The sequence below is a fragment of the Anomaloglossus baeobatrachus genome, chromosome 5 (genome assembly GCF_048569485.1).
Source record: "Anomaloglossus baeobatrachus isolate aAnoBae1 chromosome 5, aAnoBae1.hap1, whole genome shotgun sequence".
NCBI classification, from domain to species: Eukaryota; Metazoa; Chordata; class Amphibia; order Anura; family Aromobatidae; genus Anomaloglossus; species Anomaloglossus baeobatrachus.
The window spans coordinates 454,179,293-454,251,381 of record NC_134357.1 but is presented as its reverse complement, the minus strand read 5'-3'; the positions used below and the strand labels follow the sequence as shown (position 1 = coordinate 454,251,381).

General features: G+C 47.1%; 1 long non-coding RNA gene across 1 annotated transcript; it reads right to left on the bottom strand.

Moving 5' to 3' along the window:
- Positions 1-13,622: 13,622 nt before the first annotated feature.
- Positions 13,623-44,573, bottom strand: LOC142310313 (uncharacterized). The gene is made up of 3 exons (XR_012754123.1): positions 44,472-44,573; positions 16,019-16,200; positions 13,623-14,389 (listed from the first exon to the last, which is right to left on the bottom strand). It is a non-coding gene; the product is annotated as an uncharacterized LOC142310313 (long non-coding RNA).
- Between the last annotated feature and the right edge of the window lie 27,516 nt (positions 44,574-72,089).

The following is a 72,089-nucleotide window of genomic DNA, read 5'->3' as shown; positions in this document are numbered from 1 at the left end:
ACGCTGGAGGACTGTGGAGTACGCCGGACATGGAGGGTTTGTCGGAGTTAATAAATTGGTGATGAGGGACTTTGTTAGTGTTTTTTATTTCTAATAAAGGATTTTTCGGGTGTGTGTGTTTTTTAACTGTAATTTACAGATTAATCATGGAAGGAATCTCGGGGAGACGCCTGACATGATTAATCTAGGATTTAGTGGCAGCTATGGGCTGCCATTAACTCCTTATTACCCCGATTTGCCAACACACTAGGGTAAATCGGGAAGAGCCGGGTACAGTCCCAGAACTGTCGCATCTAATGTATGTGGCAGTTCTGGGCGGCTCCTGACTGATATTGTTAGGGTTGGGGGCTCCCCATAACGTGGGGCTCCCCATCCTGAGAATACCAGCCTTCAGCTGTATGGCTTTATCTGGCTGGTATTAAAATTGGGGGGACCGCACGCCGGTTTTTTTAATTATTTATTTATTTATTTTACTGCACAGTATAGACACGCCCACCGGCTGCTGTGATTGGGTGCAGTGAGACACCTGTCACTCAGCGTGGGGGCGTGTCTCACTGCAACCAATCATAGGCACCTGTGGGCGTGGAAAGCATGGAATATGAGATGGCTGTGTGCAGAGCACAGCGCGCCCGCCGGTATAAAGGCTCGGTCACGCTGTGGCATTGCAGTGGTCTGCCAGCCAATCCCTGCATGAGGGCTGGCTCTCAAAAGAGCGCCAACATGCAGGGATGAAGACCACGAGTACAGCACGAGTATCGAGATTACTCGGTCCCCGCCGAGTAGCCCGAGTACAGTGATACTCGTGCGAGTACCGAGTAGTAACAAGCATACTCGCTCATCACTAGTAGTGACGTAAGAAGGAGGTCAAGATCTGATTGACTCGTTCCACTTGGCCATTCGACTGAGGATGGTAGGCTGAAGAAAAGTCCAGAGTCACTCCCAGATGTTTGCAGAGGGCCCTCCAGAAGCGGGAGGTAAACTGAGTTCCTCTGTCGGACACAATGTGAGATGGAAAGCCATGCAACCGGAAGATGTGCTGTATGTAAGCGTCAGCGAGTTCCTGGGCAGAGGGCAGTCCAGCCATAGGGACAAAATGAGCCATTTTGGAGAACCGATCCACCACGACCCATATGACTGTGTGTCCGGAGGACAGGGGCAAGTCCGTAATAAAGTCCATTGCAATGTGTTGCCACGGAACGGAGGGTATAGGCAGAGGCAGAAGACGACCATATGGCAGGTGTTTGGGCGTCTTGTGCCTGGCACAAGAGGAGCAGGCTGAGACAAAAGAAGCGACGTCCGTGCGCAGGGATGGCCACCAGTAGTGACGTACAATTGTACTCCATGTTTTCTTCTGACCAGCATGGCCGGGTATTTTCGAGGCATGGCCCCAGTGCAACACTTTTTGCCTGTCAGTCTCAGAGACATAGGTCTTCCCGGGCGGTATCTGGGCCAGGGTGACAGGGGCCACCGGAATGATTTTACTAGGGCAGATGATGGGCTGGGATGTCTCCTCCTCCTGCTCCATGGGCATGAATGACCTGGACAAGGCATCTGCTCGTACATTCTTGTCCGCGGGTCGAAAATGGAGCTGAAAATCGAACCTGGCAAAGAACAAGGACCACCTGGCTTGCCGTGGGTTCAGTCGCTGAGCGGACCGCAGGTATTCCAGGTTCTTGTGGTCCGTGTAAATGATCACGGGGTACACTGCTCCCTCCAGAAGGTAGCGCCATTCCTCCAGAGCCAGTTTGACTGCCAATAGCTCTCGGTCACCGATGGTGTAGTTGCGTTCAGGCGCTGAGAAGCTCTTGGAGTAGAAACCGCAAGTAACCATCTTCCCGGAGGAGGACTTCTGCATGAGCACTGCTCCGGCTCCCGAGGAGGAGACATCCACCTCCAAGGTGAACTGTCGGTTTAACTCAGGACGGTGGAGCACAGGGGAAGAAGCAAATGCCTGTTTCAGGGAGCCAAACGCGGCGTCGGCCGCAGGTGACCAGTCCTTTGGATTAGCCCCCTTCTTGGTCAAGGCGGAGAGAGGTGCAGTCAGAGCAGAGAAGTGAGGGATGAACTGACGTAATAGTTTGCGAATCCCAGAAAGCGTTGGATTGCCTTCAGTCCGGAAGGAGGGGGCCAGTTGAGAATGGAAGAGAGCTTCTCCGGGTCCATCTGCAGACCGGTATCGGAGATTACGTAACCCAGGAAGGGAAGAGAAGACTGCTCGAAGACACACTTCTCATACTTGGCGTACAGACGATTCTCTCTCAGTCTTTGTAGTACCAGCTGCACGTTCTCTCTGTGGTTCTGGAGGTCTGGAGAGAAGACCAGGATATCATCAAGATACACCACCACACAGACGTAGAGAAGGTCCCGGAACACGTCGTTCACCAATTCCTGAAAGACTGCTGGTGCGTTACACAGGCCGAAGGGCATCACACAGTATTCATAGTGCCCATCGCGAGTATTGAATGCGGTCTTCCATTCGTCCCCAGAGCGGATGCGGACCAGGTTGTAGGCACCCCGAAGATCCAACTTGGTAAACACACGAGCTCCTCTAAGCCGATCAAACAATTCGGGGATGAGCGGCAGGGGGTATTTATTTTTCACGGTGATTTGGTTCAATCCCCGGTAGTCAATGCATGGGCGTAGGTCGCCCTCTTTCTTCTTAACGAAGAAGAAGCCTGCTCCCGCAGGAGAGGAGGATCTCCGAATGAATCCCCTTGCCAGGTTCTCCGTGATGTAGGCAGACATGGCCCTTGTTTCAGCAGGAGACAGCGGATATATCCGTCCTCGAGGTGGTGTAGTTCCCGGGAGTAGGTCGATGGCACAGTCATAAGGACGATGTGGCGGAAGTACCTCTGACTCCTTTTTATCAAAGACGTCCGCGAAGGACCAATAGGCCGAGGGCAGTCCCGGTAGGGACTCCGGAACCGGAGGTCGTCGGATGGGCTGTATAGTCTTCAGACAGTTCTCGTGGCAAGAGGAGCCCCATCGGGTGATTTCACCAGTACACCAGCTGACTGACGGTTCGTGTGTCCGTAACCAGGGGAGTCCCAGCAGGATTTGATGAGACATGTGTGGGAGGACGTAGAGAGCGATGTTCTCGGTGTGCAGGGCACCGATACGTAGTTCCACCGGCTTGGTGATCCACGAGATGGTGTCAGAGAGGGGTCTCCCATCTACAGAGGCAATCACGAGGGGTTTGTCGAGTGGAGTAACAGGCACCTGGTACTTGTCCACCGTGGCCTGCTGGATGAAATTGCCTGCTGCCCCGGAATCGAGGTACGCCTCGGCTGTGAACCGCGTCTCTCCCGTTGTCACTTGAACAGTCCACGTAACCGGGTCTGAGAGAGTCCCAGCACCTAGGGTGGCCTCTCCTACCAACCCTAGGTTTTAGAGTTTCCCGGCCTCTCTGGACAGGAGCGTAGAAGGTGTGTGCCCTCTCCGCAGTAGATAACAGAGAGTTGTAGATAGGGATGTCAAACCGCGCCACTGACTCAGCCGATCCAGGAGATTATGGATTGATGTTGCTTTTATTCATTACACAGATCAAGTCAACGCGTTTCGGGGGTCGCAGCCCCCTTCATCAGGACAGACTGGCAAGCAAAACAAATCTGCTGTACAAGGAATCCTTCCAGCAATATATACCTTACTGATGACGTCATGATCCACCCACTTCTGAAAAAATCGGCGGGAATCCATACATAGAAAAAAATGTGTCATCATCTATTACATTCAGCCTTTCTTATAGTAAATCAATGCACCATTATCATATCTGTCCTGACGACTAAGAAATAAAAATTAAAATTCGGTTAAAATCAATAAATAAATAAAAACATGTGTTTGTGCAAAATCACAATGTGTCCCTCTTTTTTATATATAGTGTCAAAATGATTGTAGGGAAACCATGCAAATGTACAACTAGACAGTCACAACATTGCCTAGAACTTCTCTAGGAAAGTGTCAATTGATCAGAGCTGCTGGGTTGTGATCGTAAATTCAGCCAGCGCTATCCTGGAAGTGATCGTCGGGATGTGTCAAAAACACGGATTTATTACAAAGCGTACTAAGTGGAAACCTCTTGAAAAAATGTGTCTAAAAGGATAATTATCCAGTGTGTGAAAAAACGTACATGGTGTTAAAAGGATGAAAAAGAAAAGGAAAGGAAGGAAAGGAATCAAATGTTATCCCTTAAGGAACGGTATCATGGTCTTCGAACCAGAAAATAGTGAAGGGAAATTGTGTAAACACAAAGCGCTATAGTTCCCTGCATATCAGTGTAGGGACGAAAAAGGATGACATTCATATAATTGTTAATTTCCCCGACCGACACTAGTGCGGATCATACTCTGGAAAGAAATTTAAATATATATATATAATCTTGTTTAAGTCGAAAAAACACCAACACCATACCACCATTTATTTGAAATACTGATTTGGGGACCAGTAACTAGTAGATTATATCCGGTAAAAGACATAGGGAAAAAAAGGGACATCTTCCTAGTGAAGATAAGGAGCTAGTATAAGGACGAGCTATGCCGTGAGGGTGAATAGAGTTCAAACCGTGGGAACCATTCAAGTGCGCATGTCAAGAGGATCTCTCTCGAGGAATGTGTAAAGACATCTGCAGATATGTAGCAAGTATAAAAACTGAGAACTGCCGTGAGGGTGAAGAGAGTTCAAACCCGTGGGAACAAATCAAGTGCGCATGTCACGGAGATCTCTTTTGAGGAATGTGTTCGTATAGAACTATAAGCAGTGTATAATGTGTCCCTAAAACACTGCCATCGTTTTGTCTCTAACAATTATTGAGAATATATATTTATGTTGTATCTATGTGTATAAATTCTAAAACATAAGCTATGACCTGATCATATAATAACACCAATATGAATATATTAATTAAGAGTAACCACCTAAAATCTATATAAAAAACCTCTACAATAAACGCTAAAACCATCACATTACATCATAAAATCATATTATTACATAGGAGATTACGTTAAAAACATAAAAGAGGGTAGTCCATAATTTTCTCTAGTTCGGGATAATCCGTTGCTCATTAAACGGTATACATATAAAAATATAATCATATTATTGGGGATATTATGGTAATTTCCTATTACAACACAGGCACCAACACAATAAAGGGACTACTTTAAGGGACAATAGCGATCTAATAAAAAAGATCCGTTACTTCATTGAGCCCAAAGGGTTTAAGTGTGTTAAGTTTATAGATCCAATAGGTCTCTTTCCTTTTTAGAGCATCAATGCGATTATGTGAGAAAGGGGGTATCTGTTCGATCGGAGTAATTCTGATCTTCGAATTCCCATTATGATCCATAGTAATGTGTCTCGACAGACCATGTAACATGAATCCGATTTTAATGTTGTGTCTATGCGAGTTTAACCTATTATGTAGGGCCTGTGTTGTTCTTCCAATATATTGTCTATCGCATTCACATTCGATCAGATATATGACATAATCTGATTGACAATTTAAACGTGATTTGATGGAAAAGACTTCTCCCCCCGTTTTTGAGCAAAAATTAATCCTTTTATGTTGAATTGACCTGCAGCATAGACAGTTCCTAGAGAAACATTTAAATGATCCCTTAATATCATCCATGGCTTCCATGGGTTTTTTCTCTCTGAGCCGGCTAGGAGCTAACTGATTTTTTAATGTTGAGGCTCTCCGATACGTGACCCCAGGAACCTCTGGGATTACTTTCTTCAGAAAGGGGTCATTCCGAAGAATACCCCAATGTTTACGGATAATACTCTTGATTATATCCCCATCATTGCTGTAAGTCATCACAAAATTGGACGAAAAATTCACACTCGTGTCCTTAATATTGTGTTTGTCTGATCTTACCAGGTCTGTCTGTGTTAGTTTTTTGTTAACATGATATGCTTTCTTAATTAATGGGACAGGATAGTCTTTCTCCAAAAACCTATCTCTTAGAATATTGGCTTGTTGCTCAAAGTCTCTATCTAATGAACAATTCTTTCGAATTCTTTGGTATTGATTTTTTGGGATATTTTGTAACCATTTATTGTAATGGTTACTGGTAAAATGAATATAGCCATTGCTATCTACTTTTTTAAAAAAAGTTTTCGTATGGATTACTCCTTCATTGTGTGAGATGGTCAAGTCTAGAAAGTCAATCTTATCCTTATTTATAATAGGGGAAAAAATAAGACCCCAATTGTTATTACATATTTGTCCCAAGAATTCATTCACGTTATCTTGTGAATTGTCCCAGATCAGGAACAAGTCGTCGATGTACCTTTTATAGACAATCACATGCTTGAATAATACCGACCCAAAAATGTATAATGACTCAAACATACCCATGAACAGATTTGCGTACGTCGGTGCGACTTTGGACCCCATCGCAGTTCCACAGCATTGGTGGTATAGTGTGTCTTGGAAAGTGAAGTAGTTATTAAACAGTATAAACCTCATTCCTTCAAGGAGGAAGTTTTTTTGCCCTTCCGGCAGACGTTCATCCACTAATAAAAATTGCTTAAAGCACTCTAGTCCTAGTTGGTGGGAGATGTTAGTATACAGGGCTGAAATATCTAGGGTTACAAAAACAAAAGTTTCTTTCCACTCAATGCTCCTAATTGTATTGATGAGCTCTGTGGAATCACGGAGATAGCTTCTCAGATTGGTGACATGTCTTCTCATAATGCGGTCAATGTAGGCTGCTAGATTTGCAGTCAAGGAATCAATCCCTGAAATGATAGGTCTCCCAGGGGGATTCTCAAGATCTTTATGGATCTTCGGTAGGTGATAGTAAAAGGCTAGTTTAGGGTTTTTAATACTGAGAAATTTCGTCTCATCCTTATTTAATACTCCTTCTATGACCGCTTTGTTGACCAACATATGATAATCAAGAATAGCCTGGTTATAAATGGCCATATTCACAGTCTCATAATGGAGAGGGTTGGACAGGTTCCTAAGTGCCTCCTGTATATAGGTCTCTTTATTTTGTAGTACGATCCCACCTCCTTTGTCAGCACATCTGATCACTAGGTCGGGATTATTTCTTAATGAGAGTAAAGCTCTTCTCTCCTCCATATTTAAATTGGTTTTTACTGAATTCCTATAGCCAGAAAGTTTCTTAAAATCTTCCAAAACTAGATCACTGAACGTCTCTAGATGGTGACCCTTGCTCCGTACGGGGTAAAAATTGGATTTGGATTTTAAATCCGTATGATGAAAAATATCTGGGTTCTCTATACATGTACTGGGATGGGTCTTATGTATCTCAAAATGTCTAGTTAAGGTGAGCTTTCTCACAAATTTCTGAAAGTCCAAATACAACTCGAAGTCATTAGCACTGGTAGCAGGACAGAAAGACAAGCCTTTTCTAAGGATTTTAAGCTCCCCTTTGGATAGGGGGTGATCTGATAGATTGAAAATACCTAAATTAGTGTCTCGTGTAATAGATCTCTTCTCTCTTTTTTGTTTGACCCTAACTCCAGCCCTGGATCCTCTGTAGTGCTTTTTCTCTTTCCTGTTCTTGGTGTTAGAAAATTGGTTATATGGCTCTGTGACTTTCTGGCTAAGGCTAAAAAAGGAACACACGTGTTGCCTTTTTGAGAATTATCAATGGTAATCGTACTGGTTCTGGGGCTGACATTGGGGGAGGCCCTAGGAGATAGAATAGTCATTGGTTCAATACCATTAGGTATCTCAGGTAGGGGAATAAACTCCTCGTGTGTCGATAATTCAAGGAGATCTATGAAATCCTTGTCAGGTTCATCTAAAGGGATCAATTTATTGAACTCTTTTTCCAAGGCCATGTCTCTGTCCTTGCGGATTCTTTCGATCTGAATCCTTAGAGCTTCGAGTTGTCTTTTAGTATTTTCAAAATCTCTCACCTTCCCATCACTCTTAGGAATGTCTATCTGTCTCATACTGGATGATTCACTCGGAACCACTTTCTTAGGTGTCATTTTTGGATTTCCCCCAAGGGGTTCAATAGAAGATATTTTAGTTTGTAATACCTTACTGATGACGTCATGATCCACCCACTTCTGAAAAAATCGGCGGGAATCCATACATAGAAAAAAATGTGTCATCATCTATTACATTCAGCCTTTCTTATAGTAAATCAATGCACCATTATCATATCTGTCCTGACGACTAAGAAATAAAAATTTAAGATATGATTCCCTCAAAATCTCAGGATCCTGTCCCTCGTGATCGGTCCATAGAACCGGTTAACCGCAGGTTCAGGATCAATAGTTTTAATAGTAAAAACTTTGTCAATAGCAAATTTCATAAGGGCAGAAAAAGGACTCTATCCTCTTCTGGGAAGGTGAGGATGGGCCCTATTCCTTTGAACTCTGAGACTACCCCTGTCCGACAAACCCCCATTGATTCCGATGTAGGGGGATTACAAACTAAAATATCTTCTATTGAACCCCTTGGGGGAAATCCAAAAATGACACCTAAGAAAGTGGTTCCGAGTGAATCATCCAGTATGAGACAGATAGACATTCCTAAGAGTGATGGGAAGGTGAGAGATTTTGAAAATACTAAAAGACAACTCGAAGCTCTAAGGATTCAGATCGAAAGAATCCGCAAGGACAGAGACATGGCCTTGGAAAAAGAGTTCAATAAATTGATCCCTTTAGATGAACCTGACAAGGATTTCATAGATCTCCTTGAATTATCGACACACGAGGAGTTTATTCCCCTACCTGAGATACCTAATGGTATTGAACCAATGACTATTCTATCTCCTAGGGCCTCCCCCAATGTCAGCCCCAGAACCAGTACGATTACCATTGATAATTCTCAAAAAGGCAACACGTGTGTTCCTTTTTTAGCCTTAGCCAGAAAGTCACAGAGCCATATAACCAATTTTCTAACACCAAGAACAGGAAAGAGAAAAAGCACTACAGAGGATCCAGGGCTGGAGTTAGGGTCAAACAAAAAAGAGAGAAGAGATCTATTACACGAGACACTAATTTAGGTATTTTCAATCTATCAGATCACCCCCTATCCAAAGGGGAGCTTAAAATCCTTAGAAAAGGCTTGTCTTTCTGTCCTGCTACCAGTGCTAATGACTTCGAGTTGTATTTGGACTTTCAGAAATTTGTGAGAAAGCTCACCTTAACTAGACATTTTGAGATACATAAGACCCATCCCAGTACATGTATAGAGAACCCAGATATTTTTCATCATACGGATTTAAAATCCAAATCCAATTTTTACCCCGTACGGAGCAAGGGTCACCATCTAGAGACGTTCAGTGATCTAGTTTTGGAAGATTTTAAGAAACTTTCTGGCTATAGGAATTCAGTAAAAACCAATTTAAATATGGAGGAGAGAAGAGCTTTACTCTCATTAAGAAATAATCCCGACCTAGTGATCAGATGTGCTGACAAAGGAGGTGGGATCGTACTACAAAATAAAGAGACCTATATACAGGAGGCACTTAGGAACCTGTCCAACCCTCTCCATTATGAGACTGTGAATATGGCCATTTATAACCAGGCTATTCTTGATTATCATATGTTGGTCAACAAAGCGGTCATAGAAGGAGTATTAAATAAGGATGAGACGAAATTTCTCAGTATTAAAAACCCTAAACTAGCCTTTTACTATCACCTACCGAAGATCCATAAAGATCTTGAGAATCCCCCTGGGAGACCTATCATTTCAGGGATTGATTCCTTGACTGCAAATCTAGCAGCCTACATTGACCGCATTATGAGAAGACATGTCACCAATCTGAGAAGCTATCTCCGTGATTCCACAGAGCTCATCAATACAATTAGGAGCATTGAGTGGAAAGAAACTTTTGTTTTTGTAACCCTAGATATTTCAGCCCTGTATACTAACATCTCCCACCAACTAGGACTAGAGTGCTTTAAGCAATTTTTATTAGTGGATGAACGTCTGCCGGAAGGGCAAAAAAACTTCCTCCTTGAAGGAATGAGGTTTATACTGTTTAATAACTACTTCACTTTCCAAGACACACTATACCACCAATGCTGTGGAACTGCGATGGGGTCCAAAGTCGCACCGACGTACGCAAATCTGTTCATGGGTATGTTTGAGTCATTATACATTTTTGGGTCGGTATTATTCAAGCATGTGATTGTCTATAAAAGGTACATCGACGACTTGTTCCTGATCTGGGACAATTCACAAGATAACGTGAATGAATTCTTGGGACAAATATGTAATAACAATTGGGGTCTTATTTTTTCCCCTATTATAAATAAGGATAAGATTGACTTTCTAGACTTGACCATCTCACACAATGAAGGAGTAATCCATACGAAAAAATTTTTAAAAAAGTAGATAGCAATGGCTATATTCATTTTACCAGTAACCATTACAATAAATGGTTACAAAATATCCCAAAAAATCAATACCAAAGAATTCGAAAGAATTGTTCATTAGATAGAGACTTTGAGCAACAAGCCAATATTCTAAGAGATAGGTTTTTGGAGAAAGACTATCCTGTCCCATTAATTAAGAAAGCATATCATGTTAACAAAAAACTAACACAGACAGACCTGGTAAGATCAGACAAACACAATATTAAGGACACGAGTGTGAATTTTTCGTCCAATTTTGTGATGACTTACAGCAATGATGGGGATATAATCAAGAGTATTATCCGTAAACATTGGGGTATTCTTCGGAATGACCCCTTTCTGAAGAAAGTAATCCCAGAGTTTCCTGGGGTCACGTATCGGAGAGCCTCAACATTAAAAAATCAGTTAGCTCCTAGCCGGCTCAGAGAGAAAAAACCCATGGAAGCCATGGATGATATTAAGGGATCATTTAAATGTTTCTCTAGGAACTGTCTATGCTGCAGGTCAATTCAACATAAAAGGATTAATTTTTGCTCAAAAACGGGGGGAGAAGTCTTTTCCATCAAATCACGTTTAAATTGTCAATCAGATTATGTCATATATCTGATCGAATGTGAATGCGATAGACAATATATTGGAAGAACAACACAGGCCCTACATAATAGGTTAAACTCGCATAGACACAACATTAAAATCGGATTCATGTTACATGGTCTGTCGAGACACATTACTATGGATCATAATGGGAATTCGAAGATCAGAATTACTCCGATCGAACAGATACCCCCTTTCTCACATAATCGCATTGATGCTCTAAAAAGGAAAGAGACCTATTGGATCTATAAACTTAACACACTTAAACCCTTTGGGCTCAATGAAGTAACGGATCTTTTTTATTAGATCGCTATTGTCCCTTAAAGTAGTCCCTTTATTGTGTTGGTGCCTGTGTTGTAATAGGAAATTACCATAATATCCCCAATAATATGATTATATTTTTATATGTATACCGTTTAATGAGCAACGGATTATCCCGAACTAGAGAAAATTATGGACTACCCTCTTTTATGTTTTTAACGTAATCTCCTATGTAATAATATGATTTTATGATGTAATGTGATGGTTTTAGCGTTTATTGTAGAGGTTTTTTATATAGATTTTAGGTGGTTACTCTTAATTAATATATTCATATTGGTGTTATTATATGATCAGGTCATAGCTTATGTTTTAGAATTTATACACATAGATACAACATAAATATATATTCTCAATAATTGTTAGAGACAAAACGATGGCAGTGTTTTAGGGACACATTATACACTGCTTATAGTTCTATACGAACACATTCCTCAAAAGAGATCTCCGTGACATGCGCACTTGATTTGTTCCCACGGGTTTGAACTCTCTTCACCCTCACGGCAGTTCTCAGTTTTTATACTTGCTACATATCTGCAGATGTCTTTACACATTCCTCGAGAGAGATCCTCTTGACATGCGCACTTGAATGGTTCCCACGGTTTGAACTCTATTCACCCTCACGGCATAGCTCGTCCTTATACTAGCTCCTTATCTTCACTAGGAAGATGTCCCTTTTTTTCCCTATGTCTTTTACCGGATATAATCTACTAGTTACTGGTCCCCAAATCAGTATTTCAAATAAATGGTGGTATGGTGTTGGTGTTTTTTCGACTTAAACAAGATTATATATATATATTTAAATTTCTTTCCAGAGTATGATCCGCACTAGTGTCGGTCGGGGAAATTAACAATTATATGAATGTCATCCTTTTTCGTCCCTACACTGATATGCAGGGAACTATAGCGCTTTGTGTTTACACAATTTCCCTTCACTATTTTCTGGTTCGAAGACCATGATACCGTTCCTTAAGGGATAACATTTGATTCCTTTCCTTCCTTTCCTTTTCTTTTTCATCCTTTTAACACCATGTACGTTTTTTCACACACTGGATAATTATCCTTTTAGACACATTTTTTCAAGAGGTTTCCACTTAGTACGCTTTGTAATAAATCCGTGTTTTTGACACATCCCGACGATCACTTCCAGGATAGCGCTGGCTGAATTTACGATCACAACCCAGCAGCTCTGATCAATTGACACTTTCCTAGAGAAGTTCTAGGCAATGTTGTGACTGTCTAGTTGTACATTTGCATGGTTTCCCTACAATCATTTTGACACTATATATAAAAAAGAGGGACACATTGTGATTTTGCACAAACACATGTTTTTATTTATTTATTGATTTTAACCGAATTTTAATTTTTATTTCTTAGTCGTCAGGACAGATATGATAATGGTGCATTGATTTACTATAAGAAAGGCTGAATGTAATAGATGATGACACATTTTTTTCTATGTATGGATTCCCGCCGATTTTTTCAGAAGTGGGTGGATCATGACGTCATCAGTAAGGTATATATTGCTGGAAGGATTCCTTGTACAGCAGATTTGTTTTGCTTGCCAGTCTGTCCTGATGAAGGGGGCTGCGACCCCCGAAACGCGTTGACTTGATCTGTGTAATGAATAAAAGCAACATCAATCCATAATCTCCTGGATCGGCTGAGTCAGTGGCGCGGTTTGACATCCCTATCTACAACTCTCTGTTATCTGCCAATTTTGGGTCCGCTGCCGTGGCTTGGATTCTTAACATGCTGTTATAGGCGTTGTGACTCTCACAACCCCTATAGGTGAGTAAGTCCACCCTCCGTGTTTTTTCCCCCATTTTTCTGGGGTAAGACCCTATTGCGCTTCTCTTCCACAGTGCTTTCTCTCCGCAGTAGAAGCAGAGGCCCTTGGCGAGCCGTTCTGCTCGGCGTTGTTCGGACTGCCGCAAACGGTCAATCTGCATGGGCTCGTGGACAGAGACACCAGACGACGCTGACTGAAGTACGGCGGGCTTCTGCGGAGGAGAGGAATGCTGTATCGGACGTCTCTCACGGGACACCTCTTTGGATCGTTCCTGGAATCTGAGGTCCACGCGGGTGGCTAGTGCGATCAGGGCATCCAGGGTGGAAGGAACATCGCGGCCTGCCAGCTCGTCCTTAATACGGCTGGAGAGTCCTTCCCAGAAGGCGGCGGTGAGGGCTTCATTGTTCCACCCCAATTCTGAGGCCAAAGTGCGGAAGCGGATGGCATACTGCCCCACCGTCATGGTCCCCTGACGTAGCCTGAGGAGTGATGAGGCGGATGCAGCGGCACGTCCGGGTTCGTCAAAGGTGTTTCTAAATGCCTGCAGGAAGTCCTGGATGTTAGTGGTCACAGGGTCCTCCTTCTCGCACAAGGGGTTCATCCAGGCCAGTGCCTCACCCTCTAGATGGGACATCACAAACGCCACCTTGGCTTGGTCGGAGGCAAACAAGTGCGGAAGCAGCTTGAAATGGAGGGAGCACTGGTTTAAGAATCCTCTGCAGGTCTTGGGATCTCCGGCATATCGGGGTGGAGAGGCCAAGCGGAGTTTAGAAGCTTCCGAGGTAGCCGCCACGGGAACCGTGGCCGTGGACTGTGCAGTAGTAACCTGAGATGCCAGGGACGTGGCAGATGCTTGCAGCGTGTTCAGGCGGGTATCCACAGAGGACATGAAGGCCAGCATGCGGGTCTGGGTCTCGCGCTGTCATACGAGTTCCTGCTGCAGGGTGCCCAGCTGGGCCGCTAGTGCTTCGGCGGGATCCATGGCCTGTTCTTACTGTTAGGGCCAGGTGGACGGGGCAGACTCAGGAGGTGGATCCACTGGGCTGAACACCTCACCGAGGGCAAGGTGCCCGGTAGCCGGAGCACTACAGGTAGCAGGACAGTCCGTTCAGAGGAGTGTAGAAGTCCCTGGGACCACGGAGTCACTGAAGGTAGTCCGGGTGACGGAGCTCAGGTTCGGAGGCCGAGATGACGTCAGGCAGAATCCGGAACCAACGGAGCGAGGAGGTGGGTCACCACACGGATGCAGGGATCGGAGATGGTAGGGACTGACGGGATGGCAGGCAGTCACCGTTCGGGAGTCGGGAGTCGTCAGGACCGGTTGGCGAGACGGGGGCGACTCTACAAGACAGATAGGTAAGTATGGCACAAACACAAGGAGACCTGACTCCTAGCTTAGCAAACACGAAGAACAGGCCCCGCCCACTTGGAAAGGAACCCCCTATATACCCTGTACCTGCATCTTCAATATCCTGTTGGAGGACGCTGGCCCTTTAAGAAAAGGTCAATGACCGCGCGCGCCCTAATGCGCATGCGCGAGGCCCGGGTGCCAGAAGCCAGGGCAGGATGCGGTGTACAGGAGGCAGGAGTGCCGGGCCGGCTCAGAACAGCAGACGGGCGCCGGGACCGGGGACCGGGTTGCCTGGAAGAGGCAGGTGAGGGAGTATGGAGGCTGAGGAGCGGGGGACCGGGGAGCAGAGCCCGGGAGCGGGGAAGCGAGGTCCGGGAGCCGGGGAGCGTGGCAGAGGAGCCGGGAAGCGTGGCAGGGGAGCCGGGGAGCGAGGCAGGGGAGCCGGGGAGCGTGGCAGGGGAGCCGGGGAGCGTGGCACGGGCACCAGGGAGCATGACAAGTAGTCAGTAATGGAGGTATTTTCTGGTGAATTTGGAGAAACCACTTATCTTAGTTGTGTCCAGCTGTTCACATTGGTCTTGTTTGATCGGTTTATTACAAACAGCAGAAACTTTGAATATTTTGCTAATAAACCAAATCCTTAATGGGGCTGAATAATTTTGATTGCAACTGTAGTGATGCTTGTTGAGGAGGAGAGGTCTATCCCATGGACTTGCCAGTAGTGATGAGCAGAGCTGTGGAAGTTCAGTTTGGCGGGTTCAGCTTGACTTTAGATAATGTTCAGTTTGGGACCAGGATTTGACCTGAACCCCAATGGACGTCACTAATTGGGCAGTTCGGGTCTTTGCCTACATGCAGCCAGCCATAAACCGATCACTTCCGGTGGAGGGTGGGAGCGTTTTTCAATTTTTTTTTGTTGCCCACGACATCTGATCACATTGTTAATACCCCCAATGTGCGCCATTCAAACATTACAAGCGGCTCGTACTGCGCATACTATGCGTACCTGAGCACACCGAAGCTCACGCAAGTGGTTTTCATATGTAAAGCACCCGAAATCTGTTTTTTTTTTTTGTAAAGTCTGTGTTCGGTATGAACACCGAACACCACACCTTGGGTTCACTCATCTCTAATCCCCACCCTTGACTTTATCAAGGTTTCATGAAATTGTCACCACCCTCATCATTGTCATTTTGCGCACCTTTTAGTGGACACAAAAGTTGTCACTGCTTTTTTGTGCTACTCCTAGGTCCACCAAAGAATGAAATCCACAGCGCCATAAAGCATTATGATCTGGATATTTTTTAAGGAAGTTCCATCCTATACTATACAGAGAAGCTTGTTGCATTGATGTATAAAGGTCCAGAGGTTGGAAATTCACGTGAATTAAATAGCACAGATGAGTCTGAACTTTGAGCCAGAACACAAATCACTTGTCTGGCAATCACCGATTGCTCTGTTGACATCTCCCAACGGTCACAGTGATGTCATTATACAAAGAACATGGTAATAATATCCAACGGTACAACAGGTGTAAACACCTCCCCAGGTAAAAGTGGTGGAGCTCTTATCCCAAGGAGACGGCTTATCAGGCTGCCATTGAGTCATTAGATACACACCTTTGATAAACTCAGGTAATCTCTGTACATTCCTCCAGACATCTCATCTCCCGCTGAGGCATTGGAAGGATCGCGCCTCTCCGCCACTGCCCCTACAGCCCATGATAGATGCCAGGATTAATAATCTAGGGTCAAGCCGCCCGGCTGCCGACAATGGAGAGTTTATCCTGGAATGTACAGAACTGTAAGGAGAGGCAATAAGGTGAAGTTGTAACGATAATGTGATAAAAACGCTATTATATTGCTTCAAATGTAAAGATTGTATATACATCTATATCATATGGTGACCAGGTTATACCAGCATATCTTATATCTAAGAAGATGTATAAATTATTACAGCGGTAGATGAAAATGTATTCATACCCCATGAACTTTTCCACATTTTTTCACATTAGCTACACAAACTTAAATATTATTTTTTGGGATTTTATGGGCTATACCAACACAATGAACGTCACAGTTTTCAGATTTATATTATTAAAATATATAGAAAACCCATCTATCATTTCCTTTACACTTCACAAATACTTCCACTTAGTGTTGGTATATCACCTAAAATCCCAATAAAATACATTTAAGTTTGTGGGTGTAACATGAAATAACTGAGGAAATGTTCACAAGGTATTTAATACTTTTTCAAGGCACTGTATATAAAGAAGATGCCCAGGTTATACCAGAATTTCTCCACATCACTATATACAGAAGATATATAACATACCAGCTGTACATATATAATTATATACAGAATATACCCAGGTTATACCAGAATTTCTCCACATCACTATATACAAGATGTCTAACTTATACCAGCTTTACATATATGATTATATCCAGAATATACCCAGGTTATACCCAGGATGGTCCATATCACTGGATACAAGAAGATATAAAACTTATACCAGCTGTACATATATAATTATATACAGAATATACCCAGGTTATACCAGCATGCTCCAGATCACTATATACAGAAGATGTATAACTTATACCAGCTCTATATATCTATATAATTGTATACAGAATATACCCAGGTTATACCAGCATGCTCCATATCACTATATACAGAAGATGTATAACATACCAGCTGTACATATATAATTATATCCAGAATATACCCAGGTTATACCAACATGTTCCATACCACTATATACAGAACATGTACTGTATAACTTATACCAGCTGTACATATATAATTATATACAAGCGATGCACATGTTTTATCAGCATGCTCCAGATCACTATATACAAGATGTATAACTTGAATGGAATGTTGGCGTGTCACAATGCAGACAGGGAAAGAGACAGACAGGGAAAGAAACAGACCGACAGACAGGGAAAAAGACAGACAGATAGGGAAAGAGAAAGACAGATAGGGAAAGAAACAGACAGGGAAAGAGACAGACAAAGAAAAACAGGCAGGGAAAGAGACAGACAGAGACAAACAGACAAAGAGACAGACAGATTAAAAAAAAGCAAAGCCAAAAGAAAAAGAGTGCTTTGTATATGTTATAAAATAGTTTTTTATTAAATATGTAGAAAATTTCCAAAAATTGTTAAATCACAAATCAGTGCAGATCATAACATTACACAATACATTTCAAGGCTGTGGTGGGAAAGATTGATAAACTGCACAGAAAGCTAATAGCAAGGCACCAGATATTCACTCATTTAGAGAGATAAGTGAAACAGATATGTAAACATGCAGGCTACAATGGGAATCCTGTTCCCGGGTGCAAGAAGGCCATATCGGGCAGTAAATCAAACCAAAGTGGTACAGAGATTCCAAAAAGAATTACAAAATATTGCAATAAATCAACACATACTTATCTAAAGTGTCAAGTGCAGCCTCACAGATGAAGGATTCTAAAGGCAAAAGCCCCCAATGACCGTTTCGCTAATGCTTAATCATGGGGAAGTGCAGTACTGATCTGCCAGGAACTTTTTATCCTCCCTCTCACGATCTCATGACAGGGCAAAAAACAGACAGACACAGATATACACAGACACAGATAGACACAGGGAAAGAGACAGACAGACAAAGAGACAGACAGACACAGAAAAAGAGACAGACAAGGAAAGAGATAGAGAGACAGACAGACACAGACAGAGAGGGAGACAGACAGAGATGGAGACAGACAGAGAGGGAGACAGAGAGGAAGACAGACAGAGACTGAGAGAGAAACAGACAGACAGTTACTATCCTGGGCAACGCTGGATACTACAGCTAGTATAATTATATACAGGAGATACCCAGGTTATACCCTATACATATATACAGTAATTAAATACAGGAGATATCCAGGTTATACCAGCATGCTCCATATCACTATATTCAAGAAGATGTATAACTTATACTAACTGTACATATAAATTATATACAGAATATACCCAGGCTGTACCAGCATGCTCCATATCACTATATACAAGCTGAATAACTTATACCAACTATACATACAGTGCAGACCAAAAATTTGGACACACCTTTTCATCTCTAGAACAACTGTTAAGAGGAGACTTTGTGCAGCAGGCCTTCATGGTAAAATAGCTGCTAGGAAACCACTGCTAAGGACAGGCAACAAGCAGAAGAGACTTGTTTGGGCGAAAGAACACAAGGAATGGACATTAGACCAGTGGAAATTTGTGCTTTGGTCTGGTGAGTCCAAATTTTAGATCTTTGGATCCAACCACCGTGTCTTTGTAGAAAAGGTGAACGGATGGACTCTACATGGCTGGTTCCCACCGTGAAGCATGGGGGAGGAGGTGTGATGGTGTGGGGATGCTTTGCTGGTGACACTGTTGGGGATTTATTCAAAATTGAAGGCATACAGAACCAGCATGGCTACCACAACATCTTGCAGCGGCATGCTATTCCATCCGGTTTGCGTTTAGTTGGACCATCATTTATTTTTCAACAGGATAATGACCCCAAACACACCTCCAGGCTTTGTAAGGGCTATTTGACTAAGAAGGAGAGTGATGGGGTGCTATGCCAGATGACCTGGTCTCCACAGTCACCAGACCTGAACCCAATCGACATGGTTTGGGGTGAGCTGGACCGCAGAGTGAAGGCAAAAGGGCCAACAAGTGCTAAGCATCTCTGGGAACTCCTTCAAGACTGTTGGAAAACCATTTCTGGTGACTACCTCTTGAAGCTCATCAAGAGAATGCCAAGAGTGTGCAAAGCAGTAATCAAAGCAAAAGGTGGCTACTTTGAAGAACCTAGAATATTAGACATATTTTCAGTTGTTTCACACTTTTTTAAGTATTTCATTCCACATGTTTTAATTCACAGTTTTTCAATGTGAATCTACAATTTTCAGAGTCATGAAAATAAAGAAAACTCATCGAATGAGAAGGTGTGTCCAAACGTTTGGTCTGTGCTGTATATAATTATACACAGAAGATGTCCGGTCTTACCAGCATGATATACAGTGCTCAGCATAAGTGAGTACACCCCCTTATGTCACAAATTTCCAAAATTTTGACAAGGCTGAGTTTCTAACAACATTTTTTTAAGTATAATATGAAAGTAAGGTTAATATATAACTTTCATTACAAAATCTTCTGTTTTATGTAAATTAGTTGATGCAAAAATGACCACATCCCACCCTGCATTGTGATCGATGCATGGCTCCTACAAAGAGATCGTTTTCATAGGAAAGGAAGTTTGTTACGTCAGGTTAGTATCATGTGAATTTGCACCTTCTATGTCATAGCAGTGGGGCATGGCGGGAGGTCCTCAAAGTTGGTGGATTTGGCTAATGGTGAATCAGTGTGGAAGAATCCACGAGTTTCTGCATCCACTAGGTGAACTTAACTAAGTGGCAACGGCTAATGAAATAATCCCGGGTTAAGGGATTGAAGGGCCCGTGAGTATTGGTTTATGCTTATTGGCCAGGTTGTTTAACAGGTGCCTCTGAGCTGGGGCAAAGAGGCTATAAGGTATGACCTGAGCCAAAGTCATCATATTATATCTGTCTTAAGTTTGGGTCTTCGAGGACCACCCCTCTAAATTTTGGGTATATGGTTTATACTGTTTATCTTACGTTGTTTGTGCAATAAAAGGCTGCTGTGGCCAATTTAATCCAACCCTCGTGTGTAGTCTGGTTATTTCATATGAACGGTGGTAGGGGGATTTTTAGAGGATACATCTCACATGATTCGCAAATACCTTTTGTCATGTGTTTTGGATCATTGTCACACTGGAAAAGTACACATCTACCAAGAGCACGGAGTGATGGCAGCATCTTCTCTTTCAATATATAGCAGTACATCTGAGAATTCATGGTACCATCAATGAAATGAAGCTCCTCGATACCAGCAGCACTAAAGCAGCCCCACATCAAGACATTGCCACCACCATGGTATATTGTAGACACCATGCATTTTTTTGTATTTCACAGTTTTGAGATCACATACAGTTTTAAAGCCATCAGTTCCAAAAACATTTATCTTTTGTCGTCACTCCAGAGTATAGAATCCCACCAGTCTTCATATTTTTCAGCATCAGCCCCGGTAAATTGTAGGCAGGCTTTTTGTGCATGGGCTTTAGGAGGCTTCTTTTGTGCACAACAACCATGCAAGCCATGGCTTTTCAGTGTACATCGCATTTTGGCACTGTAATGTCCAGGCCAGCACCCTCGCATGCTCCTACTTCCCTCTACTGGCAAGGACATTGACGTTCTCACCTGTCTGGGCGTCCTGCTGCCTTGATCCCTGTCCCGTCTCATGCCGCGGCCTCCCGGAGCATCTGTGCACCCTACAGAGCTCCAGTCTGTGCAATGGCCAAGTCAATCACCAGATCTTAACCCAATTGAGCATGCATTTCACTTGCTCAAATCCAGACTTAAGACGGAAAGAACCACAAACAAGCAAGACCTGAGGGCTGCAGCTGTAAAGGCCTGGCAAAGCATTAAGAAGGAGGAAACCCAGCGTTTGGTGATGTCCATGGGTTCCAGACTTAAGGCAGTGATTGCCTCCAAAGGATTCGCAACAAAATATTGAAAATAAAAATATTTTGTTTGGGTTTGGTTTATTTGTCCAATTACTTTTGACCTCCTAAAATGTGGAGTGTTTGTAAAGAAATGTGTACAATTCCTACAATTTCTATCAGATATTTTTGTTCAAACCTTCAAATTAAACGTTACAATCTGCACTTGAATTCTGTTGTAGAGGTTTTTATTATTATTATTATTATTTATTTATAGAGCACCATTAATTCCATGGTGCTGTACATGAGAAGGGGGTTACATACAAAATACGTATACAAGTTACAGTAGACAGACTAGTACAGAGGGAAGAGGGCCCTACCCTTGCGGGCTTACATTCTATAGGATTATGGGGAGGAGACAATAGGTGGGGTGTAGGTCAGGCGGCAGCTCCGCACGGTGGTCGGGCGGCAGCTCCGCACGGTGGTCGGGCGGCAGCTCCGCACGGTGGTCGGGCGGCAGCTCCGCACGGTGGTCGGGCGGCAGCTCCGCACGGTGGTCGGGCGGCAGCTCCGCACGGTGGTCGGGCGGCAGCTCCGCACGGTGGTCGGGCGGCAGCGAGTTCATTGTAGATTGTAGGCATTTCGGAACAGGTGCGTTTTCAGGTTTCGTTTGAAGTTTGCAAGGGTAGGGGATAGTCTGACGTGTTGAGGCAGCGAGTTCCAGGAGACTGGGGATGCTCGGGAGAAGTCTTGGAGTCGGTTGTGTGAGGAGCGAATGAGAGAGGAGGAGAGGAGGAGATCTTGGGAGGACCGGAGGTGACGTGTTGGAGTGTAGTGGGAGAGTAGTTCGGAGATGTACGGAGGGGAAAGATTATGCACAGCTTTGTAGGTCAGTGTTAGAAGTTTGAATTGGATACGGTGGAGGATTGGAAGCCAGTGGAGGGACATGCAGAGAGGAGAAGCGGGGTGGTATTGAGGAGAGAGGTGGATCAGTCGGGCAGCAGAGTTAAGGATGGACTGGAGAGGGGCAAGCGTGTTGGCAGGGAGGCCACAGAGGAGGATGTTACAGTAGTTTCATTTCAAATCCAATGTGGTGGCATGCAGAGCCCAACTCGCGAAAATTGTGTCACTGTCCAAATATTTCTGGACCTAACTGTAATTAAAAAATATACAGTAAATCTGAAATCTGTGATGTGCATTTGTATTCAGCCCCCCCCCTGAGTGAATACTTTGTAAGATCACCTTTTACTACAATTACTGCAGCACATATTTTGGGGTCTGTCTCTACGAGCATTGCAGTTCTAGAGGCGGAAATTTCTGCCCATTCTTCTTTGCAAAATGGTTCTAGTTCAGTGAGATTGCTGTTCACAGACACCTTCATCCAATTTCTAATCTTGCTACAGATTCTCAATGGGATTGAGGTCTGCACTGTGTCTGGGCCATTCACACATATGAATATGCTTTGAACTAAACCATCCATTGCAGCTCTGCCAGTATGTTTAGGCTCGTTTAGGCTGCATTTTGAACACACCCCACCTATTATGTGACAAATTACGTCATACCTGGAAGGAGCCCGTACATTCTAGTATCTACCTTTATTTTTAGTGCACAATCTAGACGCGCGCATCTCCGGAAGTGAATGCGCGACCTGGAAGCAGTGGCCCGCCATGATACGAAGCTTTGGTGAGTACACAGCTTGCGCTCTTATCCCCCTATCCCTTCCACCAACATTTTTAATCGCTGGATCCTGTTTCCCATAGACTTATATGGGTACCGAATTCCGGACACTAACCGGATTTTTAAAAAATATTAGCAGGGACCCACCGGTCCCGATTTTCTGTGAGTCCACCCATCTCTATATACAGAATATAACAAGGTTATACCAACATGCATCATCTAATATATAAATCTGTGTGTGTGTATGTATGTATGTATGTATGTATGTGTATCTGTCTGCTAAAGGAATCTACACCGTCGCATGTACAATCACTAAATTTTGTACAGACGCCTCATTTGCCTCAGGGAACATCATAGACTGTTTTAAGGGGAAATTTTAACCCTGCACTTTACAGTTATTCGACAAAAAAACTGCCTCCATTAAAGTCAATGGAGCTGAGAGCCACAATGCAACCAGAACTTCAGAAGAATGTTGGCGTATCACAATGCAGCCAGGGAATGAGAGAGACACAGACAGACACAGACAAAGAGACAGACAAAGAGACAAACACAAGTAAAGAGACAGACACAGGGAAAGAGAGAGACAGGGAAAGAAACAGACAAAGGGAAAGAGAGAGACAGACACAGGGAAAGAGACAGACACAGAGAAAGAGACAGACACAGGGAAAGAGACAGACACAGGGAAAGAGACAGACACAGGGAAAGAGACAGACAAAGACAGACACAGGGAAAGAGACAGACCGAGAGGGAGACAGACAGTTACTATCCCAGGCAACGCCCTTGCACAGTCACTCCCTTGAATGGAATGTTGGCATGTCAGAATGCAGCCAGGGAAAGAGACAGACACAGAGACAGGTAGAGACAGACAAAGAGATAGACAGACACAGATACACACAGACAAAGAAAAAGACACAGACAAAGAGACAGATACGGAAAGTGACGGACAAGGGAAGACAGGTAAAGAGACAGACAGGGAAAGAGTCAGACAGGGAAACAGAAACAGACAGGGAAAGAGATAGAGAGACAGGTAGGGAATGAGATAGAGACAGACAGGGAAAGCTATAGAGAGACACAGAGACAGACAGCAAAAGAGACAGGCAGGGAAAGAGACAGACAGGGAAGAGACAGACAAAGACAGACAGACAAAGAGATAGAAAGACAGACAGTGAAAGAAACAGAGAGACAGACAAACTTGTAGAAATGCAAAAAAAAATAATTATTGACTGGCGTAGTATTCTGTGTGACAATCAATCAGTTTCGGTCATATATGACCTTCTTCAAAATATTTCACACAGGCTGCCTATGTCAAGGGTCACTCCAATGAGAAACATGCTATTCTGGTATGCTGCCACTCAGGTCCTCTTTGGTATGCGTAAATTTGAGTGTATTTACATTTCCTTTGTATTTTAGGCAAAAAAACCCCAATTATTTTAATCTTTTAAATTTTAAAGATTACATAAAGGAAAAAGGGCAGATACAAAAGCTTGGACACCCTTGGAGATTTATGTGTTCAGATAACTTTGTCCAAGGTTTCAGACCTTAATTAGCCTGTTAGGGTTATGACTTGTTCACTATCATCATTAGGAAAGGCCAGGTAATGCAAATTTCACTCAGGCTTCTTTAACCTTGTGCCAAAAAACAGCAGCCATGGATTCTTCTAAGCAGCTGCCTAGCACTCTGAAAATGAAAATGGTGGAGACTCAGAAAGCAAGAGAAGGCTATTAGAAGATAGCAAAATGTTTTCAAGTTGCCCTTTCCTCAGTTCAAAATGTAATTAGGAAATGGCAATTAACAGGAACATTAAAGGTCAAGATAAGGTCTGGCAGACCAAGCAAAATTTCTGTGAGAGCTGCTCGTAAGATTGCTAGAGAGGCAAATTAGAACCCCTGCTTGACTGCAAAAGATCTTCAGGAAGATTTAGCAGACTCTGTAGTTGTGGTACATTGTTCTACTGTTCAGAGACACCTGCACAAATATGGCCTTCAAGGAATAGTCATAAGAAGAAAACCTCTCCTGTGTCTTCACCATAAAATTCAGAGACAGGAGTATGCTAATGTACATCTAAACAAGCCTGATGCATTTTGGAAACAAGTCATGTCGACCGATGAGGTTAAAGTAGAATTCTTTGGCCAAAATGATCAAAGGTATGTGTGGACAAAAGAGGACAGAAAATTTCAGGAACAGAACATTTTGCCAACCATTAAGCATGGGGGTGGATCAATCATGCTTTAGGACTGTGTTGTGTTGCAGCCAATGGTATGGGAAACATTTCACGGGTAGAGGGAGGAATGAAGGCAATGAAATTTCAACAAATTCTCGATGGAAACATAACACCATCTGTAAAATTGCTGAAGTTTAAAAGAGGATGGCTTCTACAAATAAATAATGATCCTAAATACATGTCAAAATCCACAATAGACTACCTTAAAAGACGCAAGCTGAAGGTTTTACAATGTCCCTCACAGTCCCCTGATCTGGACATCATCGAAAATCTATGGCTAGACCTCAAAAGAGCAGTGCATGCAAGACGGCCCAGGAATCTCACAGAACTTGAAGACTTTTCCATGGAAGAGTGGATTCAAATCCCTCAAAGAAGAATTCAAAGACTCTTAGCTTTTACAAGCTGTGATACTTTCCAAAGAGGGTACTAACCATGTAGAGTGCCCAAACAGTTTTGTTAAGATATAAAAGATGAAATTACGGTAATTATTTTTTGCTTAAAATACAAATGAGATTTTTAACTTTATGCCTTTTAGGGATCATTTCATCTTCAACTTGCTTAACTGTTCACAATAACTAATTTTGAACAGTGGTGTCTAAACTTTTGCATTCCACTGTATGTGTGTATATATATATATATATATATATATATATATATATATATATATATATATATATATATAAGCAAGCATTGTTGACCTTAGAGAGATCAACATATCCACTGCGGAGACACCATCACGTGTTTCTCAACGCAGTGATTCTAGAGCAAAGCCCCCTGGGAAGTATGCAAATGAGAAAGCCGCGGAGACACCATCACATGTTTCTCAACGCTGGCAGCGTTGAGAAACATATGATGGTGTCTCCGCGGCTTTCTTATTTGCATCATTTATATATATATATATATATATATATATATACATACCGGGGTTTTGCTGCTCATTATGGACTGAATACTATTGGAACCATTCAGGTAACTGTAAGCTCTTCATACTAGCTTTCTTCATATAATATTTACATGACACAATTCTGATTCTGGAAATTAATGTATAACCCTCCATGTATTCCGCTGCTCAGATTTGGTGTCAGAGTTGCGATGATATAAATACAATTATATATATTTACAAGAGGCAGGGAAAACGTGCTAAATGATACGGTTAGATTTACGCCTTCTGTTCAATGAAACCTAAAACCGCCCATTATCTCAGCTCCCTTGTCAGACCTCTGCCTGCAATTAGGAGGCGAGCGTGGCCAATTATCAGATACCAGCAGCGAGAACCCAGCTATTTACATGTCCGGGAGTCTCAATGCGGAGCAGAGTCTTCCAGTCAGCTTTGTACAACCGTCTGCGCTGATCTGTATAATTAGCAGCAGTAAACCCCAGAGATGGGGTAGCCCCCCAGGAAGGAGATGACATGGTGTGTTCAATATTCTTGTATACACAAACACTTTCATTCTGAAAAAAATAAATTAAAAAAGTAATAACACAATAGAGAAGATACATTTATACTTCTAAGTGTTATGGGGTTGTCCGGTGAAAACAAGTTATTTGGTGAATGTCCGACTGCTGAGAGAATGAATGGAGCAAAGGTCGGTCATTGAATTTGTTGTAATAAATCCATTTTCTAAAAGTGCCCAGTTAGAGATAACAATTCCCCGTTCTGTCAGTCAATGCAGGTCCCAGCAGTCTGACCCCACCAATCAGTAAGTTATCACCTACCCAGCGGACATCCTCTTTAAGGATAGAGGTAGATGTTGACTTTAGGTCATGGTAAAATCATGATATTTCTCTATGGCTGGCATCGCTGACCAGATCTCCATGGTCCCATCTGTGATGTGTCACACCCATCCAGAGTCTTCTTCCTCATATTTAACTTTTACATAGTGGTTTTTATTTACTGTAACCTAGGAGAAGCATAGCGCAAAAATCATATCAGTGAGAGAGGAAGTAGCTAACTTCTCCTCCTATGGGCGCTGTAAAAGCCTTGGCCACGAGATTGCAATCCCAAACATTGGAAGTGGTGGGGATTAAACAATAACAAGATGCACTCACCACCGCTGCAGAGGTTTTATATCATCCAAAGGTTGCCTCTGAACCTATGGTAAAATTGCAAGACTGTTTTGACGGGGGCCGAAGTAAGTTTCCATTTTTACCTCTTTGTGTAAACTATATTTTTGCCTCCATCCACTGTCTTCTGGAGGGGAGGTTCACCGTGTGGGCATTGTTATGTCTTTGGTTCATGTGGATCCTCAGATTTGGGCATTTTCTTTTTCAGAGGATTATCCAAAATTTACCTCTGTAGACGCTTTTTTTCTGCATCGGGTCTCATTTATGATGAGCTCAATAAGGTTGCAGTTGCTGAGACATCCATCTGCAGGTTGGTTCAGGGTAATCATAGAGGGGAGGACAATTTCTCCCAGTTCAGACGTTGGGCAGTGGACATCTCCTGGAATGATCCAGCTCTCTGCAGTCGGTTTTGTCAGAGAGTTTCAAGTAAGATCAGAGACATGATGGCTTATAATCGATCCCTGTGTTCACTGGAGGACACAATGTCACTGGTAGAGATGAGCGAACCCGAGGCTCAGTGTTCATACCGAACACAGACTTTACAAAAAAACCCCAGACTTTAGGCACTTTACGTATGTAAACCACTCGCGCGAGCATCACTGTGCTTGGGTACGCTCGATGCTCGGCTCGGTGCAAGTCGCTTGCAGTGTTTGAATGGCACGCACTGGGGATAACAACAGCATGATCGGATGTAGTGTGCACCAAATAAAAAAAAGTGGAAATGTATTCTATTTATGGCTGGGTGTATGTGGGCAGAGACCTCAACTGCCCATTAGTGCCTTCCATTCAGGTTCAGGTCAAATCCGGGTTGCAAACCGAACTTTATCTAAAGTCTAGCTGAACCCGCAGAACCGAACTTCCACGGTTTCGCTCATCTCTAGTCACTGGCTGTTCAATTAGACAGATGTCTTAGGGATACAGAGACATTTAAAGGTGTTTCAGTTACTCTTTCCTCTCATTCTGTGGGCACGGATGAGCCTATGAAAGTTTGGGCCTTCCGAGAGGCCAAGGAAGGAATTGAACTGGGATCCCATGCGCATTTTTGCTTGTATTGTGGTCGTACAAATCATGTTATGATTCAGCGTTTCAAGTAAAAGAATGAATTTCTTAAAGAGAAAACAAAAGGGATTTGAAGGTGTAATGACACAGGTTCTAAAGCTGGGTTCACACTAAGCGACAGCGACAACGACGTCGCTGTTACGTCACCATTTTCGGTGACGTAACAGCGACCTTGTAAGTCGCTGTTATGATCGCTGCTTAGCTGTCAAACACAGCAGAAGCAGCGATCATAACGTCGCTGTGCTACATGTGCAGAGAGCAGGGAGCCACGCTTAGCGCTGGCTCCTTGCTCTCCTAGGTACAGTACACATCGGGTTAATTAACCCGATGTGTGCTGCAGCTACATGTCACAGTGTAGAGAGCAGGGAGCCGCGCTTAGCGCTGGCTCCTTGCTCTCCTAGGTACAGTAGACATCGGGTTAATTAACCCGATGTGTGCTGCAGCTACATGTCACAGTGCAGAGAGCAGGGTCCCGCGCTTAGCGCTGGCTCCTTGCTCTCCTAGGTACAGTACACATCGGGTTAATTAACCCGATGTGTGCTGCAGCTACATGTCACAGTGCAGAGAGCAGGGAGCCGCGCGCACTGCTTAGCGCTGGCTCCTTGCTCTCCTTGCTACAGTTAATTAACCCGATGTGTACTGCAGCCACATGTGCACAGAGCAGGAGCCGGCACTGGCAGCAAGAGGGGAGGCTGGTAACGAAGGTAAATATCGGGTAACCAGGGAAAGGTCTTCCCTTGGTTACCCGATGTTTACGCTGGTTACAGCTTACCGCAGCTGCCAGACGCCGGCTCCTGCTCCCTGCTCGCTTCATTTCGTCGCTCTCTCGCTGTCACACACAGCGATGTGTGTGTCACAGCGGGAGAGTGACGACCAAAAAATGAAGCTGGACATTCAGCAACGACCGGCGACCTCACAGCAGGGGCCAGGTCGTTGCTGGATGTCACACACAGCGACAGCGACGGGACGTCGCTGCAACGTCACAGAAAATGGTGACGTAGCAGCAACGTCGTTGTCGTTGTCGCTGTGTGTGACACCAGCTTTAGAGTCTGAAATGATCTTTTATGCATACATCTGGGTTTTTTCTACTAGTGTCTTTGAGTACCAAATTTGGTTTCTTTTCAAGTCTGCATTTGTAGATACAGGCTCCACCTTAGATCTCATTGACAGTAATTTGAATGTGGCTACTATGTTTCTCTCGGATTTCCTATTCAGGTGATGGCAATTGATAATTCTCCTCTTGCTCAAAGTCATGTTACTTCTAGGGTAGAAAATGTGTGCATGAAGGTGTCAGAGTTGCACACAGAATCCATTTCACTCATGGTCCTTCCTTCTTTACCTACTAAACTGGTGTAAGGCATGTCCTGGTTGGTTAAACACAATCCTACTATCAATTGGGAGATCTAAAATTCTGTGAATCACCTGGGAGTTCAAGACACACATCTAGATCCGTTCCTTGAGGCGTCTAGTTTCCAAAATGGGATCCCTTGTAGGGGGTTTCTAGAATTTAGGCACATCAGGAGCTCTCCAAATGCGACATGTCATCTGCTAATGATTCCAGACAATTTTGCGTTAGAAAAGTCAAATGGCGCTCCTTCCCTTCTGAGCCCTGCCATTTGCTCAAACAGTTTTTCACCACATATGGGGTATCAGCGTACTCTGGAGAAATGGCACAACTAATTATATGGTCCATTTTTTCCTGTTACCCTTGTGAAAATAACAAAAATCCAAAGAACATTTTTGTGTTAAAAATGTGATTTTTTTTTTTTCATTTTCACTGCCAAACTGTGAAGCACCAAATTACGCTCCTTCCCTTACGAGCCCTGTCATGCACCTAAACAGTTATTTTTCAATACATGTGGAGTATCGGCGTACTGAGGAGAAATTACACTAGAAATTTTATTGTCCATTTTATCCTGTTACTCTTGTGAAAATGCAAAATTTGAGGATAAAGTAACATTTTTGAGGAAAATTTTCATTTTTTCCGTCCATGTTGCTTTAGTTCCTGTGAAGTACCTGAAGGGTTAATAAACTTCTAACATGTGGTTTTCAGCAGTGTGAGGGGTTCACTTTTTAGAATGGTGTCACTTTTAGGTATTTTTTGTCACATAGGCCTCTCAAAATCACTTCAAATTTAATGTCCCTAAAATAAATGGTTTTGTAAATTGTGTTGGAAAAAGGAGACGAGGCTGATAAACTTAAGTAGATACTGTATGTGGGAAATTATATTTCTTAACTATTTTTGTGTTTGTTTAAGGGCCTAAAAATTCAAAATTTGAAATCTCATAATCACTGGGATCTGTTGAAGCATTCCAGAGTTAAAACCTCGTAAATTGACACTGGTCAGAATTGCAAAAAATGGGCCAGTCATTAAGGTGAAAACCATGCTCTGGGGTAAAGGGTCTCAGTTATTAATGTCTCAGTTATTGTAAAGGCTCTTACCGATATGACCAAGAAGGGTACTGACTTTACTTCCTGGTCTAAAGAGGCTGTTGAGGCCTTCGCTGTTCTCAAGACAGCCTTTCCTAAGGCTCCAGTCCTCTGTCAACCTTAGGTTGATTTGCCTTTTGTGGTCAAGGTAGAAGTGTCACGCCCCGGGCAGCCGAGCTGCTCGGATCCTGACGGTCCGTGGCTTGAGGGGTCCAGGACCCAGGGGCACCGTCGAACAGTTTTAAATGAAATAGAAAAAGAAAAAATAAAGTCCGACTACGCCAGTCGCGGTTTGCGGCCAGGGATAGTAGGGCAGCCGGTACCCACTAGGGATGATGGATGGGGGCAGCGTGAATGGTGGAGCCCTCCACGAGCAGGTCTTTTCCCAAGGGGTTGGTAAAGGGTGAACGTGGAGGCGCGCAGCACAATGAAGCAGTCCAGACAGAGAGTGCAGTTTGATTATTTTTACTTACTGGCTTCATGCCCTGGGGACGTACTGGATTCCAGGTGCGCCCGTGTCCCTGATGGCTGTGCCAGCCATCCTGGTGCCACTCTCCACCTTTGGACTATGGTGTATGTGGGTTCTCCCCTGCGTGGAGGTCCTCCTGGTGTCTGGGTCCTGCTGCAGGCAGCGTGGACTATTTAAGGGAATATGTCCCGGTCCCCTCTTTGCTGCTAATGTACCGCCCCGCACTCGGCTGCAGCTGAGCCACTCGGATCCGGGCTCGTTGGTGGGTGGCTCGAGCGCCTCCGGACCCGGGGTCACTTCGCTCTGAAAGGATGCTGGTGCTACGTAGGGGTTAGGTTTAGGCCGGGGCCGTGGTTTTTAGTTAAGTTTGTGATGCCACCCACGGGTTGTGCTGAATGTAGGCACCACCGCTGCTGTTTACTAGGCCCCCGGGGTCGGTGTTGCGCAGCCAGGTGGGTAGGGGGTGATGGTCCCGGGCCCGGTTGTGAGGGTGCGGACGGATTGCTGTGGTGCAGGGCGGTGGGCGGCCCGAGGGCACAGTTGTACTCACTCTGACAGATACACCGGAGTCTCTGGTAAACCAAAAAGATGGTGGTCGGTGCCCGCAGCCGGCTGCTTCTGGTCTTCCACCCGGTTTGGTGGTCCCCGCCTTTCTCCTGCACCTTGTTTTGTAGCTGTGGACTGCCTGCACTTCAGCGACGGGAGTCCGCTCCCCGGCTGTGTCTGTGTCGGGAGAGTCCATTTGCCCGCAGACGCTGGTCCGTGGGATCTCTCTGCCTGAGCGGTGGCTTTCTATCCCCCTCATTGGGCTGTTGTCTCTTCAGTCGGGACTTGGTTGGGAAAGGACCTAAAGTCCAGACCTCAATCAGTGAATTAACTTAGTCCGGTAGATTCGGGACCTCGTTTCAAGGTCTGAGTACTGTGCTCCAGTTTCCAGTCGGTTCCCCGGTTCGGGACCAGCGGGCCACTACCCTGTCCCGGTCTCTTACGGTTCCACCAGGCCGTCTTCCCGGCTCCTGCAGGCGGCGACCACCGTCTGCCTCCTGGCCAATGGGTGTCCAGGTTACGACCCAGACCCCTATCAGACGGTTACTCCTCTCAACTCCTCTCTCTTTCCTCCTCCAGAACTCAACTCCTTTCTCTCCTACTCCTTTCCTCTGACTGACTGTAGTTTTCCCACCTCAGGCTATCCGAACTCCTCGGTGGGCGTGGCAAACCGCCTGGCCCCACCCCCTGGTGTGAATGTCAAGACTCGAGAGGGGTGATCAAGGTTTTTAGGTTGGCTGCTGTTACCTTTTTAGGGGGACGGGTGTTTGTGCAAGGGCCTGTCTGTGACTACATGGCTAGTCCAGTGCGTCACATTCCCCCTTGGTTAAATGCAGACCGTCCGCGGGCTGCCCGACCACCACCAGTTTATTTTTGTAACTGAAAAGATAAAACGGGAAAACATTTACATTTATAATAACATTATTTACATTAAGCATTCTTTTATGGATTCTTCCCTTGCGGGAGGCATATATCTTTAACGTTGCAAACATATGAAAACACTTTTATTAACAGGAACGGGATGGGACCGGGTCCTTCCGTTTGCCCACCCAAGCAAGCCTAGCCTTTATGCTGCCTCTAAAACCAGGTCAGCACCCCTTTTCCCTAGTCCAGGAATCGGGTCAAGTCTGGGTATTGCCCATACGGGCTGGGTAAAAAGTAACTTACCCGGCAGTCTCTCAGAGGCCCCACATCCAGGGGACCCCTGACCCGGAGGGTTGTCCCCGGTTGCATGGTGACGGGATCTCGGCCTCCTCTGCCGCAGGCCCTTCCTCCAACCAGCCTCTCCGGAGACTGTAGGACGGGAAAGGGTGGTCCGGGATTATTTACAAGCCCAAAAGTTATTGAGTGGCCTGCAAGTTATCGGCCATGTCTATGACAAACGGGGCAATAATGAGATCAAACAAAGTCCCAACGGGGAAGGGCAGTATGGTAGCCGAGCACCGCTACCTTAACACTCTTCTTCTTCATGGTCAGAGGGTGGTGGAGAGGGGCGGATGTGCAGCTGAGCACCCATGTATGCCCTCCTTACCCCCAAGTCTTGCACGGAGATCTGGGACAGCCCCACAGACGACGCTGTCTCTTCTGGGCACTGGGACATCTGGGGCTTGCCGGTTTCATCGTGAGCAGGCCCGGTCTCCTGACAGGTCGGCGGACCTGGAAGGGTTTGCACGGCCTTATCCTGCCAGGGTGTTTTCCAGGAGGCGGGTCTCTCATTTGCCCACACCACAGCCACTATCTTTTGCATCTCCTGCTTCCAGCCCAAGGCCTGCTGCATCGACTCGACCTGTACCTGGATACAGAACTGCGTCAGCTTCCTCTCCAACCACGTCGCCGTGCCCGGCGGCAACCGATCCCATGCCGCCTCAGCTCCAATGTCCAGGGCGGGAGCTGCAGCCTCCTCGTTGGTCGCCCACTCTGGCTCCAAGCTGACAGTCTGGAGGCCTTCTTAGCCAGGCGCTGTTCCCGTCGCGGCCGGGCGGACTGCCGGGGCCAACATCCTTCTTGCAGCAGGCAGTTCACCGCCAGCTGCTGCACGGGGAGTTACCACCGGAGCCTCTGGACCCGCCACTCCTGCGACCGGAGCAGGAGCTGTAACCTCCTCCTCGCCGGCAGCATTCTCTGCGGGCGCCGCCGCTCCAGTGGTCGGCGCGGGGCCGGCATCAGGCTTGGGAGCAGACATCCTCCATCTGCTCCCCCTTGGTCTTTTTGCGGCACTGGGTTCTTTTGCTGCTTAGTTTCGTTTTTCGGCTGCGCACTTTTCTGCCCAGCCGAGTACCCAGGGGGTGGGGCTTCCACTCTTGCGCTCTTTTCGCGGGGAAGACGGCTTTGGCGGGAAACTTCGTGCCAAAAGATGGTGGCAAGATGGCGGATTCTGAAATTTTTCAACGGGTCACCGCTGACTTCCACTTCAAGGAGCACTTCACCAGGTAGGTGATTAGGTAAGTATCCTGTTTGTGACGCCAGAAGAGTCGATATGTACCGCCCCGCGCTTGGCTGCAGCCAATCCTCTCGGATCCGGGCTCGTTGGTGGGTGGCTCGAGCGCCTCCGGACCCGGGGTCACTTCGCTCTGAAAGGATGGTGTGACGCCCTGGGCAAGCCAGGGGTCACAGGTCACCACACAACATGCACCCCACATTCCCTGCAGGTACACACTAAGTCAAAACCGAAATCCTTGTTGCCTTCCTCCAGGAGCTGGTGTCCACACCAGGGGGTGGGCCAGGCAGTTGGCTCCACCCACCGAGGAGTTCACAGCTCTGGAGGCGGAAAAACCAGGCAGTTAGCTCAGGGAAGAGCTTGAGTGAGGAGTAAAGATAGAGTTGAGAGTTGAAAGTGAAAGGAAGTGAAGTGAAGCTGGTGAAGTGGTAAAGGAGGAAAGTAGGAGTAGTGACAGCAAGAAGCCTGAAGTTGGTCCGGTTGTGTGCCCCGGACTGAGACAGCAAGGTTGGCAGACGGCGGTGACCGTCTGCAGGCGAGACTGATTGGAGGTTGCCGAAAGTACCGTGGACGGGTGGTGACCCGGCGGTACCGGAGCGCTATACGAAGATTAGTCAGCACCAGGGCAGGGGCCTTTCGGATCCCGGCAAGGCTAGGAGTCACCATAATTTGCCAAATCCGTCAGTGAAGGGGACGACTGTCTCCCAACAACCAAGTCCCGTTTGAAGGCAACAGTCCAACCGTTAAGGGGAGACATCGCCACCGCCAAGGCACCAGTTTCCCAGGTCCAGCGCCTGCGGGCAAGAGTGGAGCTCCTCCGGTTCATATCCAAGCTGGGGAGCGGGTTACCGGTGGGAACCCATCGCTACCAGACAACAACACATAGGTGCAGGGAAGAGACCGTCACCGTCAACTGCAGGGGACATCGGCAACGTAACCGTCTGAGGGACCCGTCCAACCAGCCGTTCGTTTACCGAGAACTGTGTCGTGTTTACTGGCTGAGTGAGTACCTCCGTGCCGTACGGCACAGCGCTGCCCCTGCGCCCCTGCACCTCCACAGGCCCCCTAGCCCGCCTGTCCACCATCCCAACTCCATTACTGGGCCCGGGATCAACAACCCCTACCCACGGAGGGGTAACACAACAACTGGCTGCTCCATACCATCACTCCCGGGATCCCCAGCCAGAGCAGCGGTGGTGTACACTCAATCACCACAACCGTGGGTGGCGTCACGGACAATAAACAATCCCCACACCCAAACCCCCTTTCACTCACGGGCGAGGAGCGCCGCTAGAGTCCCCGGGATCCGGCCCATCGCTCGAGCCACCGAGCAGCAGCAGGCCGCAGCAGCTGCGGCAGTCGGACCCGAGCAGTGGGAGAGCGCGGCGTCCCCTCCTCCGCCCGCGACAACTTGGCATCACGAACAGGATCTTACCGCTCTGCCGTCTGGTAGAGGTGCGCCTTGGTACTGCCGGAAGTGTCCGGCCAGAAAATTTCAGAAGCCGCCATCTTTGGCGCGAAGAGTACCCGCTCGAGCGTCTTTTCGAGTAGCAGAGGCGCGAAGGCCAAAACCCCGCCCCGATAGAGGAGGGGCCGGAAAGAAGCTAAGGGGGACGCGATGGCGGCTGGCTGCATGTGAACGCAGCTATAAAAGCAGGGACGCCAGGACTCTGCAGTCACCCTGTTCCTGGAAGAAGTCGCCAGCAGTATGTGGATGCCGTCCCGAAGCACCGTAGCTCCCGCGCCGGGAACCGCGGCGTGGGTGGAGATCCGGACCGCGCAGCTCTATCAAAGGCTGCAGGTCAAAATGCAGCTCCTCATGGAGGAGTGGGAGGCCGACATGGCGGACGTGGTAGCGACCGTGCGGAGACGCGAGGAGGAAGCCGAGGAAGGGAGGGTGAGTGACCCACTCCCCGATGCCCTTGAAGGGCCGGTCATCGCGGCTGCGGGACCCGGTCCAAGCCCTCTCGCTCTGTTGCCTCTCTCGCCACCCGTCTCGGAAGCTGTGACCCCGCCACTAGGCCCGCTGCCACCGCAACCGGTAGCGATACCCAGCATGCCCGCCCCGGCGGGCCGACCTGTAGCCGGAGCGCATAGCAAGTCGGAGGTGCTGCCATGGAAGACCCCGAAGTCTGCACCGGAGGCAGCCCCTGAGAAGTCCCCTGAGCCGGAGCTGATGACCCGTTCCGAGCCGAAGGCCCAGCCGCGGAAAGCCCCTGTGCCCATCCCCCACACCTCGGCTGAGGTTGCGCCAAGTTGTCGCTGCAAGACGGCGCCCAAGGCCAAGACGCCGCGGGACCTGCCGCCCAGATCCCTGACAGTGGGCAGCGTCCAGAATGTCCCGCGGGGCCCGACCCGTGCGCTGGAGCTCGCAGCAGCACCGTATTGGGACAGGGAGCCGGTACCGTTGGGCCCGGAGATCGGTGAAAGAGACAAGAAGAAAGCGGAATTGGTGGCCCGTGCAATCCGGGAGAAGGAGAACCTCCGCCAGGCGACGTTCCGTGTCCGGGGACCGCTGTATGAAGGACAGGTGAGGCGGTTTGATGTCCGCCGGGGCTATGGGTTTATCTATGAACCGGGCCTGGAGGCCGAAGTGTTTATAGTCCGGCGGGACGTGAATGCCCACCTGCCCGAGGAGCACCCTGGCCGTAACCTGATGCCGGGTGACATCGTGCAGTATACCCGGCACTGTGGAGAGAGGGGGTGGTTCGCCCTAGATGCGAAACTGAGGGGCAGCCAGGAGCGCCGAGTGAGTTCTGCACCCCCTCCCTCAGATGAAGCCTACGACTTGGAGTAGGGCAGCGGAGCACCGTTGTCCAGTCCCCGTTGGGACCACCACTGTGATTATTTGAAAAAGTTTGAAAGTTTAAAGTGATGATAAGAAATGAAACCGAATAGTCATCTGATTAACCGTGATTGAGAAAACCGGCCGTTGCCGGCACCGTTGTCCCCGTGGGGACCGTTTAAAAAGTTGCATAAGGGACTCCTTATGGACAAGCCCGTGAACTTGCAGGGCAACCACAAACGTTAGTGGGATGTAAATAAAAATCTGTTTGTTGCAGCTACCGTTACCGCCTCCGGAGAGGCAGGTTGGAGGGAGGGCCCGCAGTAGAGCCGGCTGGGGCCCAGCCACCACAGGAACCGGTGGCTACTCTCTGGAGGGGAAGGACAGATCCCGCTCGGGTAACTTGTGCTGGACTGGGGTCAAGGGGTGCTGCCTGGGTATTAGGGGCAGCATCAGGGCCAGGTTACTTGGGTGGGAGAGAGCGGAGCCGCAACCGTTAAAATGTTTGCAACGTTTAAGTACCGAACCTCCCGATGTGGGATGATGTCATAAGTTGTATTATGTTTACCTCTTTTTACATATTTTCCAGAAAAACAAAAAGGAAAATAAAACCGGTGTTGGACGGGCAGCTCGAGGACGGTCTGCGTTTTGCTAAGGGGGAATGTGACGCCCTGGGCAAGCCAGGGGTCACAGGTCACCACACAACATGCACCCCACATTCCCTGCAGGTACACACTAAGTCAAAACAGAAATCCTTGTTGCCTTCCTCCAGGAGCTGGTGTCCACACCAGGGGGTGGGTCAGGTGGTTGGCTCCACCCACCGAGGAGTTCACAGCTCTGGAGGCGGGAAAACCAGGCAGTTAGCTCAGGGAAGAGCTTGAGTGAGGAGTAAAGATAGAGTTGAGAGTTGAAAGTGAAAGGAAGTGAAGTGAAGCTGGTGAAGTGGTAAAGGAGGAAAGTAGGAGTAGTGACAGCAAGAAGCCTGAAGTTGGTCCGGGTGTGTGCCCCGGACTGAGACAGCAAGGTTGGCAGACGGCGGTGACTGTCTGCAGGCGAGACTGATTGGAGGTTGCCGAAAGGACCGTGGACGGGTGGTGACCCGGCGGTACCGGAGCGCTATACGAAGATTAGTCAGCACCAGGGCAGGGGCCTTTCGGATCCCGGCAAGGCTAGGAGTTGCCATAATTTGCCAAATCCGTCAGTGAAGGGGACGACTGTCTCCCAACAACCAAGTCCCGTTTGAAGGCAACAGTCCAACCGTTAAGGGGAGACATCGCCACCGCCAAGGCACCAGTTTCCCAGGGCCAGCGCCTGCGGGCAAGAGTGGAGCTCCTCCGGTTCATATCCAAGCTGGGGAGCGGGTTACCGGTGGGAACCCATCGCTACCAGACAACAACACATAGGTGCAGGGAAGAGACCATCACTGTCAACTGCAGGGGACATAGGCAACGTAACCGTCTGAGGGACCCGTCCAACCAGCCGTTCGTTTACCGAGAACTGTGTCGTGTTTACTGGCTGAGTGAGTACCTCCGTGCCGTGCGGCACAGCGCTGCCCCTGCGCCCCTGCACCTCCACAGGCCCCCTAGCCCGCCTGTCCACCAGCCCAACTCCATCACTGGGCCCCGGGATCACCAACCCCTACCCACGGAGGGGCAACACAACAACTGGCTGCTCCATACCATCACTCCCGGGATCCCCAGCCAGAGCAGCGGTGGTGTACACTCAATCACCACAACCGTGGATGGCGTCACGGACAATAAACAATCCCCACACCCAAACCCCCTTTCACTCACGGGCGAGGAGCGCCGCTAGAGTCCCCGGGATCCGGCCCATCGCTCGAGCCACCGAGCAGCAGCAGGCCGCAGCAGCCGCGGCAGCCGGACCCGAGCAGTGGGAGAGTGCGGCGTCCCCTCCTCCGCCCGTGACAATGGCGCTACGTAGGGGTTAGGTTTACGGCCGGGGTTTTTAGTTAAGTTCGTGACGCCACCCACGGGTTATGGTGAATGTAGGCACCACTGCTGCTGTTTACTAGGCCCCCGGGGACGGTGTTGCGCAGCCAAGTGTTGACCCCTCTGTCGGTAGGGGGTGATGGTCCCGGGCCCGGTTGTGAGGGTGCGGACGGATTGGTTTGGTGCGGGGCGGTGCACGGCCCGAGGGCAGGGTTGTACTCACTCTGACAGATACACCGGAGTCTCTGGTAAACCAAAAAGATGATGGTCGGTGCTCGCAGCCGGCTGCGTCTGGTCCCCCACCCGGTTTGGTGGTCCCCGCCTTTCTCCTGCACCTTGTTTTGTAGCTGTGGACTGCCTGCGCTTCAGCGATGGGAGTCCGCTCCCCGGCTGTGTGTGTGTCGGGAGGGCCCGTTTGCCCACAGACGCTGGCCCGTGGAATCTCTCTGCCTGAGCGGTGGCTTTCTATCCCCCTCGTTGGGCTGTTGTCTTCAGTCGGGACTTGGTTGGGAAAGGACCTAAAGTCCAGACCTCAATCAGTGAATTAACTTAGTCCGGTAGATTCGGGACCTCGTTTCAAGGTTTGAGTACCCCCCTCTGTGCTCCGGTTTCCAGACGGTTCCCTGGTTCGGTATAGGCATGCCACTACCCTGTCCCGGTCCCTTACGGTTCCACCAGGCCGTCTTCCCGCCTCCTGCAGGTGGCGACCACCGTCTGCCTCCTGGCCAAAGGGTGTCCAGGCTACGACCCAGACCCCTATCAGACGGTTACTCCTCTCAACTCCTCTCTCTTTCCTCCTCCAGAACTCAACTCCTCTCTCTCCTACTCCTTTCCTCTGACTGACTGTAGTTTTCGCACCTCAGGCTATCCGAACTCCTCGGTGGGCGTGGCCAACCGCCTGGCTCCGCCCCCTGGTGTGAACGTCAAGACCCGAGAGGGGTGATCAAGGTTTTTAGGTTGGCTGCTGTTACCTTTTTAGGGGGACGGGTGTTTGTGCAAGGGCCTGTCTGTAACTACCTGGCTAGTCCAGGGCGTCACACTAATGCCTCAAACGTTAGTGATGGCAGATGAGTCATGGAAACCCACCCGCCTGGCAGAGTTAACAGATGGCTTGAAGTCCTGGTCTGTTCTGGGATCTGCAACCAGTGCGTGCAAAGTACTGTGAGCCCTGGATGTCCACCCCACAGGATCTCTCTGTCCTTGGAGCTTACTCTCTCGCTCTCCAGCTACTTTTCTCCTCTCAGTGGCTGATCTTTCTACTCAGGTCTTTACGGATTCTTTCCTACTTCTAATGTTTCTCAAGAGTCTGTGGTCTGTCTTAACACCTTTCTTACTACTCCTCTCCTCAACTCACAACTCCTTCCTCTTTCACTTCCTTACTCCGACTGACTACCCACATTCCCCAAGTCACTTTCTCCTCCCCCAGGTCTGGTCTCTTCCTCCCAGTTGGCAGCGGGTTATCTAACAGTGCCCAGCCCTGTCAACTGGCTAAGTGAGTCTCTCAGCCGGGTACAGCAAATGTAAATGTCCTGGTGTGCTAATGTGTGTGTAGTGACTGGCACAGTCATGTTGGACCCAAGCTGTTACCTTGTTGTTACCTTGTTTTTATGACACATGATTACCGCAGGGGCGTCCCAGAAGCCTCTTCTGTGAGAATGGGTGTGATTCTCTCACAAAAGAAAGATGGTTACCTTCATCCTTGTGCTTTTTATTCTCAGAGGTTCTCACAAGCCAAGCCTAACTATGATTTTGGGGACCGAGAACTTCTGGCAGCTAAGAGAGCATTTTACGAGTTGAGATATTGGTTAGAGGGGGTGAAACATAAAGTGAGAGTTTTTACCAACTATAAGCGGTGGCTCATTGGTTTTCACTACTGCTTTGCAGCTCTGGGGTCTTGGGTTCAAATCCCACCAAGGACAACACCTGCAAGGAGTTTGTATGTTCTCCCTGTGTTTGCATGGGTTTCCTCAAAGTTCTGCGGTTTCCTCCTGCACTCCAAAGACATACTGATAGGTAATTTAGATTGCGAGCCCCAATAAGGACAGTGGTGCTGATATATGTAAAGTGCTGTAGAATTAATGACACTATATAAGTGAATAATTATTATTATTATGGTCTGTGTAAGGTAATTAAAATCCTTAATTTTGTGGGGGTGAAACTCCAAATCCTGGTGTTGCTAATAGCTGAGCCAATCAAAACCCTAGGCGCACTTTACACTGTACCCACCAGACACACCATTGGGGGGCCTGAAGGGAATAGGGCCGCCCACATGGGGGGTTGGTAGGGGAGAGTGAGAAAGTGAGAGGAGAAGTGAAGTGGTAGTGGAAGGTTAAGGAGGTGAAGTGACTCTCGTGAGGAGAGGTCACAGGAGGAGCAGGGCTCCTGAGTCCTAGGTGGCAGATGTTGGTCTGGGCCTGGTAGGAGCTGGAACCCAGATCTCAGGGGATAGTGTCAGGGGGCACAGACTGCCGAGGAGGGCGGCCGGCGGCCTTGAGCTATCACCGGGCAGGGGCCAGGGCACGACGGGGTACGTGGACCCTAGGTCGGGAATGAGCTTCATTCGTCCTGGTAATTTACCCGACTGGGGTGAAGACTTTAAGTGTCATCCCCAACCCGCTCCAAAATTGGGGTACTAGCGCACTGATGGGATAGGACTTTCCCAATACAGTCCAAAGAAATCCTACGCGTGAACCCTGAGAGCAAGCTCACTCCGTTAGCCATACGGGTGAGCGGGACCCAAAAAGTTTCAGACTTGAGGGTCCAAAGAAGAAAACACAGGTGCCAAGGAAAGGGTCACAGACTAAGCCAAGCATGCTCCCTCCCAGCTACAGTGGTGCTCAGAACTCTGGTTTACAAGCTGTCGATGTGGTTATTTCTGGACTGAGTGAGTACACTGAAAAACCCTTCTCCTACCCCCAATGGCACCCCTACATCACCATCACCGAGCTCCCGGGGAAAAAAAACCCTACCCACGGAGGGGTTAAAACACCTTGCTGCCATACCATCACCATCGGGCGTCCCCAACAGCAGCGGTGGTACCCTACCTTACCACGCACCATGGGTGGCGTCACGAACTTTCCTAATCCCGTGTATATACTCCCCCACTCCTTTTTAATTTGAGTGTCCGCGCTGACCCCCCGGGTCCGGAGACCCCTCGAGCCACCGCAGCTCTGGATCTGAGTGGCTCGGCTGCTGCTACGGAGGCAGTACACATGAAGGATCAATAATTCCATCTCTCTCTCCTTCCATCTCTCAATGGTTTGAGGGGATGCCTGATCCTCAGTAAATAATTGAGATGGATTTGGAGGATGATCGAGAGTATCGGGTAGAGTGAGTATTGGGTGCCAGATTCGTCAGACGCTGGTTGCAGTATCTTGATAATTGGAATGGTTATGGTCTGAAGGATAACTGATTTAATGAGGAAGATTTGCATGCTCATTGTCTGGTAAAAACGTTTTATCAGTGACATCCGAGGATGGGTATTTCAGAGGGTCCTGTGGCCCCTCATAGAAGGGAAGTTACTGTCATGCCTCAGATCTGATCCAACAGTTTCCTGTGCTGTGATCAGTTTCCATCTCTACTGTAAGGGTCAGTTGCTGTCCTGGTTCTGAACACTTTGTTTTAGTTTTTGTTCATTGCCTTTCTGCCAACAAGTGTTTTCAATTCTGTAATTCGGTCTGCCCTATCAACTAGTGGGTGTAGCTATTTAAAGTTTCCTCGGGTTGGCTTTTCCTGCTTGGGATATTTTTGAATTGGACTCTGCATGGAATTACAGCCTTTCTGCCAAGTGCTTTCCTGGCAGACTGTTTCTTTTAATTTACCTTATTGTTTTTACTCTGCACTTTCCCCTGGATTCTTAAGGAGTTACGTGATACTCTCAATGGCCACTTAGGAAGCAAAGGTCCAAGTGGTCATCTTAGAGTCTTTAGGGATTGCACAGCTGGGACCTCTAGTCTGTACAAGGCCCGGGCGAGTCAAGTACAGTAATTTTTAGTTAGACCTTATTTTCTACGTATGCACTATAGTGCACCTAACAATAAAGTTCTCTGGGGGAAAGGAAGGTGATCTTTTTTTCGACTTATGTAGAGGAAAACGTACATGCCTCCAAAGAAAGATCTCTACTAATAACCATTTGTTGAAGGGGAAATTTGAATCTAAACTTTACAAGTTGACATCTCCGCAACAAGGATAAAACAACGATCTGCACCCAGTATTCTATGATGTAGAAAGTTTAATGTGCTCAAACTGGTAAAAGGTCCTATTTAAGTCCTCACACCCATTAGATGAGCCTGGCCTAAAGCGGGCTTTACACACAGCGAAATCGCTAGCGATGTCGCTGGTGAAAGCAGCCGCCCCCGTCGGTTGTGCGCCACGGGCAAATCGCTGCCCGTGGCACACAACATTGTTAGACCCGTCACACATACTTACCTGCCTAGCGACGTCGCTGTGGCAGGCGAACTGCCTCCTTTCTAAGGGGGCAGTTCGTGCGGTCACAGCGGTGTCACTAAGCAGCTGCCCAATAGAAGCTGAGGGGCAGAGATGAGAGGCCGTAACATCCCGCCCACCTCCTGCCTTCCTCATTGCCGGCGGCCGCAGGTACGATGTAGTTCCTCGTTCCTGCGGTGTCACACATAGCGATGTGTGCTGCCGCAGGAACGACGAACAACCTGCGTCCTGTAACAGCAACGATAATCGGGATTAGAAAGTCCGGTCAACGATCAACGATTAGGTGAGTAATTTTGATCATTTAACGGTCGTTCGTGCGTTTCACATGCAACAACGTCGCTAATGAGGCCGGATGTGCGTCACGAATTCCATGACCCCAATGACATCTTGTTAGCGAGGTCGTTGCGTGTAAAGCCCCCTTAAGTCTATCTATTCTGCCTGTCCTGCTGTTTCTTGTTTTCCCATTAAAGTGGAGAATTAGCCTTATCCCCATAATCTCTGCTGTTTGTAAACTATAATAATTTTTTTTCCATTGCTGCCAAAAAACTCTGAGCGCTCATCTTGCATCTCTGCAAAATGGCTTAATTGTGTATAAATAAAACCAATTTCCTAGCTCCATTGCATGGAGGAGAGAACAATTCACACATTTGTAGCAAGGTTGATTAATATCTTAATTATTTCATAACGTACATTAGGCACATTCATAATGACTAGAAAATAAACTTGTCACTACAAAGCGGCTTCCACAGCCCCCGGCCACAAACTTTATTTTTAACCTAATAAGGTCACAGAATCACCCAGTAACCTGGAGGCGACTGTCATTGCCCATGACTTTGGCACTAGTCGAAAAGTTACAAAACATTTAAATACTTCTTATTATAAGTTTGTAAATTGGCCAGGAGCGCAGGGAGGTATTAAAAAACAATAATTTAATTAAATCCAAAATAAAACGAGCAGGGAAAGGAAAACAGAGGAAGAACTGGACACGAGCCCAGGATTCTTGTCTCAGCCACCCAAGAGGGGGAAGACCCGTGACAAGTAAACAGAGGCAGATTTTTATATAGAAGATGTCGTCACTGGACTTTCCTAGGCCCAATTTACTAAGCGGGACTAATGCTGGCTGAAATGTGATGGTGGCGGTCATTTTGCTAGTGCAGCTCATTACGTGAGCATTCACTATAATATAAAAGTAGCACATGCAACTTATATAGGGCTCAGGTTCAGACCTCCAGCATGTCAGCCCTTTTCATTTCACTATGGGTAGCATACACCTGCAATGTACGCCTCATAAATGACAGTGTTACGCTCTTGCCCCATTTTGGGTCCGCTCCAGGTCAGGCTGCCTGGCGCCCTGCTATTGTGTGATCTGTTTGGGCATATATAAGGGCTCCTGGACTCTCACCTGGGCCCTGGTATTGACTTTGACTGACGGAGACTAACCTTTCTGCGAAGTTGTGGGACTTGGCCAACCTTTGCTGCTTTGCTCTGTGGCTTCTGTAGAGCTCTGATCAGGTCTAGGAACTTCTGTTCTGTGGTAGTTGAACTTCCGTATCACTCCAAATTGTCTCTCCAGTAAAGGAGACAAACTCTAGCACAGCGCCACCTATTGGAAGTAGCGATCCTAAAAGTCACAAGTGGATTTTTGACAATCCTTTGTAATATGACTCAGGATATATAAGCCAGATCAGAATCCCAATTTGCAGACACGGTGTTTCGGGGTGCTTCCAGTGAGTTTTCTGTCCGTTACTTGCCTGCCAGCGGTCTCCATCCATCCTGTGTCCGTCCATCAGTATTTCTGTTGCTTGTCAGCCTTCGGTCATCAATTATCCTGTGTCAGTCTCAGCCTGTTATCAGCGGTCATCTGCCATCTGTTACCTGACTCCATCTGTCTGCAACTCATTTGTCAGTCAGTGGCTTCCAGCAACCCGGTTATAGTCGCCTGTATCCCTTCCGCTTTGTCTCAGATTTCTGTCCGTTATGTTTTGTGATTCTTTTCCCATCCGTTGTCTGTTCCTTTCAGTTACCTGTTTATTATTTGCTGGAATCTCTATTAAATTGATGTTTTGTTCTTTTACACCTGTGTTCTGTATTACCCGTTTGACTGCTGCGTTGGTGCCTGTTAGTCCCCGGGCCAGTGAGCTTAGTGGACACACCACCATGTGGGCTCACCCCACGTTACAGACAGCAAGGGGTAATGGAAAGCGTTGCAAAGTTATATAGGATGAAAAGAGACTAAAGGCCACTTTACACTCAGCGACATCGCTGGTGAAAGCACCCGCCCCCGTCGGTTGTGCATCACGGGCAAATCGCTGCCTGTGGCGCACAACATCGTTAGTCCCCGTCACACATACTTACCTGCCTGGCGACGTCGCTGTGGCCGGCGAACCGCCTCATTTCTAAAGGGGAGGTTTGTTTGGCGTCACAGAGGCGTCACTAAGCAACCGCCCAATAGAAGCGGAGGGGCGGAGATGAGTGGCCGTAACAACCCGCCCACCTCCTTCCTTCCTCATTGCCAGCGGTCACAGGTATGGTGTTGTTCGACGTTCCTGGGGTGTCACACATAGCGATGTGTGCTGCCACAGGAACGACGAACAACCTGCGTCCTGCAACAACAACGATATTTGAGATTAGAACGACGTGTCAACCATCAACAATATGGTGAGTAATTTAGATAGCTAGCGCTCGTTCGTGCGTTTCACACGCAACGACGTCGCTAACAAGGCCGGATGTGCATCACGAATTCCGTGACCCCAACGACATCTCGTTAGCGATGTCGTTGCGTGTAAAGCCCCCTTTAGGTCCATCAAGTTCAACCTTTCTCAACCATTTATACATTCTCTATCACTAGATTATTTATAACCCATAATACCATTTATGTGAGAAAAGCATCCAGCCATTTTATAATTATAGTATCTGTCATTACTACCTTTTGTGGTCGGGCATTCCACAGTGTGATTGCTCTAACTGTAAAGATACCTTTCCTATTTAGATGCCAAAATCGTCTTTCCTTCACCAGTAATGCGTGTCCCTGGATCTTTGGAGATCTTTGGAAGGAATAAGGGGCACTTTGCACACTACGACATCGCATGTGCAATGTCGGTGGGGTCAAATTGAAAGTGACGCACATCCGGCGTCACAGGCGATATTGTAGTGTGTAAAGCCTTTTTGATACGATTAACGAGCGCAAAATCGTCGTAATCGTATCATCGGTGTAGCGTCGGTCATTTCCATAATTTGGAAATGACCGATGTTACGATGTTGTTCCTCGTTCCTGCGGCAGCACACATCGCTGTGTGTGAAGCCGCAGGAGCGGGGAACATCTCCTACCTGCGTCCTGAGGCTCACACCGGCTATGCGGAAGGAAGGAGGTAGGCGGGATGTTTACGTCCCGCTCATCTCCGCCTCTCCGCTTCTATTGGCCGCCTGCCGTGTGACGTCGCTATGACGCCGCACGACCCGCCCCCTTAATAAGGAGGCGGGTCGCCGGCCAGATCGACGTCGCAGGACAGGTGAGTGCATGTGAAGCTGGCGTAGCGATAATGTTCGCTACGCCAGCTATCACCATGATATCACAGCTGCGACGGGGGCGGGGACTATCGCGCTCGACATCGCAGCATCGGCTTGCGATGTCGCAGTGTGCAAAGTACCCCTAAGTCATGTGTCAGACCTTTGTATTGACCACACATGATACAAATTATTTTTTTTTGATCACTGAAGGGGTTAACTAGTGTGATAGCGTAATAGATCGGGTTGTTCTGGATGCGGTGGTACCCAATATGTGTATTTGTTCTTTTTGGTTCTACATAAATATACATATTTATTTATTTATTATTTTTTTTATAAATACTTTTACAATTTTTTTTTCACTTTTTTACTTAGTCTCTATATGGAACTAACTTTTATTAGTCTGATTGCTGGTATAATACATTACAATGCACCTGCATTGCAATTGTACCGGCCCGCGGCCTCGGCTGCGACCGCCGAGCCGCTCGGGTCCGGGCTCGTGTGTCGGTGGCTCAAGCGCCTCCGGACCCGGGGGTCACGTCGCTCTGGAAGGGTGTAGTGGCGGTGCACGCAGGGGTTGTGGGGTGGTTGTGTTGTAAAGTTTGTGACGCAACCCACGTGTTGTGGTGATGGTGGGCACCACCGCTGTGGTAAAGGTACGGGGACTCCCGGGAGCGGTGTAGGGGTGCAGCTAGGTGTTGACCCCTCTGTGGGTAGGGGATGTTGGTCTCGGGGCCCGACTGGCGAGGGGCCGGGGTGCCGGGCGCAGTTTGGCGGTGCAGCATGGTACGGTGCCTGAGGGCACTGGTGTACTCACTCCGATACAAGACACTGGAGGCGCTGGTAAACCAAATGGGGTGATGAACGGGGCCCGCAGCCGGCTGCAGTTTCTCCAGATAGGTTGATAATGTCCGCCTCTCTCCTGCACCTGTATGTGATCTTGGCTACCGTGCCTGGGCACTGGCAGCCCGCTCCCCGGCGTATATGTGTCGTAGGAGCCCGTTTGCCCGCAGACGCTGGCCCCTTGGATCTCTGGCCTCTGGCGGTGGCTCCTATCCGGACGGTTTGGGCTGTTGCCTTCAATCGGGACTTAGGTGGGAATGAACCCCTGAGGTCCAGACCGCAATCAGTTGATTTGACTATGGTGGTAGCTTATAGCCTAGTTCGGGGTCCGAGTACCCTGCCTGGTGCTCAGGTATCCAGTTGGCTCCCCGGTTCGGTTCCGGCGGGCCAATACCCTGTCCCGGTCCATTACGGTTCCGCCAGTCGTATTCCCGGTCTCCTGCAGGCGGCCACTACCGTCTGCCTGCCTGACTGATCTTGAGTCCTAGGCTCCAACCCAGGCCCCGAGCAGAACTGAGCTCCTCTCTCTTCCAACCCTAAAACTCAACTCTCCTTGTGTTTTCCTGCCTCAGGCCAGCAGACTCCTCGGGGGGCCGTGTCTATCTGCTTGACTCCGCCCACCTGGTGTGCCTGTCTGAGTCTGAGGGAGGCAATCAGGTCTTTTGGTTGACTGATGGTACTTTACTGGGGTGGGGGTGTATGGGGTGAGTGTAGTGACCTGTGACCCCTGGGGTGTCCAGGGCGTTACACAATGCATTTTACCTCTCAGTGCTTCACTGTCATAACGCTTGTTAGATCATGCTGCTGGCATGGTTTAACATGCTTGACCTAGGTTACCATGGCATTAATTGCTGTGCCCATGCAATCGCCCTGACATAAGTTTACATCATAGGTCGTCAACCCTTCACTGACCATGATGTAAACTTATGTCAAAGATTGTGAAGGGGTTAAAGCAACAGAGGTAAAAGGCTTTTAAAATAACAGTGGCTGGTACATAGATAAAGGATCAGAACTGATCTTACTGAATAGATATAAAAACAGAACCAAGCCTTCTGCATAAATACAATACCAAAACTGAGCCTACAACTACTACATAGATATGGGAACAGAACCGAGCTTAGTACAATAATACAGTACCACAACTCAGCTTACTACATTGATACATTAAACAAACGACGCTTACTGCATAGATATAGGAACAGAACCAAGTCTACTACATATATACAGTACCAGAACTGAGCTTACTACACAAAAACAGAGTGTGAAAACATCCAAATCCTAATAGTACTTTACATGATATTAGGCATTAGAGTAAAATCCTACAAGTGTACTGGGCACGTCTTTTATAGGAACTTTTCATATAGGCTATATCTGCAGGTAAATAGCATCTAAAGCCTGGTAAGCTGGCTCACTGAAAAAGTGTTGGCTACAGGGAGGAAATTAAGTTTTATTCTCCCTTCTGCAACTTGCTTCCTGTCATAGGGACAGTGCAAGGTGTCGTTACAGTCACCACTCACTACAAAGTGAGCGTACTGTAATAATGTCCTGGCACTCTGTAATATCTTCCAAGGAGCCCAACCTCAGGGTTGGCTTCATACAATTACTAACATTGCAGCAACACATGGAAACCCATCATAAACCTGCAACTGTATCACAGGGGGTTGATGGGAGATGGTGACTGCATGAATCAGCCATCACGCAGACATATACATATACTGTACATAGACGTCCACACATTTAGTACACAAACATGCACACACACTATGCAGACATGTACTGTACATATGGGGCCCCTGAGGCTCAGTCGCCACAGGGTATTGCATCTGACTTAAGGTGCAATACTCATCCCGGGTAAGGAAGAGGTTAACCACTGGTTTTCACTTACACAACACAGCCAAAAAGTGAGTCAGCAATTACACAACTCACAGCTTAACAGCCAGCCACTGGAGCTGTGGGACAGAGGAGTAAATACGGTTGCTGAGAGAAGAGTTTAATTGCTCTCTTGGAACCAGCGCAGATCAGGTTGCAGAGCCCTAGGGTGGTGCATACTTCAAGTAGTGCCACCAAAATCTGCCGGACAAGGGGATTTCAAGTCCCTCTGGCCACCACAAGATCCCGGAGCACAGTAGCAACATAGAGCCCGGAGTCGTGATCACGGTCAGGCCCCAAACGGATGGGATGGGAACTTAACACCGAACAGGGGTCCCCAAGCACTTCAGGTCACAGGGATCCACACAGAAAGTGTCAGAAAGGAAGGGCCCACACTCCACAACACCGGCGGTAACCTCCGAATTATCCGAGACCGGCTGGGGTCCATCACGTCGGAAACCGGCACTTCAAGGGTGACAACTGGACTGTGAGTAAAAGACCTTGAACCGCAATCACTGTGTCAGCCGATTATTGCCGTCGCCGTCGCCCCGTGCTCCGGCGCCAACGGTCACTACCACCCCCATCATCCTCCCTGGGGCCTAGCTACACATGCAGGAAGCTGAACTATCCTAGCTTCGAGACCATCCGCCCCAGAGGACTGCAACCGAAGTGGCGGCTAATTTCTGGCCGCATACCGCAATTACGTCACGAGACAACTACAACTTCTATCCTCCTCATCATCACCCATCCTCATCCCATCTCCATTCCCCTTTTGGTGTACACCTCGGGGCCACGAAACCAGGCAAGGGCCGCCCATGACATCCCCCTGACCCAACATCACCGGGCCGGTGACGAGTATTTAACCCCTGCCTTGTTGGTGCTACATACATATGTATCATATGCAGACATGCTCACATACAGTACAGACCAAAAGTTTGGACACACCTTCTCATTCAGAGTTTTCTTTATTTTCAGGACTCTGAAAATTGTAGATTCACATTGAAGGCATCAGAACTATAAATTAAAACATGTGGAAATACTTAAAAAAGTGTGAAACAACTGAAAATATGTCTTATATTCTAGGTTCTTCAAAGTAGCCACCTGTTGCTTTTATTACTACTTTGCACACTCTTGGCATTCTCTTGATGAGCTTCAAGAGGTAGTCACCGGAAATGGTTTTCCAACAGTCTTGAAGGAGTTCCCAGAAATGCTTAGCAGGTCATCTGGTGTAGCACCCCATCACTCTCATTCTTAGGCTATGTGCGCACTAGGCGTTTTTTTCACGCTGCGTTTTTATGTGCGTTTTTGTCTAAAAAACGCACCCGCGGCTAAAAAAACGCGGCAAAAACGCATGCGTTTTTGCCGCGATTTGGTGCGTTTTTTGCTGCGTTTTTGCTCACTGCGTTTTTAATCAGTGCACAATGCCATTAAAGATTGTTGATGAAAAAAAAAAAAAAAAAAAAGGTCTGATGTCATTTCCTTCTTCAAAATGTTCATTGTATGCAGGAGAGCAGACAGCTGCAGAACTAGTGTATGCAGGAGAGCAGACAGCAGCTGCAGAACTACAAGTCTCAGCATCCTCCATTCACTAGTGTATGGAGGAGAGCAGACAGCAGCTGCAGAACTACAAGTCTCAGCATCCTCCATTCACTAGTGTATGGAGGAGAGCAGACAGCAGCTGCAGAACTACAAGTCTCAGCATCCTCCATTCACTAGTGTATGCAGGAGAGCAGACAGCAGCTGCAGAACTACAAGTCTCAGCATCCTCCATTCACTAGTGTATGCAGGAGAGCAGACAGCAGCTGCAGAACTACAAGTCTCAGCATCCTCCATTCACTAGTGTATGCAGGAGAGCAGACAGCAGCTGCAGAACTACAAGTCTCAGCATCCTCCATTCACTAGTGTATGCAGGAGAGCAGACAGCAGCTGCAGAACTACAAGTCTCAGCATCCTCCATCCAGGACTGTATGCAGTTTTTTGCCCAAAAAGAAAAAAAAATGACGTGGGCTTCGCCATATTTTTGTATGCTAGCCGGGTACAGCAGGCAGGTACGGGCTGCCCCCAACCCCCAGCTGCCTATTTGTACCCGGCTGGGAACCAAAAATATAGAGAAGCCCTTTTTTTTAATTATTTCATGAAATAATTAAAAAAAAAAATGACGTGGGCTTCGCCTAATTTTTGAGTCCAGCCGGGTACAACTAGGCAGCTGGGGATTGGAATCCACAGTGCAGGGTGCCCATGCTTTCTGGGCACCCCCACTGCGAATTGCAGTCCGCAGCCACCCCAGAAAATGGCGCTTTCATAGAAGCGCCATCTTCTGGCGCTGTATCCAACTCTTCTAGCTGCCCTGAAGCCGGGTGGCGAGCTAGGTAATAATGGGGTTAGGGCTAGCTGTATAGCTGGCCCTAAGCCCGAAATTCATGGTGTCACGCCAATATTAGACATGGCCACCATGAATTTCTAGTAATGATAAAAAAAAACACAACACAGAGAAAAATATTTTTATTAGAAATAAAACACAACACAATTAGTGACTCCATCTTTATTGAAATAAAGAACCCCCCTCCGCAGTAATCCTGGGTCAGGGTCCTGCGCCGTCCAATCCGGATCCAATATCATCTGATCGGTTTGCTGGAAGGCAAAGCGATCAGATGATGTGTCAGGATCAAGTGCCTGAATCCCATCACACATCAGCTGATTGTATAAAAGCCGGTTATACAATCAGCTGATGCATCAGTAGAAAAAAAAAAAAAAAATAATACTCACTTATGTGCTGTGGTGATTACCGGCAGCTCCTGGAGCGATCGATTGGACAGGAGTCTGATCCTATACGATCGCTGCCGGAGCTGCCGGTAATCAGCTGATGAAGTCCCCTGACGGCAGGATCAGCTGATAGCCGGCCGGCGCGAAAAAGCCGGCGACACCGCGATCAGCTGATGCGTCAGGTGACTGCATCAGGTGATCAGCGCCAGGTCCTGCAAGCAAGGTCCTGCCCCGGGGAGACTGCACACAGCCAGAGCGGCGGGACCGGGAGGAGCTGGGAGCGGGCATGGCACCGGGACCCTGCGGACAGGTGAGTATATGACATTTTTTTTTTTCTACTGTTCACTTTGGTTTTCGCCGCTGCCTCCACCTCCCGCCCAGACATGGAGCTGCACGGAGCTGACGTGCACAGGACGGGAGGTGGAGGCAGCGGTGACGGTACCGGGAGGATTCATGCTTCTGTGTTTACCAACAGAAGGAATCCTCTTCCTGTACACGTCACTGTAGTGCCCACCCCTTGCGTGTATAGCTGCGTTTTTAGTCATAGAAACGCGGCTATATGCGTTATTCATTGCGTTTTTAACATCTCATTGAATTCAATGAGTGAAAAACGCAGTGGAAAACGCAGAAATAATTGACATGCTGCGTTTTTGTGGTCACCACAAAAACGCAGCTAAAAAAAAAACGCTGTGTGAGGACAGCACTTCTGAAAACCCATTGACATTGCTGGGGAAGCAATGTCACTGCGTTTTCAGCACAAAAACGCGGTAAAAAACGTGGCAAAAACGCCTAGTGCGCACATAGCAGTCAAATAGCCCTTACACAGCCTGGAGGTGTGTTTGGGGTCATTGTGCTGTTGAAAAACAAATGATGGTCCAACTAAACACAAACCGGATGGAATAGCATGCCGCTGAAAGATGCTGTGGTAGCCATGCTGGTTCAGTAGGCCTTCAATTTTGAATAAATCCCCAACAGTGTCACCAGCAAAGCCCCCCACACCGTCAAACCTCCTCCCCCATGCTTCACGGTAGGAACCAGCCATGTAGAGTCCATCCGTTCACCTTTTCTACAAAGACACGGTGGTTGGATCCAAAGATCTCAAATTTGGACTCATCAGACCAAAGCACAGATTTCCACTGGTCTAATGTCCATTCCTTGTGTTCTTTAGCCCAAACAAGTCTCTTCTGCTTGTTGCCTGTCCTTAGCAGTGGTTTCCTAGCAGCTATTTTACCGTGAAGGCCGGCTGCACAAAGTCTCCTCTTAACAGTTGTTCTAGAGATGAGAAGGTGTGTTCAAACTTTTGGTCTGTACTGTATATATTGACATGAACGCAGACGTCCACACACCCAGTACGCAGACACGCACATATACAGCACACAGATATGGACACACCGTGTGCTTGAATGCACACACTTATACTGTCTATACATTATATATATATATATATATATATATATATATATATATATATATACACACACATTGACACACACAGACACATTAGAAGTATTTGTAACCTGGGAAAGCTGGCAGCAAGCCTCCTCACCACCCCCGCTTGTCTCCCATTCAGCTCTTCTGTGGCGGGCATGTGGTCGTACAGGGTGCGCTGCTTAATGGCCATGTATAAAGTGACATCCGTTACTAACAGCGCCGAAGAACAACAGGCGGCCCTGCACAGCTGCTGGGGGTAGCGGCCTGGGGGGTATTTGCCCCTCTGCCCCCTGACCCAGCCTGCCATTGACAGCCAGTGCCTGATTCATGTTGCCCAGAGATATTCAGCCTGCATCTGCTGCCAGGTTCACTGCAGCCAGATCTGATCTATTTGTGGAAGATCGGTATGCTGATTCTTGATGTTTTAGGTTAGGCAAATGTTAGTCCATAAATCCATTTCCACCTGGCTTTATACAAATAGGACCTGCCCCTTCTCCTGCCCATCTGTATCAGTACATACTTGCATTCTCCATGAACGACTATTTTGGATCATCTTTTGTTATAACTCTGCAGTGTGTGTCGCTCCGCCTGGGTGTTTCCCATTCGGTGGGGGGGTGTTTCAGGGGGGAGAGGGGGAGGGGTTTGTTGGGGTCCCTATGCATACTGTGCTGACATAGACCTCTTCCTCTTCATTAAGGGGAAATGGTAACACTCACTTGTCAATTTATTCTTTAATTGTTAGAAGGAATCACAGAGGAACCCCTCAGTGTTTTAAGAATAGATTCCCCAGAAATTATTATTTCATGGAGAATAAGAGCATTTAGTAAATCAGACATATTGGAGAAGTGGGAAACCCTGTTTACAAGAATCCAACTGAAAAACTTCATTGACAATGAGCTGATATTCATTTATACCTCCTAACAGTAATGCCTTAGTTGTGGCTTTCCTGTACTGTGCTCCCCTCTGCTGGTGATTGCTGAATCAGGTGCCCTTAAAGGAGCTGTACACAAAAAAGGCAATACATACAGCACATATGTGAGATAATAATATTTATTCACTTATATAGTGCCATTAATTCCACAGCGCTTTATATACATCAGCAACACTGTCCCCATTGGGGCTCCCCATCTAATTTCCCTATTACTATGTCATTGGAATGTGGGAGGAAGCCCAGGCAAACACGGGGAGAACATACAAACTCCTTGCAGATGTTGTCCTTGGTGGGATTTGAACCCAGGGCTGCAATTCTAACCCCCGAACAACCATTCATCTATTATTTTGTAACTTTGTTTAATGAAAATGGAATAGATTCCAGCAAGTTGAAGAATACAATCCTTTTTATCTCAAGTGATCCATTTTAGGATTAAAAAAAAATAAAAATGGAAGCCTACCCTATATACAACCATATAATATGCCATTAAAGGGAATCTGTGAGCCAGTTTTTGCTACCTCATCTGAGAGCAGCATGATGTAGGCAAAGAGACTCTGAATCCAACAATGTATCACTTAGTTTTTTGGGTGCAGCCGTTCTGACATAATCAGAGGTTTTAGATTTAGCAAAGCAGCAGAGTTGAAGCTGTCCCGCCCACAACAGGCTCTCTATAGAGATTGTACAGTGACAGTGAGGTCACAGGAAGGGGCATGTCAGACATGACAGAGCCAACTAGCGACAACAAGGATAATCACACAATCAAGTGATAAAGCCTTAGTTTAAGTCAGGGGTGGGGAACCTCCGGCCCGCGGGCCGCATGTTGCCCGCCATGACCTTTATTGCGGCCCGCGGGCAGATTGTCGGGGGTGGCAGTGCTACGGCCGCCGCAGCGGTATTACCGGTCGCCGGCCCTTTAACTCTCCACATGTGTTGCTTGCTTGCGCGCACCAATGAGCTCTCTAGGTGGCAGGTGCCAGCGTGCTCAGGACTTACTTTGTGGGTGGGTTTATCGCTTTGCGATTCCATCCCACATCACCTTCACCGCCTCCAGCATTGTGCCGCCCTCTCTCCAGTGCTTGTGTGCCGCCCGCTCCACGGCGTTGTGTGCCGCCCACTCCACGGCGCTTGTGTGCCGCCCGTTCCACGGCGCTTGTGTGCCGTCCGCTCCACGGCGCTTGTGTGCCGCCTGATCCACGGCGCTTGTGTGCCGCCCGCTCCCCGCCCCTTCTCCGGTGCAGCATGCCCCCTCCACTGCTGTGTGCAGATCCCAGTGCTGTGTGCAGCCTCCCCAGTCTCCTTTTAGTGATGTCTGTGCCCGCCTTAGTGATGTCTGTGCCCCCCTTAGTGAGGTCTGTGTGCCCCCCCTCAGTCATGTCTGTGTGCCCCCCCTCAGTCATGTCTGTGTGCCCCCCCTCAGTCATGTCTGTGTGCCCCCCCTCAGTCATGTCTGTGTGCCCCTCCTCAGTCATGTCTGTATGCCCCCCCTCAGTCATGTCTGTGTGCCCCCCCTCAGTCATGTCTGTGTGCCCCCCCTCAGTCATGTCTGTGTGCCCCCCCTCAGTCATGTCTGTGTGCCCCCCCTCAGTCATGTCTGTGTTCCCCCCTCAGTCATGTCTGTGTGCCCCCCTCAGTCATGTCTGTGTTCCCCCCTCAGTCATGTCTGTGTGCCCCCATTATTGATGCCTGTGCCCCCTAGTGATGCCTGTGTCCTCCTAGTGATGTCAATACCCCCCTAGTGCTCTCTGTGCCGCCTTAGTGATGTCTGTGCCCCCCCAGTGCCATCTGTGCCCCAAGCAATGCTTATGCCTCTCAGTGACCTAGTAATTTCTGTTCCTCATCCCCTCGTGTCATGTATATGCCCCCAGCATCTCCTGTCATGTATATGCTCCCAGACCCTCCTGTCATGGATATGCCCCAGCATCTCCTGTGATGTGTATGCCCCAACCCCTCCTGTGATATATACATCACATTGGAGATGCTAGGAGCATATACATCACAAGAGGGGATGGAGCATATACATCACAGGAGCGGCTGGGGGCATATACATCACAGAAAGGGCTGGGGAATATACATCACAGTAGGGTCTGGGCACATAAATCTCACAGGAGGGGCTGGGCGCATATACCTCACAGGAGGGACTGAAAGCATATACATCACAGGAGGGGCTGGGGGCATATACATGTCTCCAGCCCCTCGTGTAATGTATGTGCCCCCAGTATCTCCAGTGATGTAGGTGTCTTCTGTGATGTACAGTAAATACAGCAGTCCCAGCGTCTCCTATGTGATGTATATACAGCAGTCCCAGCGTCTCCTATGTGATGTACATACAGCAGTCTCAGCATCTCCTATGTGATGTATATACAGCAATCCCAGCGTCTCCTATGTAATGTATATGCCAATAGCACCTTCAGTGATGTATGTGTCTCCTGTGATTTATATACACCAGTCCCTGTGTCTGTTGTGTGATGTATATAGTCTACCAATCTTATTTTCACAAAGAGTTGCCTGCGCTCCAGACCGTGACAAACCTGGAAAAGAGAGAGGCAACATAGGTATCACCGAACATCACAGCCGCACAAAATAGAAGCAGCTCCGGCCACCACAATAGGGGTGAGATAATTAACTGTTTTACCAAATATAGCTGTCGCGGGCGGAGGAGGGGACGCTGCGCTCTCCCACTGCTCGGGTCCGGCTGCTGCTGTGCCGCACGGCACGGTGGTACTCACTCAGCCAGTAACACACACGGAGTCTCTGATGAAACAAACGGCTGGATGGACGGGTCCCACAGACGGCTGCGGTGTTTTTCCCCTGACCCCAGGTTCGTAATGTAAGTCCTTTCCTGCACCTTCCGTACGCTCCTCCTGCGCTCCGGTTTCCAGCTGGCTCCCCGGTTCAGTACCGGTGGGCCACCGCCCAGCCCCGGTTACCTACGGTTCCACCAGACTGTCTTCCTGGCTCTCGCAGACGGCCACTACCGTCTGCCTGACTGCTACACGAGGGCCCTAAGCTCCAACCTAGGCCCCAGTCTGCGTCTGCCTCTCTGCAGACCTCCTCTCTCTTCCTCTGCCTGGACTTGTCTGGGCTTGTTTCCTGCCTCAGGCCAGCTAAACTCCTCGGTGGGCGTGCCCATTTGCCTGACTCCGCCCACCTGGTGTGTCTGTCTGAACCCGAGGAAGAAATCAGGTCTCACTGGGGATGACTGCTGTGAACTGCTGAGGGTGGGGGTGTGTGTGTGTTGTTACCTGTGGCCTCTGGCTTGTCCAGGGCGCCACATAGCCAGTTCATTTTCACATTGATAATTTTGTGCGGCCCCCGAAGGTTGGCAGAATTTTCCAAATGGCCCCCGGCAGAAAAAAGGTTCCCCACCCCTGGTTTAAGTAAACAACAGCACTGAGTCTAATAAGAGAGGCATAGTTGATTTTTGCTTTTTTAACCCCTGCAGCGTGCTGTCCTCAGATTACATAGCAAAATTCTGCTAACAGATTCCCTTTAAGGCCACATACATACTCTGAGTATTTTGTGAGTTTTATTAGCTCAGTATTTATAGCTAAAACCAGGAGTGGGTCAAAATTCTAGAAGTGAAGTTAGTGTTTGTATTATACTTTTCCTCTGAATGTTCCACTCCTGGTTTTAAGATAAAAACTCACTAAATACTCGACTCTTGCACATGGCCTAAAGGTGTTTCCTGACATCCAAAATGTATAGTTCCTCTGGTAGTTAAAGGGAACCTGTCACATGAAAAACCGCTATAAACCTGCAGGTATCGGATTAATCTGCAGGTTAATAGTGTTTTGAACCTGCCCGGCATCCGCACTTAGAGCCCCTCTGCCAGGAGGAAATTAACTTTATTTCCCATGCAGCATTCGACTTCCAGCCATAGGGGTGGCTCCAGCGCGGTTTCAGTCACTTCTCAGTACATAGTGAGCCGTGGCGGTAACCATACCCCCAGCATTGTCTGACAGTCAGTGCTGGGAGCACGGTTACTGCCGCCACTTACTTTACACTGAGCGGTGGCTGAAGCTGCACCAGTAGCGCCACCCCGATGACTGGGCCTCGAACGCTGCCGGGAGGAATAAAGTTAATTTCCTCCTGGCAGAGGGGCTCTAAGTGCTAATGCTGGGCTGGTTCAAAATGCTATAAACCTGCAGAGTAACCCCGTACCTGCAGGATTATAGTGCTTTTTCAAGTGACAGGTTCCTTTAAATTACTTGAATGTACAAATGAGGAATTTTGACTACGGTAAAGAAGGAAAGAAATTGAATATTAACATGTCCATGTGCTCATGAGCGTTCCTGTTCGTAGATTGTTTTATTCACCAATTAGTGCAGTTTCTCCTCAAGACCTGTCCTGCCTACTAGAACTATTGACAAGAAGTTACAGTAATAGTCAGCCATATTAACAACCCTAGGGAACTGCCTTTGTCACTGACTACCTGTCCAGTTATTTCCTCCCTGAACACATCGATTGCATTATTGTATTGTAGTAATATTATATACCTGCTATGATGCTTGAAATCACTTTCTTCCTTGGTTTTACATGTTTTTCCTCCTAGGCCAGTGCAATCCCAGCCTTAAGCGGGCTTTACACGCTGCGACATCGCTAACGCGGAGTCGTTGGGGTCACGGAATTTGTGACGCACATCCGGCCGCATTAGCGATGCCGTTGCGTGTGACACCAATAAGCGATTTTGCATCGTTGCAAAAACGTGCAAAATCGCTAATCGGCGACATGGGGGTCCATTCTTAAAAATCGTTACTGCAGCAGTAACGAAGTTGTCCCTCGTTCCTGCAGCAGCACACATCGCTGCGTGTGACGCCGCAGGAACGAGGAAGCTCTCCTTACCTGCCTCCCGGCCGCTATGCGGAAGGAAGGAGGTGGGCGGGATGTTACGTCCCGCTCATCTCTGCCCCTCCGCTGCTATTGGGCGGTGGTTCAGTGACGTTTCAGTGACGTCGCTGTGACGCCGCACGGACCGCCCCCTTAGAAAGGAGGCGGTTCGCCGGTCACAGCGACGTCGCCGGACAGGTAAGTATGTGTGACGGCTTTGGGCGATGTTGTGCGGCACGGGCAGCGATATGCCCGTGTCGCGCAACAGATGGGGGCGGGTACCCACACTAGTGATATCGGGACCGATATCGCAGTGTGTAAAGTAGCCTTTAGGCTGTAGCCACATTAGCGTATGGCATCCGATACGAGAGCAACGGATGCGATATTCTAATGACCCCCGACTGCGAAGCTAAGGGCGGGCGCTGCAGAGTAGAGGGAGGGGTTAATCCCCCCTTCTCCTCCATTGTCAGCCTGTGCGTATATTGCACTGCACTGGGATAACCTCCAAGTGCAGTCCGATGTTTCTCTCGCACCCATTCACTTGAATGGGTGCGAGTGATACGGCTCTTGCAGAAAATCGCAGCATGCTGTGAATTTTTTCCTCAGTCCATTTAGGGCTGAGAAAAAAATCGCTGATCTGAGCTACAGCATTGTCTAACATGGGGTGAGTGCAGTGTGAGATTTTCTCGCATTGCACTCGTCCAATTTATACGCTCGTGTGAGCGTACCCTTACACTTACAATGGGAGAGAGACCTGACTCGCCCACCCCAGGGCTATGGGACACCCGGTGCCGGGCCGGACTAGTCCGGGGGTAGTCAGTGGTGGCGGGGCCCGGCTCCGTGACCCTGGCGGGGTCAACTAATATGGCAGTGGTGGGGATGGTAATATGTAATAAAGTTTTTAGGTTATTCGTGACGCCACCTGTCCTTTGCGGCTATTAAACCGCCGCTGCTGCATGGGGCCTCCGGGGCTGGTGGAATGGCAGCTTGGATGGTCCTGCTCCCCACAGGTGGAGCGGTACCCTGGGGCAACCGTTGGTGCTTGTAAGAGTCTATGAGGGTGTTGTACATGGTGCAGTGCAGGCGAAATAATGGAGGTAACACCAGGGAGTGCAGTTTCAAGATGTTTACTTACAGTTCCAGGGCTGCAGCACACTGGTGCCTTTGGACTGCTGGGACCCACTGTCAGGGACCTCCGCCGATTCCGGGTAGATCTGGGAATAAAAGCCGGTGCACCCCTCTGTTGTGTCTCTTCCCTCAGCTGTCTTCAAAGCCTTGACGTTTCTGGATAAACCTGTCTTGGCCTCCACCATAGGTTCTGGACAAGAAGTCTTGCCTGGATGGTACTCTGCCCTCTTCCCAGGGGTTCTACAGTGGGATGTGGCCCTGGGAGCTTGCAACCACCATGGGCCTCGGTGTTCACCTTTGGAAATGACTTCTCTTCCTCCAGTTTCTAGGGACCGTTGCCTGTATGCAGCTTGATCCCTCCACCCAGGTGCCTTGGTGGAACAGGCCGCAAGCTTGAAAGCTTTGCAGTGGCCCTGGAATCCTTTCTGTAGTTCTCTGCTGTGGTGTCACCTGGGCCTAGCTGGGCCCCAGGGCCTCCACCAGGAAGCGTCACTTTCTCTTGCTGTTTCACTCCTCACTCCTTCAGACTATCTGCCTCCTCTGCCTCCCGCAGACTTCTCACTCCCTTCAACACCAAACTCATACTCTATCTGACTAAACTTGACCTTCCTGTCTCTACTCTGCTCTCTGTCGGCTCCTCCCACCCACCCACCCAGTTGCTAAGCCCCACCCTGTTGCTAAGCCCCACCCTATGGGAGAAGGGATGGGTCTTATGCCCCCCCATCATACAGCATGGGGGTGGCTGCCACTATTTCCGGTCCCAAAATATGCCTAGCAATGGGTGTAGTGCAAATTTGCCTGTGGACCGGCGTTTACCCCCTTCCTTACCCAGGATGGGACATCACACCTCTGGCTGAGGTGCAGTGTCTCTGTGGCGACGGAAGCCTCAGGGGCGCCACAGACCTACAGAAGAGGTGAGTTGGGGACACTTGTGGGAAGAGTGAGAAGTGTGGATTCCGTATCGGCCAGCCATAAAGGGACTTTAGTGAGAAAAAAGGGTCATCGCGGTTGAGGACTCGCGGAAAAGGGTGTTGGCTCTCTGAGCGGCCCTAGGGAAGAAATACAGAAAAAAGTTGGTCCAGCAGTCACAGCGAAACACGTGGACCTGTGTGGCCCTATACCGGCAAGGTGCAGGCACTCCAGCTGTCGCCCTATTCCTTTATCATTTCTGTTGAGAATAAGAAGCTAGCAAGAAGAGAATGGCACTTCCTATATATGCGTCGGAGATATTGGTGTGCACTTCAGGTTCCAAAGCCAAACAGTGAGAAGTATACAAGGCACTCCCAAGATGATTTGAAGAAAACTCTTCAAATCATCTTGGGAGTGCCGAGAATAAGAAGCTGTCTGTAACTCTGGGAATGGAGTCAGTTTATTATAAAGATCAAGATGGTAAATATGTTATCAGCTACCTTCTGCTCACAAGTTTGGACGCTTATAAAAATTGACCCTGTTGGTAAAAGCCGGTTTAGTTTCCACATTTTAAGGTCTAAACGGGACGGTACCGCACTAGGTGCACCAAAATGCACAATGGAGATCTCCGACTCCGAGGACCGTGGAATAGAGTGCCCAAGTGTGGAAGACAAGGCCCTCTCCCATGAATGCCGCCTCGGGCCATGTTATACACCCACAAGCATATAAAACACTTTACGCTCTCTACTCTTCCTCCACTTTTTCCATTTTCACGTTGATCCGTCTTGCCCATGTTACATACAGTTAGGTCCAGAAATATTTGGACAGTGACGCAATTTTCGCGAGTTGGGCTCTGCATGCCACCACATTGGATTTGAAATGAAACCTCTACAACAGAATTCAAGTGCAGATTGTAACGTTTAATTTGAAGGTTTGAACAAAAATATCTGATAGAAATTGTAGGAATTGTACACATTTCTTTACAAACACTCCACATTTTAGGAGGTCAAAAGTAATTGGACAAATAAATCAAACCCAAAAAAAATATTTTTATTTTCAATATTTTGCTGGGAATCCTTTGGAGGCAATCACTGCCTTAAGTCTGGAACCCATGGACATCACCAAACGCTGGGTTTCCTCCTTCTTAATGCTTTGCCAGGCCTTTACAGCCGCAGCCTTCAGGTCTTGCTTGTTTGTGGGTCTTTCCGTCTTAAGTCTGGATTTGAGCAAGTGAAATGCATGCTCAATTGGGTTAAGATCTGGTGATTGACTTGGCCATTGCAGAATGTTCCACTTTTTTGCACTCATGAACTCCTGGGTAGCTTTGGCTGTATGTTTGGGGTCATTGTCCATCTGTACTATGAAGCGCCGTCCGATCAACTTTGCGGCATTTGGCTGAATCTGGGCTGAAAGTATATCCCGGTACACTTCAGAATTCATCCGGCTACTCTTGTCTGCTGTTATGTCATCAATAAACACAAGTGACCCAGTGCCATTGAAAGCCATGCATGCCCATGCCATCACGTTGCCTCCACCATGTTTTACAGAGGATGTGGTGTGCCTTGGATCATGTGCCGTTCCCTTTCTTCTCCAAACTTTTTTCTTCCCATCATTCTGGTACAGGTTGATCTTGGTCTCATCTGTCCATAGAATACTTTTCCAGAACTGAGCTGGCTTCATGAGGTGTTTTTCAGCAAATTTAACTCTGGCCTGTCTATTTTTGGAATTGATGAATGGTTTGCATCTAGATGTGAACCCTTTGTATTTACTTTCATGGAGTCTTCTCTTTACTGTTGACTTAGAGACAGATACACCTACTTCACTGAGAGTGTTCTGGACTTCAGTTGATGTTGTGAACGGGTTCTTCTTCACCAAAGAAAGTATACGGCGATCATCCACCACTGTTGTCATCCGTGGACGCCCAGGCCTTTTTGAGTTCCCAAGCTCACCAGTCAATTCCTTTTTTCTCAGAATGTACCCGACTGTGGATTTTGCTACTCCAAGCATGTCTGCTATCTCTCTGATGGATTTTTTCTTTTTTTTCAGCCTCAGGATGTTCTGCTTCACCTCAATTGAGAGTTCCTTAGACCGCATGTTGTCTAGTCACAGCAACAGCTTCCAAATGCAAAACCACACACCTGTAATCAACCCCAGACCTTTTAACTACTTCATTGATTACAGGTTAATGAGGGAGACGCCTTCAGAATTAATTGCAGCCCTTAGAGTCCTTTGTCCAATTACTTTTGGTCCCTTGAAAAAGAGGAGGCTATGCATTACAGAGCTATGATTCCTAAACCCTTTCTCCGATTTGGATGTGAAAACTCTCATATTGCAGCTGGGAGTGTGCACTTTCAGCCCATATTATATATATAATTGTATTTCTGAACATGTTTTTGTAAACAGCTAAAATAACAAAACTTGTGTCACTGTCCAAATATTTCTGGACCTAACTGTAGGACATCCACATCACAGCCCACATGGAGTCTGGAATGTTTATGGAATCATTGAATTTGCTGTTTGTCTCTGATATTTCCGGGGACCATGGAGCTGTCGTCCTCTGATTCTCCGCTGCCTCACTGAGGTGATATCGTGAAGCTGAATAGATTGTGAGCTTTTCACTCCCATCAGATTATTGATTACGTGCTGTCCTCATCTGCCATCTCGCTGTCCTGCAGGGTGCGGTGGATGTGGCAGGACCTCTTGTTTTCTTTTCCCTATGTGGGAATGTGCAGCTCTTGAATGGCGGCTCTGTGGTAACAGTTATATTGTTATTACATGAACAATGCCACCAGTTTGAAGTTGTGACTTGTTTTCACTTGTGCGCTGCGTTTCCCGTTCCCATGGGTTAATAATACGTTGTAACCAGTATAATCGGCTTCTAAAATTCCCTATGGATGTGCTGCATTACCTTGTGTCTGCTGGTGCTGAAATCTATATATACATGACTGCAAAATTAGGGGTGGTCAAAAAAATATATTCCAGTGTGTCATCCAAAGATCCTCCATAAAGAGGTTCGCCATAACAGTGTGTCATCCACAGATCTCCTATAACAGTGTTATTCACAGATCCCCCATAACAGCATGTCATCCACAGATCCCACATAACAGTGTGTCATCCACAGATCCCCCACAATAGTGTTATCCACAGATCCTCTATAACAGTATTATTCATAGAACCCCCATAACAGTGTGTCATCTACAGATCCCCCATAAAAGTTTGACATCCACAGGTCCCCCATAACAGTGTGTCATCAACAGATCACCCATAAGAGTGTCATCCACATATCCCCCATAACAGTGTCATTCACATATCACCCATAAGAGTGTCATCTACAGATCCCCAAAGGTGTGTCATCCACAGATCCTCCATAACAGGGTGTCATTCACAGATCCTACAATAACAGTGTGTTATCCACTGATCCTCCATAAGTGTGTCATCCACAGATCCCCCATAACACTGTGTCATCCACAAATCCCCCATAACACTGTGTCATCCACAGATCCCCCATAACACTGTGTCATCCACAGATCCCCCATAACACTGTGTCATCCACAGATCCTCCAACCCCTAGCCCTAGTTAATATTAGATAATTTGAAAAAATCTAAATGCTGATCCTATTAATGAATGAAGAGTGTCATCCACAGATCCCCCATAACAATGTCATCAACAGATCACCCATAAGAGTATCATCTACAAATCCCCATAAGTGTGTCATCCAAAGATCCCCCATAACAGTGTGTCATCCACAGATCCTCCATAACTGTGTATCCACAGATACGCCAAAAGTGTGTCATCCACAGATCCTCCATAACACTGTGTCATCCACAGATCCTCCATAACAGTGTGTCATCCACAGATCCTCCATAACAGTGTGTCATCCACAGATCCTCCATAACAGTGTGTCATCCACAGATCCTCCATAACAGTGTTTTATCCACTGATCCTCCATAAGTGTGTCATCCACAGATCCCCATAACAGTGTGTCATCCACAGATCCTCCATAACAGTGTGTCATCCACAGATCCCCCATAAGTGTGTCATCTACAGATTCCCATAGCAGTGTGTCATCCACAGATCTCGCATAACATTTTGTCATCCACAGATCCTCCATAACAGTGTGTCATCCACAGATCCTCCATAACAGTATGTCCTCCACAGATCCCCCATAACAGTGTGTCATCCACAGATCCCCATAGCAGTGTGTCATCCACAGATCCCCCATACCAAGGTGTCATCCACAGATCCCCATAGCAGTGTGTCATCCACAGATCCTCCATAACAGTGTGTCATCCACAGATCCCCCATAACAATGTCATCAACAGATCACCCATAAGAGTATCATCCACAGATCCCCAATAACAGTGTGTTATCCACAGAAAATCCATAATTGTGTCATCCACAGATCCCCCATAACAGTGTGTCATCCACAGATCCTCCATAATAGTGCATATCCACAGATCCTCCATAACTGTGTATCCACAGATACTCCAAAAGTGTCATCTATAGATCCTCCATAACAGTGTGTTATCCACAGATCCTCAATAACAGTGTGTTATCCACAGATCCTCCATAAGTGTGTCATCTACAGATTTCCATAGCAGTGTATCATCCACAGATCCTCCATAACAGTGTGTCATCCACAGATCCTCCATAACAGTGTGTTATCCACTGATCCACCAACCCCTATCCGTAGTTAATATTAAGATACTTTGAAAAAATCTAAATGCTGATCCTATTAATGAATGAAGACACTACTGGATTATGAACATGACACTTGATTTAATAATCCCTTCATTTATTTATTGACTGCTCATCGTCTGTCATCTTCGGTTGTTTCATATGCAGAGTGGAACAGTTGAGATGAGTTTGTCATCGTCTACTGCAATCTGCGTAGGCAGTGACCGCGATGACAAAGCTCACTTCATTAAGCTGAGCTTTGCCATTTCAGTTGGTACCTATGCAGAGCGCAGCAGACAAAAACAAACTCATCTCAACTGCTGCGCGCTGCATAGGCACCTCTGGGAAAGCACTTACTGCACAGTGTCAAGAAGAAATGGCACTTGCAAGCGCCAATCACCTAGACAGTGGGGGCGGTGTGGATGAGATGACGGCTTTCATAGGACATTTCTTCTTTTTTCTTGTAAAATAATTAAAGCTTTACACATCTTATAAAATTAAAAATGCAAATGTTTCAGGAAAGCATTAGTAAACCTTGTTTAGGGGTACAAATGTGACATGAATAGAACTTTGGCTGTTTATGTATTATTTTCAATGTAGTTTTATAAATATAATATATACAGTGCCTACAAGTAGTATTCAACCCCTTGCAGATTTAGCAGGTTTACACATTCGGAATTAACTTGGCATTGTGACATTTGGACTGTAGATCAGCCTGGAAGTGTGAAATGCACTGCAGCAAAAAAGAATGTTATTTCTTTTTTTTTTTTTTTTTTTTTAAATTGTGAAAAGTTTATTCAGAGGGTCATTTATTATTCAACCCCTCAAACCACAAGAATTCTGTTTGGTTCCCCTAAAGTATTAAGAAGTATTTCAGGCACAAAGAACAATGAGCTTCACATGTTTGGATTAATGATCTCTTTTTCCAGCCTTTTCTGACTAATTAAGACCCTCCCCAAACTTGTGAACAGCACTCATACTTGGTCAACATGGGAAAGACAAAGGAGCATTCCAAGGCTATCAGAGACAAGATAGTGTAGGGTCACAAGGCTGGCAAGGGGTACAAAACCCTTTCCAAGGAGTTGGGCCTACCTGTCTCCACTGTTGGGAGCATCATCCGGAAGTGGAAGGCTTATGGAACTACTGTTAGCCTTCCACGGCCTGGACAGCCTTTGAACGTTTCCACCCGTGCCGAGGCCATGCTTGTCCGAAGAGTCAAGGCTAACCCAAGGACAACAAGGAAGGAGCTCCGGGAAGATCTCATGGCAGTGGGGACATTGGTTTCAGTCAATACCATAAGTAACGTACTCCACCGCAATGGTCTCCGTTCCAGACGAGCCCGTAAGGTACCTTTACTTTCAAAGCGTCATGTCAAGGCTCGTCTACAGTTTGCTCATAATCACTTGGATGACTCTGAGACAGACTGGTTCAAGGTTCTCTGGTCTGATGAGACCAAGATCGAGATCTTTGGTGCCAACCACACACGTGACTTTTGGAGACTGGATGGCACTGCATACGACCCCAAGAATACCATCCCTACAGTCAAGCATGGTGGTGGCAGCATCATGCTGTGGGGCTGTTTCTCAGCCAAGGGGCCTGGCCATCTGGTCCGCATCCATGGGAAGATGGATAGCACGGCCTACCTGGAGATTTTGGCCAAGAACCTCCGCTCCTCCATCAAGGATCTTAAGATGGGTCGTCATTTCATCTTCCAACAAGACAACGACCCAAAGCGCACAGCCAAGAAAACCAAGGCCTGGTTCAAGAGGGAAAAATCAAGGTGTTGCAGTGGCCTAGTCAGTCTCCTGACCTTAACCCAATTGAAAACTTGTGGAAGGAGCTCAAGATTAAAGTCCACATGAGACACCCAAAGAACCTAGATAACTTGGAGAAGATCTGCATGGAGGAGTGGGCCAAGATAACTCCAGAGACCTGTGCCGGCCTGATCAGGTCTTATAAAAGACGATTATTAGCTGTAATTGCAAACAAGGGTTATTCCACGAAATATTAAACCTAGGGGTTGAATAATAATTGACCCACACTTTTATGTTGAAAATGTATTAAAATTTAACTGAGCAACATAACTTGTTGGTTTGTAAGATTTATGCATCTGTTAATAAATCCTGCTCTTGTTTGAAGTTTGCAGGCTCTAACTTATTTGCATCTTATCAAACCTGCTAAATCTGCAGGGGTTTGAATACTACTTGTAGGCACTGTATATATATATATATATATATATATATATATATAGCTGTAGCACCCGGCATTGACCGGGATGGTAACTGTCTCTCTGTTTCTCTCCCAGTCTCTGTCTGTCTCCCTCTTTGTCTGTCTCTCTCTCTCTGTGCCTGTCTGTCTCCATCTCTATCTCTCTGTCTGTCTCTTTATCTCTTTCCCTGTCTGTCTCTCTCTTTCCCAGTGTGTATCTTTTCCTGTCTTTCCATGTCTGTCTCTTTCCCTGTCTGCCTCTTTGTCTGTGTCTATCTGTGTCTGTCTGTTTCTTTGTCTGTCGGTCTCTGCCTGTCTCTGTCTGTCTGTCTCTGCCTGTATGTCTGTTTCTTTCTCTGTCTGTCTCCTTCCCTGGCTGCATTGTGACATGCCAACATTCCATTCAAGGTCGTGGCTGTGCATTCTTCTGAAGTTCTGGATGCATTGTAGCTCCCAGCTCCATTGACTTTAATGGATGCAGGTTTTTTGGTGAATAACTGTAAAGCGTGGGGTTAAAATTTCCCTTCAAAACACAGTCTATGATGTTCCCTGAGTCAAATGGGGCGTCTGCGCAAAAGTTTGTGATTGTACATGCGATGGTGCAGGACATATACACACACACACACACACACACACACACACACACACACATACATACACTCAGCTTTATATATTAGTTTTATATATATATACTAGCTGTACAACCTGGCTTCGCCAGGGTTAATAACTGCTGTTAACAAAATAGAATGTATTAACAAAAATGTATTCTGCACACAAAAACCACAAAACAAATAGATATAAATGTAATTATAATATCTGTCTCCCCCTCTGTATATATCTCTCTGTCTCTCTCTCTATCTCTTTGTCTGTCTGTCTCTTTCCCTGTCTGTCTCTGACTGTCTCTGTCTCTTTCTCCGTCTGTCTCAATCTCTTTTCCTGTCTGTCTATCTATCTATCTCTTTCCCTGCCTGTCTATCTATCTCTGTCCCTTTCCCTGTCTGTCACTTTCCCTGTCTGTCTCTTTCCCTGTCTGTCTCTTTCCCTCTGTTTCCCTGTCTGTCTCTTTCCCTGTCTGTCTCTTTCCCTGTCTGTCTCTTTCCCTGTCTGTCTCTTTCCCTCTTTCCCTCTGTCTCTTTCCCTGTGTCTGTCTCTTTGTCTGTCTCTTACCCTGTCTGTCTCTTTTCCTGTCTGTTTGTTTCCCTGTGTCTGTCTCTGTCTCTTTGTCTGTGTCTGTCTCTTTACCTGTCTGTCTCTTAACCTGTCTGTCTTTTTCCCTCTCTTTCCCTGTCAGTCTGTCTCTTTGTCTGTGTCTGTCTCTTTGTGTCTGTCTCTTACCCTGTCTATGTCTGTTTCTTACCCTGTCTGTGTCTGCCTGTTTACCTGTCTGTGTCTCTCTCTTTCCCTGGCTGCATTGTGACACGCCAACATTCCATTTAAGGGCATGGCTGCGCATTCTTCTGAAGTTCTGGCTGCACTGTGGCTCCCAGCTCCATTCGTTTTAATGGAGGCAGGTTTTATGGTGAATAACTGTAAGGCGCGGGGTTAAAATTTCTCCTCAAAACATAGCCTATGATGCTCTCGGGGTCCAGAAGTGCAAGTGTGCAAAATTTTGTGGCTGTAGCTGCGACGGTGCAGATGCCAATCTGTAGCTGCGACGGTGCAGATGCCAATCCCGGACACACACACACACACACACACACACACACACACATTCAGCTTTAAATATTATATATATATATATATATATATATATACATACGGTATATATATATATATATATATATATATATATTTGTTGGTTTTGAAACCTAATATCTTGTATAGTACCATTTCACTTTTTATGTACAATACTGCCACCTGATGACCAGACTATGGATAGTGTGCATTGCGTTCTTATTCTTAGCTACTTTTTTCGGGATCTCCCGCTAGAATCCCCCAATCTCCCTGGACTGGGAGACCTCCAACTTGTCAGCGGATACAAGCTCCTCAGATGTGAGTGCGACTCTGGGACAGGGACTCAGGAAAGTGATATAATCTGTGTGGCATGTAATGGAAAGGTAATAATACAAATAGAGGGGATAAATAATGATAATCAAAATTTTTCACAGGGCAAGATAATGCTAAAATAAAACATTTTTGTTTATTTGATTCTATAAAACCCTGTCCCCATGTGCAGTTTCTTAAAAAAAATAAATAAATAAATAGAAAACTCTGCTCTACTCACTCTCCCCAGGTTCAGAACTGATTCTCCAACAGTTATATAATGTTAGCAGCGCTGCAGTCAATCACTGAGCTCAGTCAGTGGCTCTGTCCGAGTAGATGGCTCTAGTCACTCAGAGCTACTGATGTCAGTGACTAGCTGCAGCCATGTCAATGAGTCAATAACAATAACAGACACTGGGAGCAGTGGTGGAGACTCAATAATGGACCTGAGGAGGGTGAGTAAAGCTTTTCTTTTTAACATACTTTACCTGGTGATAGGGGTTTTCTGAATATGGAAAACTCTTAATAACCAGTGGTCCCTTCTCTTGGTCAATGATGTCTCTGTGGTCCTGTGTTTTTCCATTTCCTATAGAAACTCCCTTCATCTTAAGAGCAGTATATGATTTATTAATATGCTCCCTAGACAGAAAATGGTAAAGTGTTCCGCGTCACATCATGTGAGGCGGTCACATGGGGTTTGTAAAAATAGGTTTCATAAAACCGCCAAAGCTTTTTAGCTTTTCCATAGCCTAAACTTTTCTAATCCTGTTTATAGCAGAGGTTCAGGCTTAAGCTTTTAATTGAGGGCTAAGTAACCAGGAGAGTCCATTACTGGTGTCAGGACTTCCTCACATCGTACCGAGAGGAGCCTTCTATTAACACGTCGTTACCTTTTTCTGACCACTTTTGTGACATAAGGAACTAGCAGAAGGGTTTGGCTTTGTCAAACATTATACAGGGACCAAAGGCTATGGATACCGATCCATATCTCCATATGTTTCTCATAACTACCAAGAAAAAAAAAGCTTTAAGGTGGTTGTCCTAAATTTGACATGTATGACAAAATAAGTCTAACGAGTAGGGTTGTTAAGGAGGACTGTTGGATCAAATACTTAATTAACCTTTAGACGTAGGGGATTGTGGGAATGACCGATGAAATGTATTATTTCACGTTACATAAGCCTGTTCAGATACATACATGTGACATAGATCTAAGATGGCTGCCGCTTCCTGTTCTCCACACTCTGTCCTGGTATGCAAGGAATGCAAGGAATGACCAGTTGGGAGAAGACCAATCAATTGACCTATCCATGGACCACCCCACTGACCGACCCATGGACCAACCGACTGATCGACCCACCACCAATGGACACATCTGAGCATGCTCACTGTAGAGCTAACCACACTCCCTTTTCCTTGTTTATATAAGCAGGTGCTCTGTAAGGCTAGGTTCACACTTCCGTTGTTTTAAATCCATCAGGTCTGTCAGCAACGGATCAGTCGTTTTCAGTTGTCAACTGATGCAACGGATGTGTTTTTCACAGGATTCCTTTCACAGGAATCCTGTGAAAAAACTGATCCGTTGCATCTGCTGTAAGTCCGTTTTTTGACGGATCAGTCATGATTAGTGATGAGCGAGTACTAAAAAGCTCGGGTGCTCGAAGCTCGGGCCGAGCCTCCCAAGATACTCGTGTACTCGGCCCGAGCAACGAGCCCAATGTTATCCTATGGGAGACCCGAGTATTTTTGTGAAATGACCCCCCGGCAGCATGGAGAAACCCTAAAAATGTCACAAAAGTCTCAGAAGAGTGCTCAAATGACATGGCAACAGCATGGGGAAGACCCCTTGAAGCATTTATCACTGAAAAGTCACAGCTGTGAACAATTTTGTCCGCGTTTTACGCCATTTTTACGGACTCACCAGAAAAGCTTCCAAAATGACCCCAAAATGATTTTTCATGGCGGAAATGTTAAGGGCACATAC